Source organism: Magnolia sinica, chromosome 6, assembly GCF_029962835.1.
Source record: "Magnolia sinica isolate HGM2019 chromosome 6, MsV1, whole genome shotgun sequence".
NCBI classification, from domain to species: Eukaryota; Viridiplantae; Streptophyta; class Magnoliopsida; order Magnoliales; family Magnoliaceae; genus Magnolia; species Magnolia sinica.
In genome coordinates, this window is record NC_080578.1 from 9,237,306 (window position 1) to 9,309,394 (window position 72,089).

The following is a 72,089-nucleotide window of genomic DNA, read 5'->3' on the forward strand; positions in this document are numbered from 1 at the left end:
AAAAGAAAAAAAAAGAATGGAGAAAAAACTAAATCAGAAAAGAAACAATTATTTCTTCTTCTTCTTTTTCTTAAGAAACTATTATCATAAAAAATAATAATTGATTCATTTTCTTCACCTTCTTATTTTTCTAAAATAATCACAAAAGTAAATTTAAAAATAACTGAAAATAAAAAACAATCATCTCATCATCATCATTGTTCTTCTTCTTAAAAAAATAAAAAAATCATTCACCTTGTCCTTTTTTTCCTCCTTCCAGTGGCCCCTTAAGGCACTCTTTTAAAAGAGGTATTAAGTCTAGCCACGTGGACTTATAATTTATAGTCCACATGGTACATTTGTATTTTAAAATCAATAGGTGGGTGGCCTCATCATGGTGAGGCCAACCTTTTGGAAGAGGCAGACTTCACATGCACTTAATTAACAGTTAGGAAGTTAATTATAATCTGAACAGACTATAACTTGTGGGCTGCCTGTTGGACTATAGATCTCCATTTAAAATTATGACACTCTGACCGTGAGAAAACTGGCCCACCAGTTGGACTCAGACCGATCAGCCGAGTCCAGACAACCAGGCTTGATCGAGTGTGGCGTCCTAGTTTGCCTCGCCCAATTAATGATTTGTTAGCGGCTGAGCCGATTGACCCAACCGATTGAGTGCATGGTTGGCAAACTAATGCATCCATGGTGTGGGTCCATCATATCCACATTTCAGACCAGTGAACCATAGACACCACTTCTCAAAACTTAGCACATGCCATCTCACATTGGAGCATTGTATGATGAGAAAAACTTTGGCTGTGATGGATGACATGCATGCACTTATAAATTGCCAACATGTTGCATGCCTAGAATGCAAGTCAACCCAAATTGTCCCAAGTTCCTGATTTATGCATGTCATAAGAAAAGCTCATTTGACCATCAGACTATGGGATTGGTTGATATTTATTGGACAGTTGCAAATAAGATTAAATATCTAATTATCTTATTTTCAACAAGCAGGTGTCACCAAATCAGATATTGGATTGTTCAATCAATTGGATCTTAAATTTTTGAGTTAGATAGCATTGGTTGGTTTACATGATCTAGTTGTAAATTGAGTTAATGCATGCCATTAATATAGACTATAAGAGTTCGTGCATCAAGTATTATACAAACTCTCCCCATGAAAAATGCTCATGGATATGGGACCAGCAAATTAAGTTGGGTTTCTAGACATACTCTCTCCCATTGTATTATTTTGGGTGAGTTGTACTCTTTGATTGATTACTTTGTTAATTGTTTGTCAAATAAATTGGGACATAGGTAAAATTAATTATATTATAGTAGTATACGCATGTAGCATTTATGATGCATGTGCACGCCTACACGTGGCATATGTAAGACTCCTGAAGATTAATAATGGCACACAATAGTATACATGGAGAGCTTGAACATGGACAATCCCACCCGCGATGCATTTAACATGCTGACATGTGCATGTGATTTTACCTGTCATGCATTGAACATATATAGATAAATTTTCTTAAAATTTATTTGGAAAGAAACTTGTTATCATTATATTTCATATAATTCTTGCATATTGTGCATAAATAATTTGAGTACTGTTCACTTCTAAGCAGTTGTCAAATAAAACAAATCTTGAAAAAAAGATATTTTTAATCTAAGTGCTTTTTTATGGCTGAAAATTACCTGCACGTGATAATTTCTCGAATAAGTTAGATATATCTTGGGCAACCAGTACATTTCAAATGACCTATGCTGAGCATCCAACTAGGCCCTCCGAGTAAAAAACAAATATTCTAATAACGTACACAAAGTGACCCATATGGATGACCGCCACAACGATACTGCCCAAGTGAAAAATAATACTCCATGCAGATCCTTTACAAGGTTTGTATAAAGCTTAATTTGCAATTTTAGAGTATAAGCCCATTATGATTTGCCTAACAAATCAAACCCATGTATAAGGATTGTCCCCTAAAAAGTGGCTGCCCCAATTATAATAGATCAAATTATCATGTGAAATACCATGTGAATTTGAAAATTTTAGGTGGGTGTCTATAATTTTCAATATCATGTTTCCCACACTATTTATATAAAACTGATATTTGGGTCCTCCCATCATCACAGGCATGAATCACTCGATGTCTGGGGTGATAACACTGTTAGATATGTATACACGCTTCTTAAAAATGCTAAAAAATAAAAATACAAATAAAAAATCCCACGTGGATAAAAGTTGTAAAGAAAACTCTTTTATACTCATTAAATACAAATTTTCTACGGCTGTTCTGTGAGGATCCGGCTACGATAGTATTAAATACAGATCACGTATCCTAATTTAAAAGAGAAATATACTTGATTGTGAGATTCATATCACCTTGCCATCTTTTTACATGTAGTTAGCTTGTCAGTAAACCCACTGTGACAATCAACGAGGATATTTTCACTCAATATACCACTTTGAGCAATGGATCAGTGTGCCCACCTGGCATAGCCATCCTGAACTCTAATCAAAGGTCATTTATTGGTTGAAGTAGACCGTTGATATTTTTAATTTAACAGTGTTTCTATTCTCAACTAATCAGATAGTCAGGATCACCATCACAGTGTAATATTGGACTCATGCTCCATCCAAAGCTATAACGACGATCTGATGGTTTGGATCGAGCTAAAACATGCGATATGTACAGTACTTTTGTGCATGCACATGGATTTTCACAACATGGATCAGGTGTTACCCTTACAGTGCGGGGTCCATCTTGATGATTTTTTTGAATATCCACTCCATCCATACGTTTATCATATCATTGTAGTATGTGATCCCAAAACATAATCAGACATCTCAAGTGGACGACACCACTGAAAACAGCCGTGAATGATCATTAAAAGCTTTTGTGGGTCAGAAAAGTTTTGCATTAAGATGATATTTACATTTTCCTTCATCCGGGTCCGGTTGACCTTATCAACAGGTTGGATGGATGAGAAACATTACGTTGGAAATTACTGTGGGCCCTAGGAAGCTTTTAATGGTGACTGTTCAAACACCACTGTTTCCTCTGATGTGGTACCCCTGAGATTTTGATATGCTTAATTTTTTGGAACACATACTAAAGTGGGCTGGAAAAACGGATGGACGGCGTGGATATACAATATATCATTAAGGTGGGCCCATGGTAAAGGTAACACCATGTTACCCGGATAACACCTAATCGACTCCCGGATTTTCATGCGTCAGCAGTGCTGGATATAGCAGCACGTATCTGCGTGAAGAAATTCTGATTCCACGCGCTCCATCGTCAAACGAAACACACGTACCTTGGCACATTTGTAGGGGATGCTAAACGTTGATGGATCTGTGAATCCCTTGACTGTGATCTGATCCTTTAAAATATGCTGGTCTACTCATCAGGTGGTCAATATTCACTTCAAACGTGAAAAGATGTTTTGTTCTTCTTATTCATCCATCTCTCTTTACATGTGTGTAGCAACTGATAAATTTTCCAGAAGTAGTTTCGGATCATAAATAATCATCGCAGGGCCCACTATACGAACGTAACAGATGTTGCACACGTGTGCTAAGTTAGCACCGTGCCTGTTCGCGCGTGAAGATGTGTATGTAATTAGCATTCCTTACGTCATTTACGTCGCAGAATCGCGGCTGGTATTGTTCCTGGACCATGTATTTGCAACTGCGCGTCAGCACGAGCCCATGATGACACGTACATGTTTTCCATCTGTTCATGATATATTGCTCTTGGTGAATAATCATTAACCGAAACTTCGGATTTTCAGCTCATATGGCCACGGGTTCACGACTAGATGGATGCGATTATAACCAACGGTCCAAATTCAAGGAATGATTTGGCCCAATAAAGTAATGATAAAATCTTATGTGTTGTACATGGCTTAATAAATCAATATAAAATTTGATGAACGTTCGGGATTGTTCAGAAATGTAAAACATGGACACAAGTAGCGCGGTTGATTTTGGCGCGTGGAGATACACGGATGAAAATAGGTTTCTTGTAGTTCCGTCCCTTGCCCGTTCGTTTTGCCTCTGTCGCGAATCAAAGTCCAGCGTGTGACGCCACCAACTGGGGCTTACCTGATGAGATGGTATGATGATTTGAACCGTCCGTATTATCTTTACTACCATAAAAAGCTATTTTTTCCTGTAGTCACACTTGATTAATGAAATTATCCTTAGATTTTTGGATTTGAATTCGAGCCATTAAAAATTTTCTTTTATTTTTTGAAATTATCCTTATTTTATTATAATTTAGTCATGGTAGTATATAAAGAATGGATTCCAGAATGTGGACCGTTCCGATTATGGGACCACTTAGCATGTGGACCCCAGTGGGTTGCGACACACGCATCTTTCTCAGTCGCGACAGAGGCAAAAAGAACTCTTTCCCGTGTATAAAACGACTCAGGTAGGGAAATTTTAGAAAAATCCGCTTCCCTCTCTCGGACATTTCAGATTCCGAGTCCTCTCCGGACCTCCAGCTAGGGCACAGGTACTCTCTCTCTCTCTCTCTCTCTCTCTCTCATCGATACGATCGCCTTCTATTTCGAGGAATTTCATTTTGGTAATCCAATCTCCATAGCTACTGATTTCAGACTTATTACGATTATTGGAGCTGGAATTCATGGCTGTTCGATGATGTGATGTTTCCAATTTGCAATATCAGATTCTCTTGCCTGATGTCGATGGCATCAGACATGTTCTAGATTGTTCAAACATGTCGTTAGGATTGGGAATTGCTATCCCGATTCCTACGAGGAAAGATAGTCAATTTTCTGTGCAGATGTGTGATATTCGTGCCATTCATCAGGTAGGTCCTACTGTGAACATGCCGTGGCCCATAAATCAGTCAGCTCCACAAATAAGGTGGGCGGCAACATGTTCGAAAGTTGAATGAATGACCAATGGTCTGTATTCATCACCTGCATGCGGCGCACCTGATGAGTGGGCCATCCCAATGCGTGGTCCGGGGCATGTTTCAGGGTGGACCCCCACTTATGGACTGGGACTCGAGCATGTGCTGTGACTTGCATCGTTGTCAGAGATTCAATCAAGAAAATATAATGTACGTCAATGCCTCAATTGTAATACACATTAACATTTAAGTAGATAGAATAAATATGTATCAGAGGAAAATATAACTAACCCCAGGTGGTAACTCTATACCATCCTCGGGTGTAACTTCAAGTGACATTTTCATACTAACCTTAGGTGTGACCTCACTTACCACATGGGCATCCACCGTCAAATCAGCTTTAGTCTTCCTTTCAAACTCTTTAGCATTTATTATAGGGAGAGACTCAAGTTGGAATTTCTTCACATTTTCAGGATCACGTTTCCTGACGTCCTCCTTTTCTAGGGTGCTTTTGGGCCGAAGAGGATTCAACTTTATCCTCTTACCCTCATGCATAAATGAACACGTATTTGAGTGATGGAATAGTGTCACATCGTGATCATATAATTAGGGTCTACCCAAAATAATGTGGCCTACATCCGTAGGCAAAACATCACACCACAATGTGTTCGTAGGAAAACCAAACTGGATGGGACTGGGACAATGCTGAGAAACTGAAATCGAAGATGCATCAACCCATGAGACTCGATAGGGCTGAGGATGAGGAACGACTATCAAACCTAAGCGATCCATGATGCTAGTAGAGACTACATTGGTGCAATTGCTATTATCAATGATCACCTTGTAGTTTTTGTCATCACACTTGACATAAGTGTGGAAAATTGAATTCCTGCGCCAATCATCACTTTCTATAGTCTGGCCTAAGGTGCGTCTAACGACTGCAAATTGTGTGGTCTCGACTCGTTCAACTTCACTTCCCACTTGAGATTGATCATCTTCTCCATTTATCAGGGTTTGCCTAGAGAAAAGCTTCCAACTGGTTCCTGCAAGTGTTGATTGCATTCTTGATGGCTGCCAGTTGGTGATTGGTAGTTCTACTTTGGGCCTCGATGGCCTCAAGACGGTGGTTGATGGCGTTGAGGGCCTCGGTAAGCTGTTTCGAGTTCATTGTGAGCTGTAGACCAAAACTACGCTCACTACGAGTGGGCATACACTAGACACACTAATTGGGGAGAACTAACGACTAAAATCCTAAATACAATATGGTGAGACTGGAAGAGTACTAACTTGGAACATGCTAATATGTAAACCCTAGACTCTAATGCGATGGATACGCTAACCTTAAACTCTAAATGCGATGGTCGCACTAAACCCTATGTTAACCTAAGTTCTGATAACAAAATTTGACGCAGGACGGATGGCTTGACCTAAAATGATGCAATGAGATAATAAACAAATTAGCTAGAACAATTTAAATCACAAAATAATGCTAATCTATGACAAACTTAAAGAAGTCAAGCATTTAATTATACTCATATTCAAGACTAAATCACAATCTTGCAGTTAGATCATATAGAACATGATTAAACAGGGCCTATGAAGGTAGGACTTCCATCTGGTATATGGATTGATCTAAGTTGAAAGGGAATCTCTTGGTTTTCTTAAAAGGCTTAAGAACTAGGGTTTTGGGATTTGGGAATTAGGGCTATGGGGAATTTAGGTTTTGGGGAATTAGGTTTGTGGGAAATAGGGTTTTGAGACTTAAGAGTTTTGGGAATTTAGGGTTGGGATGTGGGGTTTGGGAAATCTAGGTTATAGGATTAGAATTGGAGGTTTTAGGTTTAGGATCATGGATTTTAGAGAGGAAGGTACAAAGAACAAAGAGGGAAAAAGAAAGGAGATGGGTTGGTTGTATGGACGGTCATACGGTCTTGTTTGTACGATCGTATGGTTACGTGTGGAGGTTCGTACGATGTTATGGTGTAGGGAGGTCTCGGTTTAGATGGATTGTGGAGGAGATTAGGGATGGGTTTTAGGTTTTGGATGGTAACAAAAAAGAGAAGAAAGGAAGAGATAAAGAAGAAAGAAAGAAAGAAAGGAAGACGAGAGAAGATGATACCTTGTTGACTGAGAAGAGAGAAAAGTAGAAAATATAACTAGGGAATCGCTCCCCGTGGCTTCGCACTACCAATCCAATCACATGATGAAATTTTGCTCATTCTCAAAATAAAAGGAGAGAAGTCTCTTTCATTCATAACATGCATAATAGTTAGGGTGGGGATGTCCAACCCTTTATAGTCTCAGAAAAGACTTTTTATAAAAAGGCGCTCTTAGATAAGATTTTCAATATAAAAATGCTTAAAGAATTAAAAGTTGTTCCTAACTCTATAATTTCAACACAAATATGAGCTATACAAAAACTAACATAACATGTAAACAAACTAAACAACTAAACTATTTCGTGGCCATGGGGTTCCACAATCAAGATGTCCGATGACAATGATCCAACGGTCCGATCATCGTGTCCACTCAATCCAACGGTCCAATGTGTCTATCAAGCTTTTATATGCAGCCCACGTGCATCTTCCCACTATGGGGTCCTCAAAGATGTATGGACATGCACGTGGGGTCTTCAATGTGGTTAGGAATGTGAATTGGGCCAAGTGGGTCACTTGTAATCAACGTCTAGCTAGCCATAAGGAGACTGACTCAACCTTCCTCCTTTGGTATGGTGCTTGGATATCCTCATCATGTGGAGTTAGAATAGATTGTATAAGCTCCCCCTGACCAATAAGGGGATTGTGCAGAGACCCCCCTTCAGTAGAAAAGTGTGGAATCTCTTCAAATAATGCGACATCTGCTGACACATACTTCTTATAGGTCAAAGGCTCATAGCACTTGTACCACCCCTTCTGAGAATTAGAGTAACCTAAGAAGACACTTTATGGCTCGATGACTAAACTTGTTATTACTCCCATCAAGGATTTGAACAAAGCATGTACACCCAAACACCTTAGGGGGTAATGGAAAAGGTTTGTCTTGTGGGTGTAGGAGTTCAAATGAAGACTTGTGTGACAGTATTCGTGATGAAATGTGATTAACTAGGAAAACTGTAATAAGGGCTCGATTGAGAGCTTGTAATTGGAGGTAAATGGGAAATGGAATTGGAGGTAAATGAATTGACAGTAAATGGCTTACTCAGCATGCGTTTGGCTCAGAGTAAATGAAATGCATTTAAAATCTAAATATTTGGTTTGGAGAGGAGTAAATGGGAGGATTTGGAATGCATTGGAAAATTTCAATATATTCATAGTAAAATATGTGATATCCTAAATCAACTTTAATATCTCAAATTAGTATACATATGTGATATTTAATAGATTGATTATAATAAGCCCATTGAAATATATAATTTAGCCAAAAATAATAACATCTTGAGCCCCGGATGGGCCACAAACATAAGGATCACAAATAAGCAGCTTGCCAATGCTTTTTTAACTGTTCATTTAGATGACCAACCTTGAGATGGTTTGGATTATTTTTTGGGTGTGATTTTGGTGATGTAGCTGGTATTTGAATGGTTTTGGACCATCATTAACATGTTATGTGTATGGTGGACATGTGCGTAGCGCCACCTCTATTTACTCGCGCAACTCTCTTAGGGAGCTCAAAAAAGCACCGCACCCCATTTACTTCCAAATCCTCTCTCGTGGAGAGGATTTCATTTACAAGTCCATTTATTTCCATTTCATTTCATTTCCATGCATTTACTTCCATCCAAACACACTTCAAATACCATTTACCTTCATTTACTCCCAATTCCCTCGATTTACCTCTATTTACTTCTATCCAAACGACCCTTAAGGCATCATCTTAGAATAATTTTGGAAGATTCATACCAAGGAGCAGGGCATGAGTAACTTCAAGGAGGTGATGATTCTCTCTCAGCTGTGCTGTTTTATTGAGGGGTTCACGGACATGATGTACGGGACAAGATAACATGCTTTTGCAAGAAAGACAAAAAGGCATTCAAGATTCGACATATATTCGCCCTCATTATTAGAATGTAAAACTTTGATGGGGCATTGAAATTGGTTAGCCACTTCGTTGTAAAAAAGCTTGAACATATCAAAACTTCATGCATGGATTTTAGAAGATATACCTAAATCATTCGTGTGCAATCATCGATAAATATAACAAAGTATTGATATTCAAAAAGAGAGGTGACGGGGATAGGACCTCAAACATCCAAGTAAACCAACTCGAATGGGATGGGTTTTCTCTCAGATAAACTAGGAGGGAACATAGTATGATAATGTTTGGAGAACTCGCAAGTTCTATATGTTAAAGGTTTTGATACAGGTATGGAAGGAAACAAAAGTCTTAACTTAGACAAAGATGGATGCCCTAAATGGCAATGATAGTGGGACATCGACTCCTTATCTAATGACAAGACACTTGATGTTATTGTAGGTGTATCATCAAGGAAATAAATTCTTTTACGTTCATAGCCCTCACCAATCGCCTACTTCATCTGGAGGTCTTAAAACACACTAGGAATGAAAGAAAGTTACTTAACAATTCAAAGAGTTCGTAAGAGAGCTTATGGATAATAGATTAGGGGGGAAGCTAGATACATGCAAAACCGAGGACAAGTGCATAGTAGGAGAGTGTGATGGAACTCGATCTAGACACAAGAGTTTGGTTTCTAGTAGCAACTGTAGCAGAGTGTGACTGGATAGAAGGAAAATAGTAGCTAAATAGATGAGGCTTACCAGTTATGTGGGAGGTGGCTTTGAAGTCAATGACCTAGGAAGAAGGAGAGGCTACATGGAGGGTAGTACCTGATTGGGCTATGGAGGCTCTGGATGTGTTAGGGACCTCATGTACATGCAGTCACATTAAGGTGTTGTAGGCCTCACAAGATGAGCACAGAATCACTTGAGGGAGACTTCTCTGCTGTCGTCGGCCCTGAAGTCTTTTTGGAGCTAATGGAGGCACTACCAGCTAAGGATACACTCCCCCAAGATGGGCAACCAACAAGATCCCAACAACAATCAACAGAGTGGTTGGTACCCTTGCAGTGAGTGCAATAATGAGATCTGTCATGACCACATCCTCGTCCACCACGGCCACGACTACAACGTCCTCCACGATCAATGTCACGGCCTTTGCCTCAAGTGCCCGATCCAGACTCTTCGGTAGTAAATGTTACATCCTTAGAGACTAGAAACATTTAGGAAATTTTGACTCCAAAAGTGACGATGGGATCTTTCTAGGATATTTTAAACAGTTGTGCTTATAGGGTATACAATCTTATGACCCTTGCTACGTGATTGTTGATGACCAACCCCATGACAAATCTGCTCCCGAGATAGATGTGGATGAAGATGTGGGTCCAAGCATAATAGGTAAATCTGATGATAGACTCACTTCACCACAAGCGTCTCAACCCTTGGATGACCTTCCGATTATCAAGGATTTTCCTTTCAATCAGATAATTAGAGATCTGGGTACCGGTGCGAAAACCTGTGTTGAGTGTGAAATATTGTATATTTCCCCCCTAGTTATACATTGGTTTTATAAACATGAATGTGCTTAATTGATCTAATTACACATTTTCTCTTACGAGGTGATTTGAGAGCTAAGAAGAAAGGATGCTTAAAGCATGGAATTAATGCTCAAAGAATTACCAAGATGAGTTTTGGATCTAAATAGGAACTCTAAAATCATGGCTAAATGAAGACCGGTCTCTAGCAACATATGCAAATTGATTCGGTGAGACAAAGGGATGCGATTATGAAGGTCCCGCACCAGATCTTGAAGACATCTTGTCCTCCATAAGGGTCCACACACAAGAACCCATGAGAAAAACATCTTGAAGAGAGGACCATAGGGTAGAAACAATCACAAATTTAAAGAAACGTAGTTCCAAACGAGGGTCCTAGGGTCCAAAAATAGTGAAGAAGAAGCAATGCATCAACAAGAGTCACAGAAGGCTCGAACTCAGCACAAACACCACTCTACACATGATGTTCAACCATCAACACATACATCGTGAGATTTGGTGCACAACCAGACCCCCAGGGACCCAAAAATGGTACCGCCAACCCTTTGTTTGGCTTCACAGCATCCTCAAATCACTTCCTTTCTCAGAAACAACTCCATGAGGAGTCAAACACAACAAATCCGATCCTACATATGAAGATAATCCAAAGAAATAACTACCAATTTGGAGAAATCGAAGAAAAATCGGAACTCAGGGTTTTTCTGCAGGAGGAGAAAAATGAGTGAAACATACCTTAAATTGGTTCTAAAAATCTCACAAAAATCACTATAAGTCTTCTAAATTCAAGATCTGTTAAACCATGTTCTTTTCGATCAAAATAGAGCCGTATGGATCGTACAACAATTGATGTTAGTCGTACGGTTGCTTACGTCAGCAGAATCCTGTAACACCAATCAATGCGAAGTTCCTTGCTCTGATACCAAGCTGCTTTGGAAAGGAGAAGGAAGAAGAAATGAGAAGAAAGTGAAGGAAGAAGGAGAGGAGATAGTTTTGGGAAAGAGGCACTTTGTGTGTTAGAGTTTCAAACCCTAACACACCCTTTTGTTATATTACTAAAGAGTACTTTTATATACTCCTGAGGAGCACAAAAATACTGTGTACACAACACACACACACACACACGCTCACATTATATAAGTGCATTGCATTACATAATCTTTCTTCTGATATTATTACCTGAAGCGCGGCAAATTTCACTAGCCCATTGTTCACGTGGCAGAAATTGGCATTTTTGTGATCTCGCTCCACAGCTCTAAAGAGGCCCTAGAAGCCCATGAAATGGTGTTTTGGAATCTCCCTCAACAATTACCAGGCATGAGAAAGACTCCTTGTAACAAGCTTTTCCAACCATTTTTGCATGGATTTCTGCCTCATTAATGCCGCCTGAAAAAACAAAGCATTTTTATTACACCGATATTGTTGCTTTAGCAAGGATAGCTCCAAGGGTCACTAAACAAGAATTCCGTCGATATTCGACTTCCAAATACAGTGAGGAGAAGCACTCCTCAAAGGAAGAGTGGCTCTTTTTTGAGGAAGCAGTGGTTCTTGGAGGAAAAGAATCAGTTGTGCCTTTTGATGTCATTCGAAATCACCTAATGATACTCTGTGGAATCATATATTAGGATTTAGGAGAAATGTAATCAACAGCACTTTTCAATCTCATTCAAAATCACCTACTAATGCTCCTTGGAATCATATTTTATGATTGAGGAGAAACGTTGCATTCTCTGCTCAAATAAACTTTCTATGGTCCATGATGGACAATTCATGATAATTGAACAATCGTGCATCAAGGTTCTAGAATCGGCATTATGCAAACATAGTGGCTGAGGGGCATGACCATTACATAAAGCTGATAACTATTCTAAATGCTGATGAATATACATATAGTGTGTGCGTGTGCATTTTCCATGATATGGTTGGTCAATATTTATAAAAGGCTGTCTTGCTGGAGGAGTTGTTTATTGATCTTATCTGTGTTGGATCTCCATATCCACTAGCTTGATGGATTGTGTGTTTTCCCTTTTGATTGTAATGAAACTATTTTTTCAAAAAAAATTTTGTTGAATGGCTAAGAGGGAGTTTTGATCTCAAACACAGGGAGCAAAGGTCATAAGCTGCTTGTTATTTTTGGTCGATTATCAAAAATATATTTAAAAGGTGTCTTCTTGGGAAAAATAGCTGTTATGTGAAAGTCGTTTATTAATGCATAAAGTAATACTTTTTTTTTTTTTGGGGTTAGCTTGTTAGTACACCCCACTGTCAGTACACACTCCACTGTTAGCCACCCCCACTAGGGAATCGATACCAAGACCTCAGTGTTGAAACGAGGTATCTTCACTCAGTCTACCATCAGGGTGTGCATTAAGTAACACTTTGGGACTCTTAACGATTGTTATGTTGGCTGATAAAATGTGTTTTAAATCTTGCCTTTGTGTTAACCAGCATTGATTTTTTTTCGTTCTTGATAATCTTAGTATCGTGTCACTTCCATCTCTTTTTGTATATAACAGAATGGAAAAGTAACTACCCTTTTGGGGAGTTCCCAATTCCCACTTTAACTAAATGAACTCCAACAGGGGTCATAAACAGCAGGTTGTGCGGAGCAAAATTTGCACGTCTGGGCTGTTACCACTTATGCTGGGCAGGTCGAGAGAGATGAAGTCACTTCATAATATGGACATTGTTCTACTATAATGCCAGGCCTACCTTTGTTGGCTCGTGAAACCACGTGAGTTTGCTTTCTTCTAAACTTTGTTATGCCGTACTGTTTGTTTCAGTTGTCTTTTCCACTGGACTGTTCCATGATGAAGTTAATGCCTCATTCACTGCTTGACTCAGTCATGGACAACTGTCTTCCCTGCCGGAATTCTCTCAATTACCAAATCTCAATTCAAAGTTGTGAATCCATGTTCTTTTCCAAACAAATGTTGGTGCTGATTAGTGCAGTTCACACAAACTCACATTTTCACTCACGCACACACACAAACATGCGTGTACATGCGTACAGTTTTACTTACACTTGTTACGTTGTTCACGGACACTTATTTAATCTGAGGGAGCAGAAAGTGTCTCCGTTGATGTTAGGAAATCATCATCGCTTGACCACTTTACTGTTTGCATTTTATTCATTGTTTGAATGTCTTTGTAGAAGCTCAATGTTTTTCTTTATTCTCTTTGTAGAAGCACTTTTAAATAGCATTGTGGGCAGTCAATATTTAGTTCTCAAAGCATTTTTACGGATGTCTATTTACTGTATTATTCTACCATTAAGCATTTATATTGCAATGAACTTCTTCAGTGGATTTGTAAACGATGTGTTATGCAGTGCCTAGACAGTCAGACTGTCGATCATGTTGATTATGTGCTTATCTTACAAAAGAAAAAAAAAAGTTTTTCCAATCATAGTTATGGGGTTTGTGCATCTTCAATTGGTTTCATTGTTAAAAGTACGCTTTAATTTCTTTTAATTTTCCTTCTCAATTTTCAAATTTTCTTTTTGAATCCTTGTCAAAAAGTAAGATTGTTTCTGAAAGAACTGCTACATGGCTATACAAACCTTGTTAAACCTGTTGGAGGATTATGCATTTCATATTAAATGGAACCTGTGTACTACAGCTGCTCCAATTTGTTAGGGCTTGGTCAGACAGTTTCAGAATTGTCATATAAGATTATAGTTTACGGCTAAGAATTTCAGAATAAATATAAGCGTTGCTGTCTTAAAGCAGGAACCTTGGCTGCAACTGCAGCCGTCCGAGGACTTTGCATCAAATGTGCCGCCAAGATTCTCGGGTCCATTTGTCTGCAGAAGAGGCAATTGCTGCTGAAGAAAGTCTCTCAATTTATTGCAAGCCTGTTGAACTCTATAATATTATTCAACGTCGAGCTTTAAGGAATGTAAGTATTGTTCTCTTCGTCGTCCTTCAATCCTGCACATTTTTAAAGTACAAGCAGTGTGTACTTTGTTCACTGTCCTCTTCATTGGAGGGGTGTTGGGAATACCTGGTCATAGATCTGATGGTGAGCCTTTTATGCTGCAGCCATCATTTCTCCAAAGATGTTTACATTACAAAATACAAGCAAGCCGCAAACGGAGGTAGTTATCATCTCTTCAATTTCTCATTGTGTTTCAAACTTGTTTTTTGTTACTTTGTATGGTCATGTTGTCTTTAAAGACTCAAATCAGAGGATTCTGACTAGAGCATTCTTTAAATTTGCAGAATACAGGTGACGATATCGCTGTCTGAGACCATGGACGATGGAATACAATCACAAAATGTGTTTCCCCTGTATGTTCTTTTGGCAAGACCTGTTTCTGATATTAGGGTTCCAGAGGTATGACATTGACAAGTGACATATCTCTTTCTGTATGCCACTAAATTCCAAATAACTTGTGAAATCTTTTCTTCCCCCTCTTTCCTCTTTCCTATTTCTCTGGATGATCTGTTCTGATGTGGTTGTGCAACAGCATTCTGCAGTTTATCGGCTTATTAGGGCACGTGTTCTCTCTGCTTTTAGTGAATTTGGGAGGAGAGATCAAACAGCTGCTACTTTTAATGTTCCTGAGCTTAAGAAGCTGTCAGCTGATGCAAAAGCACGCAATCTCACCATCTTATTTGTCAGCTATGGTACACGTGGTTTAAGACAACATGGTACTGGATTTAATATGGATTGCCAAATGCCTTACCTGGTTAGTTTTGACATTTTGCAGGGGAACCAAAAAATTCATCTGGTGAAAGTGATCTACTCAAAGACCATCTCGATCGTGCATCTATTCCAAGTGAATTATCTTTAAATGCTGAACCAAATATGGATTAATCTTATGTGAATCATGCAATGTTTTACCTGCATTCATAGTCATGCTTTATGGTTCATAGTCTTGAGTTTATTTAAAAAACAATAAGTTTGCACCAAGGTTAAAATATTGGTATCAGTGGCCGATATTTATCGGTGGTACCGGCTGAATATTTTTAACCATGGCTTGCACATATCATATCTTAGTTTAGCATTAGTATATACATACATTTCTACCCGCACGCATGGTCATCCACATTTACATGTGCAAACATGTGTGCATGTATGCGGTTTTGTTTAGATATTTTCTCATCATATGCAAGTGCACCTGTATGTTGTTTGTATATAAAAAATTGCTTCACTTTATTTTGTGACAAGATGGCTAATTAGCTTCAATTTGACGCATGGTGGGTATATGGTCTGAAAAACGTATTTGTGTATTCAGCTTCAACAAATGAATTTACCAAATGTCATCATCATCATGAATTTTCAGAATGTGCAAAACGAAATTCTGTTACTTTGATGGGACACACTTCTGCTCCATGTTGTTGAATCACTAGAATCTGTTGAACAGCTTTGATCTTCGTTATCGGTCATGGCTATGTTGGGTATGTAGAGCAACATGACTATCTTCTGTTGAACATAATATGTGGTTAGCAAGAAAGACATTTTGGAGAAATGCTACTAGGTGAAACTATACTATGCTATGGACTGTTCATCATGTTATGTTGTCAACCATGAATGACCATTCTTTGACAGTCGTTGGGCATCTGCAAGCTCATATCCATATGGTTTCTCTATGAGATCCATTTTGAAGATAACATGTGGACTTTCATTCTGGTGTCTTTACTTATTGAGTCTCGCATCTTCCTTCTTACATTCATACAAGTGGGCTCTAAACATGACATATTGATCAAGTGTTATGCAAGTATTGGTTCTTTCAATGAGGCTGATATGCTTGACTCATGTCGTTGTCCCTGTACTTCCTGACTTTGGTCATGCTGTTTTACTGTTTTTTATGTGCTGGACTCTTGACATCATCCCCGTACATTCTTCCTGCTTCTTGACCTTTTGGGGAAGACACAGTCATTGGAAAGATGTGTGCTGCATTCCTTCTACAGAAGATCTGAAATTTATTTTAATGTGGCCGTTTAGTTATAGTTATGTGCAGATTTCTAGATGTTTGTATTTCAGTGCTTGCATTTTCTCTTGATGCTTTTGATATTTATACATAAAAATAACTGTTTATAACTGCTGTCTGATCCAGATTCTGATTATGATGATTTAAAATATTTTCTGGCAGCAAAACTTGAGGGATATTGCATTTGGGGCAAGCTACCAATGGAGACTCTCTATTCCTCTTGGGAAAAGTGTGCGAGCTTGAGTTTAGGGCATAGAGCTGAGATGCTGTCAGCTATTGATATGCACTCCAGTTTTCTGGAGGTATGCCTGTAAATGCTATTGGTAAACCAGTTTGGTGTACTTTGCCCTTTGGTGTACCGGCGTAGTTTGAAATCATTTGACCTTTTAAAATGGGTTTTGGAAATAGGAACTTGCAAGGTCTGTCTTTCCATTCCCTACCATTGTGCCATGTTCAAGGCATAGATCAAATGCCACCTTTGTTCTATTCCAAGATAATTTGACACTACATGTGGAATTAAAGGGCAACTGGGTTAAGGATACCACATGGCAGTTGAGGAACTATCATCCCAAATGTCAATAATGGAGTAGAAACTTTGCTTGTTTTCTAGCATTATGAAATTCCTTGGAAACTGTTGCTATAAATGTTCATTATATTGATTGATTAGGTTGTACAATGGGCCTCACTATAGTCCGTACTAGGAGAAGTGTATTTTAGAACATCTAGAATGCAAGGAGAAACTTCAAACGTCTATTTTGACATCATTATCTCTTGCAGCTTAGTTGTTTGGACATGGACTTATGTTTTTAATATGTAGAATGCTACAGAAAGTTATTATATTTTTGACATCATAATCTCTTGCAGCCTAGTCGTTTGGACAAGGACAATTGTTTAACATTCCAAATGCACCATAATTCAGGAGCCATGGTGAGTTGTTGTCCTTGATGCATCATGTCTTACTCAATATGGAATTTGACACCTCTCTTCCAATGCACTTTCACCATTTGTGGAAATAATGTATTTTAACAAGTGAAATTGTCCCTCTCAAGAATTCATCAATGGTGGTGCAAGTGAATATCTTTGCACAAGAGGTTGGAGCAAAAGAGAGATCCCCTTATGATTCTTACGCGTATGATGATGTTCCCACTTCATCATTATCCCATATTATCCGGTAACAAAATCAACACATTCCTTTTCTAAATTATGTATTCTTTCCACCCCGTGGTGCATGTGTGGTTATCATCTTTGATACTAAGTTTCAAGTAATGAAATGCCTACATGATATTCATTGCGACAATTGAATCTCCCAGACTTGGAAGTCTTGATATATTTTACTGTGTTTTTCACTAAAAGCTATCAAGTGGGCTTTGTCAGAGGGTTTTGAACCTTGAATGTTGACCTTTGTAGTTGATTAAATATATGATTTAATTTCTAGACTAGCCAATTCTGTTTGCCATGGTTTAGGAGAAGCCATACATTGAACAGTCTATCGAAAGAGGACCTCAAAAGATCCTCTCTCCCTATGGGGAATCAGTACCTCTGATGAAATCCTTTGCCTTTGTTTTGTACATATTGATAACTCTTTTTGTACCTTGAAAAAAGGAGTTCATAGACCAATGCATTGGGCAATCTCTGCTTCTAATCAATTAAGTTTTTGTTTGCTTTTCGTAAATCAATTAAATTTATTTTCAAAGAAAGGAAGTTACAATTCAAAAAAGTAATAGACAGAACGAAAAAGATCTGATGCAAAGTTGTGCACCTGATTTTCAAAAGAAGGAAAGTGCATCTTAAATCTTAATCATGTGCTCGATGTTTGTTATGCTTTTAATTTATCCACATGTTCTTCCATCTTCTCTACCATGAAGTATTCTTTCCAGTTGAATTGCAGAATCCACCGTTCTGAACGTTGTTCTGTGGTGTATAGATTAAGAACTGGAAATGTCATCTTCAACTATAGATATTATAACAACACATTACAGAAGACTGAAGGTAGGCCCACATTTTCTATTGTGACTTGTATTTTTTGAAATTATTGTGTTTCCATTTTCACATTCTTTTGTTGATTGCTATTTCTTTTGTTTCTAAGATTTTATTAATTTATCTTATGCAGGACATGGAAATTAAACATGATATGCAAAATTTCAGGCTTTAGATCATAATAATTTAGAAACAATCACAATAATTCCACATCCCACACAAAGTCAAGCATTCAACAAGGGGAATCTAGAAGGGTCCAAGCCTACACATATTAGGGCTGAATCAATTAAAAATTATAGACCAAACAATGCTCAAAGGATAGTAGATTCACCCACACATGCAAATGATTATTTACCCAAGGGATTCTCACGTTTTAATTCGGGAAAACCTAGGGTTTCAAAAGTGGAATAGAACTTGGGGATTTGAGATGATCTAGGGTTAGGGTTATGGAAACAAGGCGAAAGAGGAGTGAAATAGAGACGAGAGGGAACCTGTGATTAACCCGCATATGTGGAAAGCAAATCGGCTTGACGCACGTGCTTGGATGGCGGCCTGCACGTGTGTGGGGCCTACGAATCTCGAATCGGCCAACTTGGGCCTGGTCGGCCAGGGATGGGCCATCTTCCCTCCAAATTTTAGGCCAAACGGATGATCGGTTTGAACACAGTGCTCCGCCGAAGTTTTAGCCCTCTTGCAAGGCTAGATTCTGAAAATCTGCTGTAGGGGAAAGATTAGCTGCAAACGTGGGTGGATTTGATGAGGGGATGGCTGTAGGAGATGAAGAATATGAAGGGTAGGAGATGGGAGCGATTTGGCCGGCTTCCCACCACGGTAGTTAGCCATTCGAAGAAGGGAGAGTTTCGCATCCAATTAGGTTTCCACAACTCAGAGAATTAAAAAAGCAGGAAAACGCAGAAACTTATTAATCATCTTCAATGAAAAAAACCCTACAAGGGGTTGCCTATTTATAAGAAAAACATATACCCTAAAAGCCGCACCATGTGCGCATACTATTACTTAAAGACGAAGTAATAAAAAATAACAATTAATCAATGCAATATAAACTGTTCATGATGTTCTTAATAATGGTAATAAACAAAACTCAAAAGTCCTAGGTCACCTAAATTAGTGGGCCACAATCATGAGATCCAATGATGAGATTGACATGATGATCGGGTCCATCCCAAGGAACCAAAACACAGTCCTCTAACTAGGAGGCCCTCCATGGATGTTGTCATCGATCCAGATTGAAGGTGGGTCTTTCCTTGAGTACGTACGTAAGGGGGGCGTGCGTGTGCGCGAGATGTCCCTATCAACTCGCCGGCTGCGAAGATTTCGCCATTGGCGAAACAAAACTCCTGAACTGCTTCAAGATGTCAGGATTAAGTCTCTGAAGCTCCTCCTCAGTGAGCCACGTATTGTCTGAAGCTAGGCGTGACTTCCACTTAACCGAAAACTTTTGAAATCCGCCTTTGTCTCCTCTCTGGGTGTGGGAATGGTAGGTATGGGAGGTAGAGGCTGGGAAGATGGGTCGGGAGGGGGCCATGGATCAAGGGAAAAGTTTGGAAAAATCAGGATGGTTAGATGATAGGATGGACAATGTATCAGTGGTTTCCTGAAATGCAACTAGATCCTCCACATTGAATGTGGAACTAATTCCCATGAAAGGTAGGAGATCCACCACATACGCATTGAAACTGTTTCGTCTTATAATTTTGAATGGTCCAGCGCTACGCGCGTGTAATTTACAAATAGCTCCCTGAGGGTACCGCTCTAGCCTGATGCGGACCATTACATAGTCCCCTACGTTGAATTCCTTAAATCATTTATGTTGGTTAGCAGAAATTTTGTAATGTTCATTACTAGTATTGATCTTTCGCCTGATTTCTTGATACAATGAATGAATGTGATGTCCAAAGGACTCTACATACTCTGATGGCCTATGGGACGGACATAGAGACAAGATTAATAGGCTTCCTAGGTTTATAACCAGTAATGACTTCAAAAGGACTTAAACCTGTGGATCTATTGACAGAACTATTAAATGCAAACTTGGCGATATGTAGTGCAGTGTCCCACGTCCTGGTGTGCTCCTCCACTAAACACCTGAGCAAATGTCCCACTCCCATTGACCACCTTAGACAGGTTTGGTAGATTCGCCGCAGAGACTAAATCAATGACGTGCTGTATATCCATTATAGGGGGAAGCTCATCCGGTAGCTCATCGGGAAAGACATCACGAAACCCATCAACTACCGGAATGGCCTTAGTGGGTAACTCTACACTAGCCTCTGGTGCACTTTCCCTAACCACAAGGGCGTACACCATCAAGTCCGATTCAGTCTTTCGCTCAAAGTCTTTAGTATTTAGAATATGGAGAGGCTTAGACTTGTACTTCGATTCCTCAATGAACCTCAAGTGATAAGAGAAAGGGAGTTATTTTTCCTTAAGAGTTTCTTTTATTTCTCCCCAATGGACTATTGTAGGTTCCCTCAACCTCTTTTTCTTTTTCTCCACAGTAGCACAAAACCTCTTTGCTTAGCCCACAAGCTTCATCTTGGCAAATCGGACTCGACGAGCATCCAACATGTCGTACCACTCAAAATAGTGGTCCATATCCGCCAACCAATATAGAAAAGCTTTAGGGCCCAAGTGGCCATTAAACGTAGGGCCATCTACTCTAACTCCCTTGAGGAGTTGCGCATCTAGGTCATAATGATCATGATGCCCCTCACGGGGTGGGTGCACGGGTGCGCGTCTATGTCTGGTTCTTTGGCCACTTTCATTCCCTTGTCTATTCTCCTAACCACCTGCTTGAGATTGGACATCTTCCTCAATGGTGGGGTTTGCCCAAGCGGAGGTCTCTAGTTGGGTAACGCGCACATTAAGCTGATCCCAGCGTTGGTCAATATGTTGTTCCAAGCGCTTACCCAAAGACTCAAACTGCTGGGTCATTTTGTTCATCGACTTTTGCAATTGCTCCATGTTTAGTATAGGGTGCAAGTTAAAACCACGACTCGTACGTGTGGGCATACAACTACTAACTCAACTCAAAAACCCTCTACACAACTATATGCATTTAAATGAGACTAAATGATCTTATATGACTCTATGATGAGAGTTAATGCAAACTAAACGTGAATAGACTAAACCCTAAACATGCAATGCATTCCCCTATATAAAAAAAAAAACCTAAGCTCTGATACCAAATTTGATGCAGGACTGAAATTAAACATGATATGCAAAATTTCAGGCTTTAAATCATAATAATTTAGAAACAATAACAATAATTCCACATCCCACATAAAGTCAAGTATTCAACAAGGGGAATCTACGAGGGTCCATGCCTACACATATTAGGGCTGAATTAATTAAAAATTATAGACCAAACAATGCTCAAAGGATAATAGATTCATCCACACATGCAAAGGATTATGTCCCAATCCAAGGGATTCTCACGTTTCAATTCGGGAAAACTTAGGGTTTCAAAAGAGGAATAGAACTTGGAGATTTGAGATAATCTAGGATAAGGCTTATGAAAACAAGGCAAAAAATGAGTGAAATAGAGATGAGAGGGAACCCATCATCAGCCCGCACATGTGGACAGCAAACTGGCCTGACGCACGTGCATGGATGGCAGCTTGCACGTGTGTGGGGCCCACGAATTTGGAATCGGCCGGCTAGGGCTTGGTTGGCCAAGGATGGGCCACCTTTCTTCCAAATTTTAGGCCAAACGGATGATCGGTTTAAACATGGTGCTTCGTCGAAGTTTCAGCCCTTCCGCAGGGCTAGATCCTGGAAATCTGCTATAGGGGAAAGATTTGCTGCAAACGTGGGTGAATTTGATGAGGGGATGGCTGTAGGAGATGAGGAATATGAAGGGTAGGAGATGGGGGCAATTTGGGATGAGTGTGGCTTCGTGCCACAGTAGTTAGCCATTTGAAGAAGAGAGAGTTTCACACCTAATTAGGTTTTCACAACTCAGAGAATTAGAGAAGTAGGAAAACACAAAATTTTATTAATCATTTTCAATGAAAAAACCCTACAAGGGGTTGCCTATTTATAAGAAAAACCTATACCCCCAAAAGCCGCGTCATGTGTACATACTATTACTTAAAGACGAAGTAATAAAAAATAACAATTAATCAATGCAATCTAAACCATTCATAATGTTCCTAATAATGGTAATAAGCAAAACTCAAAGTCCTAGGTCACCTAGGGTAGTGGGCCACGATCATGAGATCCACATGATGATCGGGTCCATCCCAAGGAACCAAAACACAATCTTCTAACTAGGAGGCCCTCCATGGATGTCGTCATCGATCCAGAACGAAGGTGGGGCCTTTCCTTGCGTACGTGCGTAAGGGGGGCGTGCGTGTGCACGAGATGTCCCCATCATTGTCTATTATCCACCGGCTAAGATTTATGAATGCTTTGTGGGACAGAATGTTGGGCGGTTAGGAACAACATGTTCATTGGATGAATGTAGCTAATATGATGATGTTGAGATGGCTGATTGGCAAGATGAAGAAGGATAGAATTAGGAATGAATACATTTGAGGAAACTTAGGAGCAGCTCCACTAGGTAATAAGCTGACGTAGACTTAGATGGTTTGGTCATGTGCAACGGAGACCAAGAATTGCACCTGTTAGGAGTGAGTTGGTATAAGTTGAAGGCTTTAAAAGGGCAAGGAGAAGGCCCATAAGGATGTGTGTGGAGGTAGTAAGAAAAGACTCGATGACCTTTGGGCCAACTGAGGTTAGGGCCCTTGACAAAGTGGAATGGCGGAACATGATTCATGTAGCCAACGCCAATTAATTGGGATAAGGCTAGGTGATGATGATTTGATTAATTTGTTTCGTCTAGTAAATATTTTTCTTGATGAACGCTTTAAAGGTTGGTCAATTTTGCCATTGACTGGTGCATATTAGAAGTCCCTTTCTCTCTCTCTCTCTCCATGTTATTTCTTCGATACTCATTTAGCATGAACTGTGTTTGTTCTTTTGATCGCTTGGACTGTGGAAATTTAATCACAACAATTCTAGGTTAACCTTTTAGGGGCTGTTTTGGAACAACAATATCTTAGAAATTGATTGATTTTTCCATGGATATGGTGTTTTTTTTTTTTTTTGAAAGATCGGATATGGTGTTTTTTGTTGTTTGTATTGTAAATAGTAGATGCAAAAGTTGGACCATCACGGTTACGCTTTTCCTTGGAAAAGTAGCCATCGCATTTCTTCTGAAAAAGCTAATTCATGGGCATTTTGATGATAATGTGAGACACCTCTTGATATTGATCTTTGACCTTAGGTTCATTTCCATGACAATCAACCTGAGAAACTATCAACGTACATTGACAAGAGTCTTTCAACATTTCCACTGTTTTCCATGTTTGACCGATTTCTGTGGGGTTTTCCGTATCCTTGCTTGAATGTCTTCCTACTCAAACAGGCCTTACTGGATACTAACTTCAGCTGATGGATTTAGCTATTTAAGATCTAATTTCCTTCCTCTCTATGAAACGAGTCAAAATTTCACTTTTTAGTTTCAAATTCTGCTGTGTGGAGTCTTTGGACACATCTAGGGCCATTGTATTTATGTTGACACTTGACACCTTGCCAATGTTTGCATGACGCTTGGATTGCTCCTAAATAATTACTTTTTTCATTTTCTGAAATAATTATTGTCGAAGGAAGGATACCTTGCATCTGAAGGGTGCCCTTTTCTCCTTGTCTTCTGTGCTTCCCTTATGTAACCCAACATACTAAGCATGGTGGAAGGTGGGTGTTCAAGCAAAACTGCGGCTTCTCTATTAGAGCTTGACTGCTATTGTGCCCTAAAATACTGAGAATTATCTATAAGGTGTGAACTTCCCCTGATAGCAGCCCAATGCAGGTGAACTTTCTCACCTTTCAGGGTTTGACATAGAAACGATAAAAGCAAAAAGAAACAAAATGCGTCAGCAGTAATTTAAAAGTTACAATTATTCCATACCTCGATTTATGAGAAAACTTAACCTAATTGCTAAATAAATTGAGAAAGTGGCCAAAAAGAAACAAGGAAACTAATGCTAACTAAAATTTCAAACCGATTCTAACTAAAAATATGCACTAGAAAATAACTACCTTAAAAAATGAAACCTAAATCCTGTGCGTATTAGAACTATAAAATGGAAAAAAAAAAAAAACACAACTTTAAGTGCAATGCCAGGCCCATTGTGCCTGGCCTATTCAAAATCTGCAATTTTCCTGGCTGAGGCCCAGTCCATTCCCAGCCCCGACTTCCCGTTGGCTCATGTTGGTCTCAATGATTGTTGTTGGTTTGTTTTCTAAGACCCCCATTTTTCTACTACACAGACCATCTGGATGTGTAGATCTAATGCAATTGCATGAATGATGCTTGATCACGTTCATTCATTTGTTAGACATTGGGATTCTATGGCCCAGCTCATGTCATCTGTTGTGTGTGCAGTAAAGCATTTTTTTTTTCTTTGGTTTGCATTCCTGTAGCAGATAACATGCTTTCAACTGCTGACCTATTATATTTTCTGAACAAACAGTTACTGAAGACTTCTCCTGTCCATTTTGCTTGGTGCATTGTGCAAGCTTTAAGGTGGAACTTATGGGTTATGCCCATCTTCTTCTTTTTTTTTGAACTATTTTTATGCTTCTGTGGACAAGAAACTAATTGTTTGAATGTTCGGGTTCCCGTTCACTTGCATTTTGGAAACTAGGTTTTGGTTTATAATGCATTACACAATCTGTTTGTATTTTGTAGGGTCTGCGGTATCACTTGAGCTCCTCACATGACCTATTCAATTTTGAGTTTTGGGTTGGTAAAACTTCAGGATTCTGCTGTGAAAATTTATCATTTATCTATTTTAAACCATTCGAGAGAAACATTTGGCTTATATTTTGCAGGTAACTGAAGAGTATCAGGCTGTCAATGTTTCGGTCAAAACTGACATTTGGAGATCTGAGGTTGTACCTCTTTCTTCACACTTAAAATAATGAGTTATGATTTGTGTAGGGTTCTTGTCTTCTTGATGGACATACAATTATCTAGATTACTGCCTTTTGAAAATAGCTGCACAGAATGAATCTTTTCCTTTTTTTTTTTTTCCTGAAAAGAATGAATCTATTCCATTTCAAATTGAAAATATAATATTCTAGTTACTTCTGTTCAGTACACGCCAAATTTCATAAATTTTCTTTTCATTTAGAGATATAATTATTTTATGAAATGTGCTGCTGCAAGTTTTCTGTATTTTTGTTTGGTTCAATTGAGGATGTTGACAGAGAAAAATCCATCGCACTGAGAGAACCATAAAAATCAAGTGGGGGCTGTTACAGTGCACCCTTTAAGCTCGAGTGTCCATTGGTCCCTTTATGTCCAAAATAAGCTCCAATACCCAAGTGAGGCTCACTTCCAGTTTTTCACCGTTGTGTGTGCAAAATCGAAGGTCTTGATGCACCGGAGCTTTGCAGGGTTTGGAGAGGAACTACTTCAAGAATCAAGATATGCATGGGTTGGAGTCGAATTGTGCTTGGATGTCTTTACTCTTTAGTTGACTAAGGATACATGTGGTGCCCACTTATGGAGTGGCTCCAGAAAGTGTTCCAAGTCGAAGGTCTTGATGTACCAGACACATGTGAAGCTCGAATTCAATTTGATGTCAAATACATGATGAAAATGGGCCAGCTACTGTCACTCATCAAGAGATGCTTAGCAGAGCCCACCCATGGATTTGCTCCAAAAATTGTGCCAAACTGAAGGTTTCAATGTAGTGTCTGACAGATCTGCGAAGTTTGGAGCCCACCTGACGTCAAATACATGATGAAACAGACTGTCTACCGTCAATCATCAAGAGATGCGTGGCAGGGACCACTGATGGATTTTGGGGGTGACAATGGGCAGGGCTACAATTGGCCCTGGATCAGCCTTGGTCCCTTAAGGCCCTGGCCTTGGCCCTAGCTCTATAGGGCTGGGCTATGCCTAGGGCTGGCCCTGTAAGGCAAAGAGTTGAATGAGTGTAGGTTTGAAATAGTCCAATTTGTTATTATTATTGTTGTTGTTGTTCTTATTGTTATTATTGTAATTGTTGTTGCTGGGTATCCTTCAGCCACGATGAGTGCCATCATATAAACAGTATGGATCATTGAAACACGAGCCTAGATCCAATGAGACTCTTTAAGCTACACATGTATGGTTGAATTGAAACTGCAAAAAATTGTCTCTAAACTATGACATTCTTTTTGTATAATGGCGGGCCATTTATCATTGATCAGGGCCGGTCCTTCTTGGGCAATAGGCCTAGATTTCAAGCCCAAGCCTAGCACTCTGGCCAACTTCAGGTGCTCTGGCCTGTTCCTGGCTGGGTTGCCTGGCTCATTGCTACCCCTGATGGACTTGCTCCAGAAGGTGTGCGAAGTTGAAGATTTCCTTGTACCAGGCACATGTGCAAGATTATGAGCCAATCCAATGTCAAATATATGCCCAAAGAGGATGGCTACTGTTACAAATCAAGAGATGCCTAGCAGGATTAATTTGCTCAGGAAGCGTGCCAAGTCGATGGCTTTGATGTATGGGACACCTGCAAAGTTTAGATCCAATCCAATGTCAAACACATGCCGAATGGGTTGGACACTGTCGCTTATTAAGAGAAGATCAATGGGCCTATTTTGGGGATTGTGACAGAAACCATGCCAAATGAAAGTTCTCAATGTACCAGACATGTGTAAAGTTTGGGGTCAATCTGAAATTGAATGCATGTCAAAATGGGCCAGCTACAGCCATGCCATCCATGGGTTGTGGTCACCAGCCACAGTTGAACTGCAACCAACATGGGCTGCAGCTGCCAAAGGTGCTGCAGTTGACCATGTCAACAGCAGCCGGCAACCATCACTTTCTCTTTGGAAAGTTGCCAAACACGACCAAATCTCCCCCCTTTTCGTGCCACTTCCTTGACAAGAGTACGAGCCTTTTTTTCCCTTTTGAAGGATGATCAAGAGTATGAACTTAAGGGTACAGGGGGGGGTGTTGGGGAATGGGAGAACAAAAGGCATCAAGCACATAATGGAATTGAAACACATTGCATTCACAAACCCATCAACATTAAGATCAGTGTTCAAGAGGAACAATGAAGAAAAAGACAGGCTATGAATACTGTCCCCAATTTGGACTCTTCTATGCCATCTTTCTTTGATTTCTGGAACTTTATTGTTGTTATTATTATTATTATTATTTTATTGTTGTTGGAATCAAAGACTAGAGCGGGATTGGCCATTAAGGATGAGACCTTGGTATTTTGGCTCAAAGCCTCAAACTGGAATCAAAGACTAGAGTGGGATTGGCCATTGCGGTTGAGACCTAGATACTTCAGCTTGAAGCCTCAAACTGTTGTATCCACGTTCAAACAATCAGATGAAAGAGCCTGTACTTTTTATTCTTTCTTGCTATCTCTCTTTTGGAGCCTTCACACAGACTTGATTTTCTTAGCCTGTAGATGAAAAGGGTATATTTCCACTTTGGTGATATACCTATACCATGAGGGTTAGGAATTAGTCTAGTGAGGATCAATTCCTGAGATCATTTGACCTGCTGATATGTATGGTTTAATAGTTGTCATGTGATCGTTGTAGACATTGTCATGTTTATAATATCATGTGACATTTGCAACAGTGGTCGTGCTCACAATATCATGTGGCCCTTTTGTAGCTATGGCCATTCTTGTAGGATTGAATATAGTTCATGGTTTCTGAGTGTTCACAACCCCAAGTGTAGGGTCGCGATGTAGTAATAATCTCGGTGAGACCGAGGTCGAATCCACAGGGACTAATCTCGTGTGTATTCTAAAAGTAACTAGAACTAGAATTAGAACTAGAAGAAGATGTGAATCTAAATCTGAATTAGTTGAGAGAGTGATTGTGATTAAAGTGATTAAAACTAAAAAATTCAAAGGTGGTAACTAGGGTTTCCAAGGATTCATTTGTAGGTTCTCAGGATGCTACCTTGCTTGATTCAAGGACACAACTGGAATCAGAGTCCTATCTTATCCAATTGGTAAGAAGAGATTTGTCATATCTCTGAACTTCTCATGGATCTAATCATCAATGGGTTAGAGCTGTGAGGATTTGGAAGTGATTCCATCACCTAACCATGCCCAGGAGACAAGGCAAATAATAAGATTTACCAATCCCACAACCAATCATAAGAGAATTGTGAAGGTTAGGAAGGATTCCATTATTCTACCATGCCCAAGGGACGATGGTGAACAACAGAACTTACTAATTTCACAATCTCAAATCAGAAAAAGAAGATATTCAAAGCTATCGCAGATCTATTGTAATTTGTCACGACAAACCATTAAAAACTAAAAATATTCCTCATAATCAAACTAGAATCCAAGAGAGTTCAACAAAACATGAATTAAAACAAAGCAAACATCCCAATCACGCTACAAGCTGGGCTAAGAGGTTTAGTCAACCATAGACATGATTGAACTAAAATCTCTTGAGAAAAGCATAAAAACGACTAAGGAAGAGGAAGAAAAACTCTTGGCAACGGCTTTTCCACGCTTTTGCTCCATTCCTCAAACCCTAAAAGATGCCTAGGAACATCCTAGGGACTCCTATTTATAGTTTTGCACCGTCTCAAATTTACACAGTTCGCGCAAAATCTGCTTAACCGTAGACTAGTCGAGGACAACCTTCGACTGGTCGAGGATGACAGGAATTTAGAGGATTTTGTTGCTAGAGTTTGAGTCGAGGAATCTTCGACTAGTCGAGCAGGAGCCTTCGACTGGTCAAAGGAGGGTTTAGACTAGTCGAATGAGGCAGATTTTTAGGGTTCCTTTTCTTCACTTCAAGTCTTCAATGCTCTTCATTCCTCACTTAGTTTTCTTGGATTTTTGGCATCTGAATTTTTCATTCTTGGTCTCATAAGATCCATCCTTGGTTTTGGTGATTCTTGAGTATTAAATCCATACTTTTAGTATCCTTTTCAATCCAAGCTCTTAAATTCACCTTGCAACACAAACATAATTAAAATAGAACATTAAGCATTATCATGTTCATAAAACCAAGTAATTAATGAGGGATAATATGCAATATTTGACCCTCAACACTGAGCTTAATAAGCAGTCTGGAATTTCGCTTATGATGCTGAGATTCATGATGCAGATGATGGCATATCCGTTAGCTTGTGATTTGTTTCTTTGCTTTGAATTGTTATTTACTAGTGTTTGCAAGTTGAAATAAGGCATGGCATATGTTAACGTATGTACATACACTGCTGTAATATTTTAAGCCGTTTATTTGTCTAAGTCATTGCTATTAAAACTTTTGCATGTTCAGATTGTTAAAGATGGAGTTGACCCAAGGCTACAGACCTTTTTCTTCTGGTACTTACTAGATTCAATTTTGGTTTCTGACCACACTTTCTATTTAGAAAAAAAAAATAAATCTTTCTTTGCACACATGAATTCTGGTTGGGTGTGAAATGTATGTGCAGCTCGAAGCCACGCAAGCGTAGAATATCAAAGAGCCAAATTCAAAATGCAAAGCATGTGCATCCACATGTAATGAAAGTGGACTCACATGAAGCAGCAGGAAAAGGTTCCCATGTGGATGGTCTGGAAAAGGATGCTGGTACAACAAGTTCTTTTCACGTGCTCGTTAAAACATCTTCAAAAGATGCCCAACCTTCAAATGGAATCTCTCTTCAAGGAACTGAGAATGGTTAGTAACAAATAGTACCTAGGAGTAGAATACAATTCGTTGAATTCTTCTTCTTCTTCTTCTTCTTATTTATTTATTTATTTAATTTATTTATTTATTATTTTTTTAATTTAAATTATGACAAAGCTAACAAATCAACTGCGTCATGGTTCAGAAGGTGGTTCTAATAATGATGAAGAGGATAAAAGTCTCAAAGCATTTTTGAAGGAAAATCATCTGCAGTCGGGAAGGCATAAATCTGAATGCAGCGTTCCAGAGAATCCTTGTGTTCCGAGGTGCATAGAATCTGTTGCTTCCAGCTCTAATATCGCAGGCATCTCCTCTGGGATAGCCCAGGCCTCCGCTAGTAATGAATGTGCACAGCTGGCATCTGGAAGCAATCTTGCCCCACCTGCCATGCTTCACTTTGCGAGGACAAGGAAGTTATCTGCTGAACGAGGTGACCCTAGAAAGTAAGTTCATCTACTGGAATTTCTTCTCAGACATTTCTTCGTGTGCTCCAAAGCATTTTGTACTTCATCAGATGCATGCTCATCAGCTTTGCTGTTAGTGAATTTAGCATTCATTATCTTCATCGGCAAAAGCAAGATTTGTTGCTACTTCACGTTTTCTTTCATGTTTTATTGACTCACTTCTATGCTTTCACCAGCCGCACACTTCTTCAGAAGCGCCAGTTCTTTCATTCACACAGAGCTCAGGTGTTTGACTCTTTTATCTCTTTGATAATTTGTTGATTTAGTCTATATGATGCTTAGTTTCTGTAAGCACTGTTGTTTACTACTTTAGGACAAGACAGCTCCTTTTCTGTTTGAATTTTGCTTTACTGTGCTGTCACTAATGTTCCAGCATTTCTCTATTGTATCCGTGCATTAGCTGCAATTGGCACCTTTGAAAACACCTCATCTTCCGTCCTTGTTGAATAATATGGTTTGAGAAATCCCCCCAGTTTGGGCACTAATCTTTCTTGGTACTATTGTTGATTATTGGAGCAAGTTATCATGCACATAGTATTGTCGTTGTTTCCATTGGCATGATTCAAGCCTCTTTTCTTTCTTTCTTTCTTCTTTTCTTTTCTTTATTTATTTATTTATTTTATTTATTTTTTTATTTTTAAAGTTATGCTCAGACCTTGATTGCTATAAGACCATCCATGCCTTATGGGACAGAATGGTGGGCAGTTAAGGAACAACATGTTCATAGGATGAGCGTAGTTGAAATCAGTGTTCGAAGTATCGGTATCGCTACAAGTTTCGCTGGCCAGCCATGCCTTATGGGACAGATGGTGGGCAGTTAAGGAACAACATGTTCATAGGATGACCGTAGTTGAAATCAGTGTTCAAAGTATCGGTATCGCTACAAGTTTCGCTAGCCAGGGATACAGAAACAATATCAATATCGCCGATAATATCGCTGATAACCGGAAATGCAGGGAAACATAGGAAAAACAGTGGAATTTTCAGCGAAACTTCAGGAGATGTTAAAATGTACATATTTGCATATTTAGAAATAAAAAAATTGCAAAAAGAATGCATACATAACAAGTTTCCATTTAACGGGGCGTTAAAAGCATGTTCTATTGTAAGAAATCAGTTTAACCATCCCCTCCGACCTATTTAACTATCCAACCTTCCATCCAAACATCCATCGATATTGCAAAATATCAACAACACATGTTATTTCACCAAGAAATCATCATCAATTGGAAATGAAATGAAAGGTTGTGGTCTCAATTTCTTGCATGTTGCGACATTGATAATATCGAGATATCATCAATATTATTAATGAAAATTAAACACTACATACAGCCCATGGAAAAAAATTGAAATATATATATATATTTATAATAAACAAAATTTTGATATCAATACGTTGGCAATACAATTGAAATATCGTCAATACACTTATGACACAAGCATTACCTAGAATTTACACAATCGAAAATATTGGCGATATTGATGCACTGGCAAGTCAAGCGACACCTTGAATTTACATAGTTGAACATATTGATGATTACATTAGCGCTATTGCTTTGTAGCGATACTTAGCGATACATTTCTAATACCTGGAATTTCTGATACTACCGACGTTATCGGTATCGCTACCAGTGTTATCGGTATCGCTGAGTTGGAGATAAAGATAATATCAAAGATATTTCGATAATATCGGAGATAATTCGAACACTGGTTGAAATGAGGATGATGAGGTGGATGAGTGGCAAGACAAGGATAGAATTAGAAATGAATGCATTCAAGGGAATTTAGGACCACCAATAGGTAATAAGATGAGGGAAAGTGGATTTAAATGGTTTGGTCACGTGCAACGGAGATCAAGAATTGCACTGGATAGGAGTTAGTTGGTACAAGTTGAAGGGTCTTAAAGGGCAAGGGGAAGGCCCAGAAGAACGTGGGTGGAAGTAGTAAGAAAAAACTTGTTTTTTTTTTTTTTTTGGTGAGAGGTAATGAAAATAATTCTATTAAAACCAGAAAAATAAAAGATACAAAGTACAACAATAATGCCTAATACATGGGGGAAAGGTTATAAGAACTCCCCTAACTCATCAAACATGTTCTTTTGGCATGGGGGAGTCCAAATCATCGTATTGGCTGATGAAGATAAGTACTACGCTACGGAAGCATCCACATCTGGGGCAAATCTTAACCAAATTAAGAAGACTTGATGACTTATGGCCTAACTGAAGCTATGACCCTTGATAGAGTGGAATGGGAAGAAAGGATTCATGTAGTTGACCCCAATTAGTTCAGATAAGGCTTAGATGATAATATTGACTTGGGCCTTAATAATTATCAAATTCCTGTGCAATTAAGTGCACCACCACAGCAGCACTTAGGTTTTGACTCGTACCAACTACAATCAAACTACAACATTTTCAGAAAAAGGCATAGTGGGAGGTGGTGGGCATCTCACCTTGGCCAAAGAGTTCATGTTGGTGTTTGAGTTGTTTGAACTTAGCATGGTTGCTCTTAGCGTGGAATGATGTGCGTGATGCTAAATTTGTTTCAAGCCGTTCATGAATGCTAAACCGGTACTTATTTCTAGTTACTGCCATGTTAATGAATCTTGAGAGAAAAAAGGCGTATTGTTTCTGCTCTCCTCGGCTTACTAGCAAGATTCTTCTACTGATGCTTATGCTTTGAATCTCTCCTACAAACAGTTACTGCTAGCATTATTAGTATTCAGGAACTGTGTGGTGCATGGGTGCCACATTCAGTCAACACGTGTCATTGTAGATGGTTTGTGCATGAGCCAAGTCGTTCAATAGCAAGAACCCACCATTTTTCTTGTGACCCAAGATCATGATGATAGATTTTGGCCACACTTGGATGAAAGAGGAATGCTAATCGTACCTGTCAATTTTAGATTTAGGGAACATTCTATATTTGGTCTAAGGCTGTTTATAAGGGGGAACCGACTCTTAAGATGGTTAGGGTATAAGATGCATATGTACAACTGTGTATATGTACACCTGTACATACTATAGATAAATATATGGGTGGATTCATGTATATGTTAATATCTCTTACAAATCCCTCACCTCCTAATTCTCAATGAAATAAGCATAATATAGTTTTTGTGATGTAGTCTCTATCGTAGCATGGTATCAAAGCCATGTGGTGCTTATCCTGACCATCCACCTTCTCATGTCTCCCTTCCCTTCCATCTCTAACCACTTGTTTATCATTTCTGTCTCCGATTCACAATCACTTAGCCCCCAGTGAGAACCCAACTCGTCATGAACCCGATCTTCCTTTCAAAACTATCATCAACATCGACTCAAATCATTGCCACCACACCACCGATCTTCTGAACTTGCAATCTCCAACCAAAATCGTCAGACAACCACTAGATCTAAGCATATACACCAAAGTTTGGCTGGTCTTCTCCATTCCACACCAAAACTCATCTCTGTTATAATCCTTCACTGTTGCCTTCCAATCTGGTAGCCAACATGGTCGTTTCAGATTTGGTGCCCTTTCTGAATCTTTGGCAAATCTTTGACATCTTTGTAACCATAGATTTGCCCGTGGAACCCATCATCGGCACTGCAAATCTACCGTCCGTCTGTAACCGTGGCAATGTCTTTGTTTGACACTCACATTGCCACCATTATTGTTCACCAACACTACTATCACCATTGTCGCCATCTAAGTATGGCGCAAACCCATTTGCCATTTGAACACATCACTAGATATAACACCTTCTTAATTCATGGGCATTTTCACACTGGGTTTGAGTGGGGTGGCCTATGGGATACAAGGGCATACTTGGGGTGGGCAGCCTGTGTGAAGCGGAACTAGTGTTTTAAATAGTGCTCGTAGCGTACGCTACGTAGCGTCCCAAATAGCATAAATCCCCTGTAGTGTATGCTACAGGGGTTGTAGCGTACGCTACAGCTACATAGTGCGTAGCGTCCGTAGCATAAGCTGCAATGTATTTTTTTACTATTTTATTTTTTTTAACTATTTTTTATTATTATTATTATTATTATTATTATTATTTTTCACGTTTTCTTTGTTTCTAATGTTGAGGAATGTGACACTTGTATTGTAATTGGTACTTTTAACGTATGGGGTTTTTATTTCTTTTCATAATTGTTACTTGTTGTTTCAATTAGACATTATTAATTAAAGTGGTTTGCTTCGAAAGTTGTTGATGTGATAATTATTTGATTTGGCTTATATATGTGGATTGGCTTTTGAAAGATGATAACTAATAACTTTTTTGAACATGCTTATAATTGATAAAATGAATCATCTTTTAGGCATTTTTATATTTTTTCCTATTTTTTCACTATTTATTATATTTGTCCTATTTTTAAATTAAAAAATAGAGGTATTGTGTAGCTTACGCTATACGCTACGTATGTACGCTACACGTTATAGAGGGCTGAGCGCTACGCATCACGATACCGCCATTTAAAACACTGGGCGGAACCCATGTGATGTGGGGCACACAAGGGGGGTTCGGTTGAGGACCTAACCCATGGGATGTGGGGCTTGGGCTATGAGATAAAGGGATTGATTCGGCATGCTCTATCGGTTTGATCTTTTAGAGCAAGTGGTTGGTTGTCCTGCATCACTTCTCCATCAATTCTAGCGTCGTCTCTAGCAGATATGGTGATGGATATGTCGAATTGTTGCCAATTCCATCTGTACCGCTTCCTTGGTCGCACTATTGTTGGATTTGTAATTTTCAGTAGCCTAGATGTGCACACCCATCTCCCACCATTAGGAGCCCCGTTTGTCATTGCATCTCCATACTCAATTGTTGTTCTTAGATCTAACGACCACAACACTTTAAACTAGCGACTAGCCAGCCGTTGCCATTGCTCGAGCCTGATTGCACCGCTGCCAGCGCTACTATCGTAGGCTCCTATGCCCCAATTTGCTACCATTGTCGGATATGGATCTCCATCTTTCTGTTTTGGCGAAACCCATAGGCCGTGATTCATTTTTCAATAGTCTTCTATTGTGGTGTTTTGCAAGTGCACCATTTATATCTGTTAGAGTATAAGATGCGTATGCACAACTGTACATATCATAGAGAGCTATATCGGTGGACTCATGTATATCTATTAAGATCTCCTACAGATAGGGTTCTTAATGGGCCGCTGTTAAGATATCCTACAGGTAGGGGTGTTAAGGGGCCGAGTTAGGGTCGGACCAAGCTTTGTCCAAGCCTGACTTGTATTGTGCAATTTAAGTCCAAACCTGGCCTGGGCATGTGATGAGTCAAAATAGTCCAGTCCGAGCCCGGCCCGACATGTTTATAAAGGGTCTGCTTCGAGCCTAAGAGCAAACGGATCTGGTGCTCGAGGAATCGAAGAAGAAGATTAGATCCGTGACGTAGACGTCGAAGGCCTTGGAGAGAATAAATTTGGTGCTCCCATTGCCAATTGGTGTTGATGTCAAAGCCATGGGATAAGGACGGGGCTCAGCGCCTAGAGATAGACGAAGGTGCATTTGTTAAGGCGGATGGTGGTTGGGGGGAGGCTGCAATAGTGGAAGAGGGAGAGGGTGAGGTTGTGGAGGAGGACGAAGATGAAAAAGCATTTGAGAGCCCATGCGAGAAGTTTCCCAGCCTTTATAATAAATTTTGTCAATACCACTTTCATTTAATAGACATTGTGTTTTTATGTAGTTTTGTGGTATCAATATTGTAATTTGCTATTGATGGCCACCTTCTGGCCCATTTAGAAAGAGAGGAACTCTCGATGCTTTAGAGACATTTGTTCCTCTCCCTCTAAGGTTTCAGCTCAAGCTCTCAGGGACATGAAAGACTGCTCCTCTGCTTTTGATCTGGCCGAATCATCTACGTTTCATTCCCTTCCCCTTTGAGCTATACTTGGTTCAGGCACTGTTTGGGCTTGAGTTTTGGGCTCCTTTCTGTTCTATGTTTGTATAGGTGGCCTGCGTTGCCGCTTCTGGTTGTCTGTTTCTCGGGTTTTTTGAGTTGTATAGTTCTTTTAGGTTGAGTTAGTTTTTGTTTTGTTCTGTTGTTTTTGTTTTCTTGCAGGATGCTTTGGCTCACTTTTAATAAATTTTCAATCTTCAAAAAAGTAAAATAAAATGCTATTGAATAGTTAGCATTTAAGTTAATACCATATTAAGTACACAATTTTCATTAAAAAAAAAACTATCATTATATAACTATTTCTAAAGCTTCTTCTTCCTGAACATTTCTAGGACCGCAACTTCCCACTCGTGCACCTAGATGCATTCCCACTTTGTGAACTAACAGATGGACTTTTGCTGGATGATTTAAGGTGCAGTTCCTTTGACTGACATGCCCAAACATCATCCCTTTAACAAGATACGACATTTATGGATTGTATTAAGTAAAACATGATGATTTTTAGTCTTAAGTTATCAGTTAGTTTTGCTCAGATGGTTTTGCATAGATTGTTGGACCGCTATCACTAAAAGTATTAGTACTCTTGGTCTGTTGTTTTATATCATTGATCACACAATTCATTTGGAACTTGTACGTATGGATATGCTGGTTTTTGCATGTAATTTCCCATATACAGCTATTGGTTTTTGTACTTAAGGCTTATGATGATCTTTACAATAAATTGGGAACATGTCTTCAAACTTTCAAAAATGAGAGAGAGAAAGAGTAGGGACTTAGATTATGTTAGATGCATTAAGGGTGATGATCAGATGGTACTAGTTAAGGGCAATGACATCAACGTAAGGTGGAGAAGCCATTTTCAGAACTTGTTAAATGGCAATCTCTCAGAGTGCATAGAAATAGAAGGAACCATAAACTCAAATGACGTGTTGACATTGCAAAAGGAAAGCAATTCTTGCCAAAAACCACATGGTGAGAAATGTACCGGTGACACTCCAACAGGTTTCCAATTTTATTATCTATTTATTTATTTATCTATTTGAAATCATAAAAAGTAGCCACTCTTTCCAGAGGCCAACTATCCATAGATACTTTTTGTAGCGTATATGAAGTGAAAGAAGCTCTGAGAAAGATGAAAATAGGAAAGGCCCTTGGACCAAATGGTATGCTGATAGAGGTTTGGAAGTATTAAGTTATTTTGGTTGACAAAGTTGTTCAAGAAGATTGTAAGATTGGAGAAAATGCTAGACGAACGGAGGAAAAGTACCGTGGTAACTATTTATAAGAATAAAAGAGATGTACAGAGTTGCACTGATTATTGTGGGATTAAACTTATGAGCCATACTATGAAACTTTGGGAAAGAGTGATTAAGCAGAGACCAAGGCATGAGACACATGTATCAAAAAATCAGTTTGGTTTCATGCCAGGGAGGTCTACCAATGAGGCTATTTTCCCAAGACAATTGATGGAAAAATATAGGGAGAGAAGGATCTCCACATGGGCTTTTATGACTTTCGAGAAAGCTTATGATAGGGTCCCTAGAGAGTTATTTGGTGGCTGTTGGGAGAGAAAGGAGTTCGAAGATGATATGCTGACATGATTAATGATATGTGTGAGGGCGCAATAACAAATGTGAGGACACTAATGGAGAGACAAGTTAGTTCCTAACTATTGTAGGCTTCCACCAAGGGTTGGCATTGAGCCCAAACCTTTTTGCATTGATTATGGACAGGTTAATGAGGCATTTTTGGAAGAGATCGCATGGTGTATGTTGTTTGCAAATGACAATTTTGATTAGCTAGACGAGGGAGGGCGTAAAACAGAGTATATGGAATGCAGTTTTAGCAATAATTGGAGTCAAAATTAGGAATTGGTAAAAATTTCTGATCAAGAAGTTTCCCAAAATGACCACTTTCGATATCTTGGGTCAATAATTCATGAGAGGGGAGAGATTGAAAAGGATGTCGCCCATAGAATTCAAGTGGGGTGGTGATGTAGGACATGAAAATTAACTATGATATGCGGGATTTCAGGCTTAAGATCACGTTAGTTCAGAAACAATTACACAAATTCCATATCCCACATGAAAGTCCAAACATTCAATTAAGGGGAATCTATGCGGGTCCAGGCCTACACATGATAGGGCTGGATCAATAAAAATTATAAACCAAACAATACTCAAAGATAAGAAATAATCATCCACGCATGCGTAGTAATCAGTCCCTAATCCAAGGGATTCAGAAATTCCAATTCGGGGAACCCTAGGGTAAGAAAATTGACAAATAATTTAGGAAAAACGTAACAGCAACAATGGCCCAGACGGACGTGCGTGTGATCCCGGCTGCACGTGTGTGGGGCCCACTATTCAGAAAAAGGCCACCTTGGCCCTGGTCGGCCAGGGATGGACTTCAAAACCCCCAAATCTCAGCTCGATTCGATGTACGGTTTGTGCGTGGTGCTCCGCCAAAGTTTTAGCTCGCCTGTGGGCCGAAATCTGGAAACCTGCTTCAATGAAAAAATCTGATGCAACAAAAGGACAAATTCGAAGTACGGATGGTGGGGGAAGATGAAAAAAAGATGATGGAAGATGGGTGTGAATCGGGATCGATGTGGCTTCGCACCACGGTAGTTAGCCCTTCGAAAAGGGAGGGCTTCGCACCCACTTTTGAATTCTTCCACAACTCACGAAGAGAGCAGAAAAATGAAGCAGTAATTTTTTTATTAACTTTAATCAATGAAAAGAACTACAAGGGGTGCCTATTTATAGGGAGAACTCTATACTCAAAAACTCGCACCATATGCAACACCTATTACTTGGCGATGAAGTAAACTAAAATACAAACCAAACAAGGAAATCTAAAGCGTTCACGATGTTCTAAATAATAACAATAAGCAAAACCTAAAATTAAAACCAATCTGACGAGTGGGCCAAGATCATGAGATCCCATGGTGGGCTTTTCTTGACTATTGGGCCACTTTTCTGAACCAAAACTTGACTTTTAGTTAGGAGGCCCTCCCTGGACGTCGTCATCGAGCTATATCGAAGGTGGGATCCTCCTTATACGTACGTACGTGCGTAGGGGGCAGCGTGAGTGCGCGTGATGTCCCCATCAATTCTCCTCGGCTGCAAAGATTTCGCCACTGGCGAAATAAAACTGCTAAACCGCTCCAGGATGTCAGGATCAAGTCTCTGAAGCTCCTCCTCAGTGAGCCACGTGCTGTCTAAAGCTGGGCATGACTTTCATTTAACCACGTACTTCTAAAACCTGCCGTCCGACGTTGAAACTATCTGATGGTCCAGGATATCCTCTATTTCCTTTTTGGGTGTGTGAAAGTTAGGTATGGGAGATAGAGGCTGAGAAAATGAGTCGGGAAGAATAGGTATGGGAGGTAGAGGTTGGGAAGATGGGTCGGGACGGGTAGGTATGGGAGGTAGAGGCTGGGAACATGGGTTGGGACGGGTAGGTATGGGACGTAGAGGCTGGAAAATGGGTTGGGAAGGGTAGATATGGGAGGTAGAGGCTGGGAAAATGGGTCAGGACGGGTAAGTATGGAACGTAGAGGCTGGGAAAATGTGTCGGGAAGGGTAGCTATGAGAGGTAGAGGCTGGGAAGAAAGGTTAGGAAAAGTAGATATAGGAGGTAGAGGCTGGAAAAATGGGTTGGGAAGGGGCCATGGTTCAAGGGATAAATATGTGGAATCAAGATGGGTGGGCGAAGGGCCGGATAAAGTATCAGTGGTCTCCTGAAAAGTAACTAAATCCTCCACATCGGATGTGAAACTAATTCCCATGGAAGGTGGAAGATCTACCTCATACACATTGAGACCGTTTCGTTTTATAATTTTGACGGGTCCAGCGCTACACGCATGTAACTTACGAACGGCCCTCGAAGGATACCGCTCGGGCCTGATGCAGACCATCACAGAGTCTCCAATATTGAATCCTTTGAAACATTTATATTGGTTTGTAGAAAATGTGCAATGTTCATTATTAGTCATGATCTTCTGCCTGATTTCTTGATGCCATGAATGAATGTGATGCGCAAAAGACTCTGCAGACTCTGATGGCCTATGGGACAGTGACATAGGGACAAGATCAATAAGTTTCCTAGGTTTATAATCAGTAACGACTTCACGAGGACTTAGACCTGTGGACCTATCGACAAAATTATTCAACGTAAACTCGGTTGTAGGTATTACGGCGTCCCATGTTCTGGTGTGCTCTATATCCCTCATAGGGGACTCATCTGGTAGATCATTAGGACAAACATCACGAAACTCATCCACTACCGGAATGACCTTAGTGGGTAACTCTACACTAACATCTGGTGCACTCTCTCCAGTCACAAGGGTGCACATGTTGTACCCCTCAAAATAGTGGTCTTGATGTCCCTCATGGGGTGGGTACATGGGTGCACGCCCATAACTGATTCCTTGGCCAACTCCATTCATTGGTCTATCCTTCAGGCCACCTGCCTAAGATTGGACTTCTACCCCGATGGTGGAGTTTGTCCTGGCGATGGTCTTTAGTCGGGCAATGCGTTCATCAAGCTGCTCAAAGCATTGGTCCATTTCCAAGCGCTTAATCATAAACTCCAACTTCTGGGACAACTTGTTTAGTGACTCTTGCAATTGTTCCATGTTTAGTGTAGGGTGCCAACCAAAATTTAGCAATATAGTTGTCAAAATATAAGAGATTTTTTATTTTTTATTTTTTTATTTTTTTTAAAGAATCGACCTAGTTTCTAAAAAACGAAAAAGGAAAGTTTCTAAAGAAACAAATTAGGAAAGCTTCAAAAAAAAAAAAAAAACAAACAAATTAGAAAAGTTTCTAAAAAAAACAACCTAGTTTTTAAAGAAAAAGAAAAAAAGGAAAGTTGCTAAAAATAGAAAGTTAGTTTCTAAAAAAGAAAAAAGGAAAGTAAATTAGTTTCTAAAAAAGAAAAAGGTAAGGAAATTAGTTTCTAAAAACAGATTAAGAAAGTTTCTAAAAAATTAGTTTATAAAAAAAAACAGAAAAGGAAAGTTTCTAAACCTAGAAATAGAAAACTAAGTTAATTTCTAAAATAATTCAAATAAGGGGATAACAGAAAATTGCAGCAGCTTATTTCAGGGTTTATAGACCTTTAAATAGCCATATATGATGAGAATTGATGCGTAATGGACATAAACAACCAAACCCTAAACATGTAATGAATTCCCTTACAAGAACCCTAGGCTCTGATACCAAATTTGATGCAGGACATGAAAATTAACTATGATATGCGAGATTTCAGGCTTAAGATCACGTTAGTTTAGAAACAATTACACAAATTCCATATCCCACTTGAAAGTCCAAACATTCAATTAAGGGGAATCTATGCGGGTCCAGGCCTACACATGATAGGGCTGGATCAATAAAAATTATAAACCAAACAATACTCAAAGATAAGAAATAATCATCCACGCATGCGTAGTAATCAGTCCCTAATCCAAGGGATTTAGAAATTCCAATTCGGGGAACCCTAGGGTAAGAAAATTGGCAAATAATTTAGGAAAAACGTAATCTAGGGCTAGGATTCATGAAAAATGGCTATGATAGGATAAAAGAGGATAAAAACCTGAGCCAAAAGGTGATCCCACGTGTGGACAGCAACAATGGCCCAGACGGACGTGCGTGTGATCCCGGCCACACGTGTGTGGAGCCCACTATTCAGAAAAAGGCCACCTTGGCCCTGGTCGGCCAGGGATGGACTCCAAAACTTCCAAATCTCAGCTCGATCCGATGTACGGTTTGTGCGTGGTGCTCCGCCGAAGTTTCAGCTCGCCTGCGGGCCGAAATCTGATGCAACAAAAGGACAAATTCGAAGTACGGACGGTGGGGGAAGATGGAAAAAAAGATGATGGAAGATGGGGGTGAATCGGGATCGATGTGGCTTCGCACCACGGTAGTTAGCCCTTCGAAAAGGGAGGGCTTCGCACCCACTTTTAAATTCTTCCACAACTCACGAAGAGAGCAGAAAAATGAAGCAGAAATTTTTTTTATTAACTTTAATCAATGAAAAGAACTACAAGGGGTGCCTATTTATAGGGAGAATTCTATACCCAAAAACTCGCACCATGTGCGACACCTATTACTTGGCGATGAAGTAAACTAAAATACAAACCAAACAAGGAAATCTAAAGCGTTCACGATGTTCTAAATAATAACAATAAGCAAAACCTAAAATATAAAACCAATCTGACGAGTGGGCCACGATCATGAGATCCCATGGTGGGCTTTTCTTGACTATTGGGCCACTTTTCTGAACCAAAACTTGACTTCTAGTTAGGAGGTCCTTCCTGGACGTCGTCATCGAGCCAGATCGATGGTGGGATCCTCCTTCTACGTACGTACGTGCGTAGGGGGCGGCGTGAGTGCGTGTGTGCGCGTGATGTCCCCATCAGGTGGAAGAAATAGAGATGTGCCTTTGGAGTTCTATGTGATCGTTGTGTACCACTCAAACTAAAAGGGTAATTTTGTAGGATGGCTATAAGACCATCCTTGCTTCATGGGACAATGTTGGGCAGTTAAGGAAGAACATGTCCATTGGATTAGCACAGCCGAAATGAAATGTTGAGATGGATGAGTGGCAAGACAATAATAGAATTAGAAATGAATGCATTTGAAGGAATTTAGTAGTAGCACCAATATGTCACAAGATGAGGGAAAGTAGACTTAAATGGTTTGTTCATGTGCGACAAAGACCAAGAACTGCACCGGTTAGAAGAATTGAGCTGGTACAAGGCTCTAAAAGGGCTGGGGGAAGGCCCAAAAGGACGTGGGTGGAGGCAATAAGAAGAGACTTGATGACCTATGGTCTAACTGAAGGTATGGCCCTTCGTAGAGTGAATGGTGGAATAGGATTTGTGTAGCTTATCCCAATTAGTTGGGATATGGCTTGGATGATGATGATGATATTGATTTTTATGATCCTGGGTTTTAATCCTACGCTAACCTGAGCTTCTTGGATTGTTTGTGCACTATCCCCAAACATCAGATAATTCATTCTGAACCTGTACACATGTATATGCTGGTTCCTGCATGTTATCCCATATGCACTTCTTGATTTTCTGTCTTTGGAATCAGAATAACAATAGATACTTAACTGCTAACAAGTCTACATGTTCAATGATATCCGACAGGGCTTTTGAGTATGATTGTGATGACATCAGCTAGGACCATTCATCAATTGCGAAGAACTCTCCTTTTTGTCTTATATATTTTTAATATTAATAGAAGCCAAATGCTTGCCTTGTATTTATGAAAATCATTATTGAAAATTGGAATGGTTATTGTGATTGTAGCCAATGGCACTAGATCAAGTATTGTCAGATCGGGATAGTGAAGATGAAGTTGATGATGACATTGCAGATTTTGAAGATCGGAGGGTAGGGCTAGTTTATTTGATTGAATTTCATTTGCATTTTCTTTTCCCTTTGAAAATCTTGTTGCTAGGAAGATATCTCTGGCCTGGTGCATTTTTAAGAGCAGGTTGACGCCCACTGGATTTTTGTTGACAGGATCATGGTCAGTAGGCACCATTCCAGTTCCCTTTTTGTTTTTTTGTTTTTCGTGATCCTGTTGACTGCTAAACGTTCAGAATCTGGGTACCTAAACCACCAACTCATTTAGGGTTGTAAATGCATTGGATCGAGCTTGGCCAGGCCATTTCTGGGCCTTGCCCATTTTGTTGTAGGGCCTGTTAGGCCTGGAACAGCCATATGATTGCTACTAGCCTACCTGCATTGAAGCTTGGGTCTTGCGCTTGGGCTGGCCATTTATTTTTTGGTCTGAGAATCTGTGCCCAGTTCAGAGCCTCAGACCCTCACCACAGGCCTGAAATTTGACACCCATGCCCAATGGCAACTCAGCCTGTTGACAGCCTATCCTTCTGGATTTGATAGCTATAATGATAACCTAAGATGGATCCTTGTATCCAATGGTGTAGAATTATAGTAACCACTGTAGATAAATGTAATTTATATCTTGCAGTTGCTTGATGATTTTGTGGATGTGACCAAGGATGAGAAGCAGATCATGCACCTTTGGAATTCTTTTGTAAGGAAACAAAGGTAATCTCCATCTACTGAACGCTTTCAAGAATATTCTTTTGAATTAATGTTATTTTTGTTATATGTCTGATCAGAAGAATGTCCTTTGAAGCCTTCTTTTATGTTACTTCCTCTATTAATCTTCTCTCTGGTAGATATGGCGCTTATATATCTAGCAGATTGTAAGAAGTTGCCTCTGCAATGAATGTTATTGATAAAGAAAATTAAGGTTGCATTTGGGTGTAGAAGTGAAATGAATTGTGAACATTCAGTTCAATAAAATGAAAAATTATCTCTCAGTGTTCATAATGAGGTTGTAGCTCTCAAATTGAATTTAGTTACCTTCAATACCATTCAGATGAATAACAGAAAATGACTAAAATGATTTTAGTTTTCATAAAGAGGTGATCTTTGAAGTGCAGTTATATTTCTTTCCAGTCCCAACTTGAAGCAATGTAATTGTGATTCTAGGACCCTCAATTTGACTTCTTGCAATTTGGTTTAACTCCACCTTTCAGATTTCCAACTGTGATACTGCAAATTGTGCATCCAAATGCACCATTAAGTAAATCAGAAAATGGTATCATGACTTGTTGTAGGGTAATGAGACCATGCCCATTGTTGGTGGATGGATCGCCGTAGTCATCCATCATTATCATTGTCATCACAGCCTGTCCAAACCTATTTGCAGTTGGCTTTCCAAATACTGTTTCGCCAATTAATCCTAAGGCCCTATCCTCAGTACGTGAACAGGTGACTGCCATAAAAACTGACAAAGCTGGTAGAAGACACTTTAGAATGTTCTATGATCCCATGATCGCACTACATGCGGAAACATTAAGATGCAAAAATCTCATGACTGAACAATCAGGACAGGATGGTGGCAGGATTTCAGGGAGCAACATATCACAACACCTGCTGAAAAAAGAACAAAAGAAAAAGAAAAAGAAAAAGAAAAGAAACGGAACGGGGGATGAGATGTGTGGCTGAGGACATGGATATCGCCTCATACAATGATTTGACAACATACTGTAAAGGACTTGACTGATATCAAATCTTATTTTGAACAATTTAGCTTTTCTTGGGGTGGAGATGTCAGCACTAAGAGAAGGATTATGTGTGGTTGAAGCCCCTTTTCAATGAAAACTTCTCATCGAGGGCTATTCTCATAATGGGATCAAGGGGTGTCTTTCTGCGACGCATGGCTTTGAATGTATGAAATTAGATAATTTTTGGCTAATAAGATGGTAGTGTTTTTCAAATGTCCCAAGGTACGTGAACAATTTCACTGGTTTCTTGTGAAAGAGGGAGTGCTGAGACCTACTATCACTACTTAGGGCCTGTTTGTTTTACCAATTACATCAGTAAAGGAAATGGTTAATGATTACAAATTGCTTTGCTTGTCTAGTGACATCAACTACATTTGATTGCAATAATGGTAATGCTTACATTGTTTTTTTATCTAGGTAAAATTGTAAAGATGGTAATTTTACAATGCAAAATCGTAATGATTACAAATTCCTTTATCCTTCTCCTATTACATATGCATTTGACGCCTCAATTTATGTGCTGTAACACTTGTTTAAACAAAAACTGTGAAATAGTAATGATTGCTTATTTACATTATGTTACTGTGGAAATCGGCAAAACAAATAGGCCCTTATGTTCTTTATGCTCTCTTCAATAAAATTTTGAACTATAGTTGCATGAAGTGTGAAGCGCAATGGCAATAGATTTGGACACGGTAGTGGAAATGTGTCTATTTCAAAATATTGCCAAGTATAAACAACTGGGACATGGGAGCGGGAACACGATTCGGAAGTGCGATCCGAAGTGGGAGGGGAACCTAGTTAGAAGGATCATGCAACTAAGTTTGAAACACATGCTTCTTGTGTTTGCACGTTGTGGCTGCATCTAGAGTTAGTGAAATGCTCCTTTGCATTTGTGGCATCAAGAACCTTCGATTGAAAAAGAAGTTAGAATGCTCTGTCTAGGTAGCAACTAAAAAGTTTGTCATTCTGGTTATTATTATGATGATAACTGCTCTTCTGAATGGACAAGGATTTTCATGGTTGCAGGGTGTTGGCAGATGGTCATATCCCATGGGCATGCGAAGCATTCTCAAAGTTACATGGACGGGATCTTGTCCGTGCACCAGCTCTCATTTGGTAGGAAGAACACCTCCAGAATCTATAGCACTTTGTATGCTCGTGTGTGCGTATGCATCTGTATTATTGTATTCTATCCTGCTGGTTTTATGTTGCCCAAGAATGATCACATGCTTGAATTGTTGGATTTGCATGTACCAATGAACACATGCACTTATGAGTACTATAGATGTACATGGATGCATAAATGCTTACATCTTTACCTTTGTGGGGAGGTTAGCAACTTCCCCAAATATTTATATTGACATGTGGCAGTGCCAATCATTGATCCGGGCCATTCATTCATTCATAATATTTGGGGCAAACCATGGTAAACGAAAAAGAAAAAAGTTCACGCCAATTGGATGATCCTAACCTATTGCCATTTGGATGATCTTGACCCTTTGAATTGTGATCCTAACTATTTTTCAACCATCTGTTTTCAAGAGCCATAGATCAGATGGATCATCAATCCAAAATGGTTGTTTAGAATCATATGCAATCCATTGTGGTACCTACTAAAAAAAAATGTTTGAAGACGATGGTTTGACCTATTTTGTTTCTGCACTATTTTGACCATCCATTTTCCATGCTATTGATCAGATGGTTAGGACAGGCTAGTGTGAGTTTTGCACCATGCCTTGCTTGAATGAACTGTTCAGAGTGATGTTCGGCCAATGCCTCCCATCAACTGCATCTCTTTTTTTTTTTTTTTCTTCCTCTTCTAATTTTTGTATAATGTATGCAACTATAAATTTTTATGATTCTGTTACATGTAATTGTGATATGTTTTCTTTATTAACCATGTATATGCTGTAAGCAGGTGTTGGAGGTTGTTTATGATCAAACTCTGGAACCACAGCCTTCTGGATGCCCGCACAATGAACAGCTGTAATATAATTCTTGAAAATTACTGGAATGAGAGCTTGGACCCTAAGCAGAGCTGATGCTTTTGTTTTGCTCTTTTAGAAACAGGAGATTGGCCTAGGCAATGAGAGGCAGTGGTCTAACTCACTAATCCCATGCCCCAATACGGTGTTCTCTGCTGGTAATTTAGATGATTTTTTTTTCCTCTCCAAATATGGAATTATAATTCTTTTTTTTTTTTACAGAGGTAACTAGAGGAAAAGTTTCCTTTGGAGGGGCTTTAGTTACTCTGACGTCATAGGGGCTCGTATTGCTTGTATTATAATTAGATAATGCAATTTATTTGTGCTGATTGAAATGCAGTATACTGTCGCAGATGTAATCTTTAGTTAGGACCATTTACAGTTACGACTGGAATTATATAGTTAATGTCATAGAAACTTCTGGTATTTATGAATGTTGTCACCCTTTATTTTTTCTTTTCTTATGTTTTAATTATGTAAGAGTTCAATGGAGAAAGTATTCAATGTCATGGTTCTCTCTGGAGGGAGCGTTTGAATGCACAAGTCTGTCAAATAAATTGCATTTGACAGCTTTGCAATTGGAATTTCGAGACTTATATCTATGCATTTCCTAGTAGAAAATTTCTCCTCTTTGTTCTCCTTAAAACACAATTTTCAATTTTCTCCAAAATTACAAAAATATTCTTCTAAAATAATTTCTTAACATTTATAAAAGGTTTTTAGGTACTTTTCTTAACCCCGTTATTTTCTCTTCTCAAATTCTGCTTCTGTGAAATGACTAAATTACCCATATAAGGTGGCATTTTTTGAAGTAATTGGGGAGATTGCATCTCCAAAGCCCATTTCTTTTTTGGATTAAGCCAGCCCCGCAGGCAGGAAGGTTTGAGAATGCAACACGCCTGTACAGGCGGCTCAACTTGCCAACCTGACATGCATTGGACACATCCGAGGCATGCATGTGGGTGGGCCCAATTGTATAGGTCATGTAGTCGAAAACTAAAAGCCGATTCCTTCAATGTGTGGGCCGCATATATGGTGATCGTGGACTGATGAGATGGTTGATCTAACTTTTAAGCGTTGTTTTGTAAATGGATGAGAAACCTGGAGGAACGATTGCATGCCACATGCATGTGCCAGTTTTGCACGTCGCTGCCTGTAGGTTCAGAAAAATCCGATGCGGTAGATGTTTATGGGGAGACTTTTCTAACCCTGCTTGCACACGTGACAAGGGTTTTTTTTTTCAAAGATTGGTGGGAGCGCAGCATCACCAATTTTTAATTATGAATAGAGATGTACAACCATAGATGAAAGTGGCCTCCACAAAAACTGGGCCTCACCTTCCAAGGTGGGACACGTGACTAAGTTTGCAAGCCTGCAAATGGGCCTGACTTGGGCCAGTAGAATCAGGAGATCTAGCCCATACCCAGTCCTTGTTCCTAGCAGCGACAACAAATGAGTATACATAATGTCGGCCTCATGAACGTATGCATTTTATTCATGCAAAAAAGTTTTGAATCAAACTAATATTTATGTTTTCCCATCACCCAGGTCTGTCTGAACTTATGAAGAGGTAGATGACGGTAGGCTTTTAAGAATGAAACCTTTGGAGTCATTGTTGTCACCTCTGCTTCCTTTGATGTGGTCCATTCAGGGTTTCAACTTTAGGCGTCATTGTTGTCACCTCTGCTTCCTTTGATGTGGTCCAGTCAGGTCGTCTATTTGCCTCTTTTTTGGTCTCATGTAGCTAAATGATCCCTCAAAATAGATGAATGATTTATATAAAAAAAAATTATGGGTGTGCCCCCTACAGAACCCCAGCTAGGACCGCCCGTCTCCAGCTTGGCGGCTTCAGTGGATCCCCCATCCAGGAAGGCGGGTAGGATCCTAGACCGTGGGGCCCACTGTGATGTATGTGCCTAATATCCATGCCGTTCATTCGTTTTGAAAACTCATTTTAGGTCAATAACCCAAAAATGAAGCAGATCTAAATTTCATGTGAATCATAATACAGAAAACTGTGGTAAGCGACTATTAAAAACTTGGACCACAAGTTTTGTATCAATCTGATATTTATGCAGTCTCTTCATTCAGATCTTTGTGACCTTATCAATAGGTTGGATGGCGGATAAACATTCCGGTTGCCCCATAAATTTTTTAATGGTGGGGATTCAATCACAACCGTTTCCTGTGGTATGGTCCACCTAAAATTTGGATCTTCTTTATTTCTGGGGACATGCCCTAAAATGATCTGTGAAAATGGATGGACGGTATGGATGTAAGGAACATACATCTCAGTGGCCCCACAGTTGGGGATCCACCCGGACCGCGCCCCGTCCTGGTGGGGTTATTACGTAATCCGCGCCCATCCGCGTCCAACTTAAACCCAGGTTGCGTGCACACGTGTGTGAGATTTAGAAGGTTCATTATCTGATGTGTTGGTGGTGAATGCGTTCTACTTAAAAAAGTGTGAGATTTAGAAGGTTCATTATCTGATGTGTTGGTGGTGAATGCGTTCTACTTAAAAAACCACCATCAGCAGGTCATACATCACGTGGGCCACACCTCTGTGTTGTGTTCAGCCCTTTTTCTTTCCTATATGCACGTATGGCACACCTTTTTTATTTTATTTTATTTTATTTTATTTTTAACACACGCACACACACCACCACACACTCACACCGTAGTGGAATTTCACCGCCCATGGGTACTCAACCCTCAACCAGGTGTTGGAGTAAGAGTAAGGACCCCGTCGTGTTGCTAGGCGAAGGAGTGGAGTGATGCACCCTAGATGGGCAGAGTCCAGTGGCCAAAAGCATAACTAGCTTACGCTCTGACCCGAGTAGCATGGGGCACATGGAATCCCGTGTGTATCAGCAAGGGCCACCTTGCAAGGCTAAATACTTCGGGGTGACCGAAAGCAAAGTAGTACCGTGTGGGAAAGGTGAAAAGAACTTCCATCGGGGAGTGAAATAGAACGTGAAACCGTGAGCTCCCAAGCAGTGGGAGGAGCCGTTGCTACCGCGGGACTTACGCAATCGATCGAATCATATAGATATCCCTTCAACACAACATAGGTCATTGAAATGATTTCGGACGACCCACCAAAGCACGAAAGCTAGGATCTTTCTGAAAATGGATTCCTATTCGAAGAGTGCATCACTGCATGGATAAGCTCACACCAACCCGTCAATTTGGGATCCAATTCGGGATTTTATTTTCCTTGAAAAGTATCGGGAAGGAATTAGAATGTAATAATATAGATTCATACATGAAAAGGTTCTCTATTGATTCAAACCCTATACCTATGGGATAGGGATAGAGGAGAGGAAAAAAACCTACGTATGGCACACCTGATGGGTGGTAGGTTTACACAGGGCACACGTGGCCCCATACCACAGGACGGTGGGGAGACTATTTCCGCCCAGTAGTGCATTTTTAACATGATCTCATCCGTTCATGTTTTGTATTCTTTGCTAGCTGGGCAGATCAACAAATATCATTTCCTAAAATCACAATTGGACACTGATCATTTCAATAACCACAAAGGGAGAGAAAATCTCCAACTGCAATCCATTTCATATCATATCTTTCCCTCGAAAATGCCTAAAAGAATCAGAGAGATGGTCGAACTTGGTGTGGAAGCTTACACGCTACCGGATTAGGTTCTTGATCAACTATTTGTGCTGGGGGTTCTTGGATGGCTGCGGCTGGAAGAAGCTGTTTCTGGTGATCGACCACATACATTATGCTGACCTCACAGCCTTGTGGCGGACCCCGAAAAAGAGAAAGTGACCCAGATCTTGAGACCCACGTCTATGAAACTGATAAGGTGCAAAAGACATAGAGGGGATGCTTTTGGTTTTCCCAATTAATGCACCAGAGAATCAAAAGAAATGAGAGAGATGCTTGAACTCGTCGGATGCCTATAGGTCACGTTTAGCCGTCCTCGTCGGAAAATACTTGCAGTCCACTGGACAACGTTCTTGGTAAGCGTTGGTCCTTAATGGGGTTCTTGGTGATCTGGTTCTTGGCTGGCAGCCACTATAACATGGACAGTTGCAACATCCGGTCCTTCGACGGTCGCAGATGCAGCGGATTCTTGCAGGTTGTTGGGTGTACATTGTCCCTCTTGGTGGCCCGTGGGTGCTGATTCTTGGCTGGCAGCGGCCCATTGTTGTTTCTTGGAGGACAATGAGATAGGGTCTGATTGTCATGAGGGTTCGGATGGGGATCGTGGCCGATTGGGTGGCCAGAAACAGAACATTGTCTGACAGTGTGAGAGTGACCGCTTTTCGAGGCAATTTAGTTTTCCTTAGATGTATAATTATGTTGGGATTGATTGCTTGGACATTTCATGCACCAATGATTTTTTATTTTCAGAAGTCCATGTAACCGGAACAACATCTTTTAATTTCAACAAGTCAGAACGGATGGACAGGTCAGCAGTCTTCAGTTTACTCTAACTTCTCAAATAACCTAATAAAATATTCATTTAATTAAATTTTCTTAATTTTGTAAAAATAAAAACTACAATTTAATGAACATCAAATGAAGTAAAGCAACTTGAATTTTGTTTGTTGGTTAGAATAGCTTTAAATTGTACTTACAACATTGATATGTATCTCTCAGCATGCAAAAGAGGGTTGAAATTCAATACTGTAGTGATCGATACACATAGGCTAATGAATAAAATTTCTTTGAAACATGCAATTGGAATGTCTAAATCATGGATTTTTTTTTCCTTTTGTGTAACAACCACGTAACATTGATGAGTAACATCATAACCATGATTGATTTCATGAACACATCACATTTATAAAGATTTCCTAGTTAGTATTGGCAATAATATCCATCTCATATGTGGCACACAATTACAAAATCCAGGGCGTTCATCTTGTGCCACATGATAGACGGCCCCACCCCAAACATTAAGATGGTTAGATGATACTAGCCTATGAATGGAAGGCTTTCAACGATTATGATAGGACAACTAGAGAAAATTCCAACCAATGGTTGACATTGTGATTAAAGATGAATGGTTCAAATCTCATGCATGTGTGGCAGCCACTCCCATGTGGAATTCTTGAAGCCAATTTAATCATTATCATTTTTCAGTGTTACTTTCTCTCGAAAATATAAGATAAAATTGTAGGGAAAATTACGGTCCAGTACATGTAACCACGGTATAATCACAACTATCCACCTATTATTCGTCTATTTATAAATTTAGGTCGAACATTTTTTGAGACCTTTTATACACTTGTTCAAAGAGTCAACAAACATAATTCATTTGAATAATGAAAATAAGATTTTTAATAATTCTAGCTTTAAAAAAAAAAAAAAAAAACAATCCTTCCACCAATTGGCCTGGCCTTACTATGCACAGGGAAGGGATGTGACCACTGCTATCAACATGGTGTGAGGGACAACATGCATGAGATCCACCCTATCCATCAAGTGTGCTGCCGTATTTCTACCATGGATCTAAAAATCAATACAAATCAAGTGTACACGCACACCATAAGGAATAATAAAGTAAAAAAGTCCGCATGAGTTCCGCTGAGCACTTCAGAGAGAGATACTCACACATAACTAGTTGGGCCATTTAAATTGCTTCAACTAGCTATGCATTAAATATCAAAATTTCTATTTTCACCTACATGCAATGCACCACGTGTGAGATATGTGACACTGAGTTTTACATAAGTATATTGAGAATTATGTGTCATAGATCCAACATGTTTATTAAATAAAGCACACTAATGAAATTTTATGTACTAATGTCAGTAAATTTTCATCACCACTAGATTCACACATGTAACTTAAATCTAGACTGTTGGAGTAGATTTCTAACCGTTCACTTTTCTTGTAGAGTATAGCGTATTATTGATTAAAAAAATATTTTTTCTCATATACTTACAATGGACCCTACCCAATTAATGGACCGGATTTGCAAGATATGTAGCGCATCATCCAAATATATTATATATGTAAACTTCAATAGTGTCTCATTATTTTCTTTGTAGACCGTCCGTCTCCTCTATTCTCTCCTAATTTAACCACTTTTTTCTTATTTAATGCTCTCATTTAGCCACAGAGTCTGTGGGCCCCACCATTATGTATGTGTTTCATCCATTCTGTTCATCAGTACCAATCACTTTAGTGCTTTATACCAAAAATGTGAGGGATATAAATCTCAGGTGGACCACACCACAAGAAAACAATTAATAATCATTGGATATCCACCATTTAAATCCTCGTCTGGTACACTGTACTGTTTATTTGACATCCAATCTGTTGATTAACTCATACAGGCAACAAATATCATTTTGATCCAAAACTTTTATGGCGCTCAAAATTTTTTAATGGTCAACGTTAATTCATCACCGTTTCCTGTAATGTGGTCCACTTAAGATTGGGATGTACCTCATTTTTTATATATTATACCATAAAATAATCTAAAAAAATAGACATACGGCATGGATGAAACACATACATCATGGTATGGCCCACAGAGCACCGACCACTGGTTGGAAGGGGAGCAGTCGATCCGTTTCCCTTCTCCGCCAGCAGTGACGCTAGCTGATTAGCTACGGAACTCAGCGAGTCCCGCTGCTGAAGTGATGAATGTGTTGCATCCACACCGTCCATTCATTTGGAAAGATCACTTTATGACATGTGACAAAGAACTAAGCAGATCCAAAGTTCAAATGGATCCCACCACATAAAACAGTGGGGATTGAATGCCTACCCTTAAAACATCTTGAGGCCACATAAGTTTTCGATCAAGCTGATATTTATGTTTTCCCTTATTCCATGTCCCTGTTAACTTATAAACAAGTAGGATATCAAATAGACACCATAGTGGGCCCTATGAAGGTGTCAACGGTGAGTGTCATTCTCCCCACTGTTTTCTGTGGTGGGGTTTACTTGAGCTTTGGATCTACATCATTCTTTAACTCATGCCTTAAAATGATCTCTCCAAATGTATGAACGGTGTGGATACAACACATACATCATGCTGGCCCCACAGAACGTGTGACATCACTTCAGGTTCAGTAGCTAATCGGCAACCGCAAGCGTTATGACTTATGAGCATTAACTACCGACCTTAAAATCATGCTGGCCCCCTAAGGGCCCATTTGGTAACATATAGGGCTTTCACTCTTATTTTTATTTTATTTTATGGATATATTTAATATGTATGTAAGATCCACTCAGACCATTAGATGTATAATCAAGTAATAGGCCTAGTATCAATAAATCAGGCTAACCAGCTATTCAAATGGGCCACACCAATGAGAATAATTAGGAGAGAGACATCCACCCTTGATTTTTACAGAGCCAATCAGGACGAAACTTTGAAATCTATTCCAACCATTAGATGTCATACCAAAAGTAAGCCTAGGCCCCAAAAATCAGATTTCTATATCATTCATGTGAGCCACTCTAGGGGACAGTTTGGAGGGTCCATGTACACTGATTCCAATAGTGTGGTCCGCTTGAACTAGGGATGGAGATAAATTTTGAGAACTTATTCTAAAATGGTGTCATACGTGATGGCCGGGTTGATTTTACATTAACACCATGATAGCTCACCCATGCCGTGGCCACTTTTCTATGCTAAAATGAAATTAGTAGGCAACAAAAGCATTTACATTAATTAAGAAAGTTTTCATTAAATGCACAACTAGTTGGACGAAAATGTAAAGTCTAACTAGTTGTGTGCGGGCATTACTCATATATATATATATATATATATATATATATATATGGAAAAGGTTCGATGCGGTCTAGTTCATGGGAACTTCCCATGAGGTAGCGCTCATGGGAATGTGGGCCCCACCATGATATATGTCAAACATTAACACCGTGCATTTTGATGGGTCCCCTTTAAATTATGAAATATCTCAAAAATCAGCTGTATACAGAACTCAAGTGGGCCATACCATCTAAAATCATTTGAAGATATGCCTAAAACATATAAAAGTACTTGGTGGGGCCCACCTGAAATTTTTATGTGTCTAAAACTTGGCCTGACCCCTCATCCAAGTGGGACACACATAATGGATGGGCTGGATTTGTGAACCACATCTCGGTAGGCCCAAAAAATGATTATGAATGTTTTAATGGAGAGTAACCCCTCTCAACTTTTGTATGTGGTGTGGCCCACAAAAGTCATGGATTGACTTGGATTTTAAGACCTAGGCTCACTATGGAATTGTGCATGTCACTGATGGAGTTGGAGTAGATGTTCGACATACATCATGGTGGGGCCCACACAGCTCAACCTCATGGGGAGTTCCCATGAGCTCGACCGTATATGGGAAAAGGTTCAGTCGAGCTCATGGGAACTCTACATGAGGTCGAGCTGTGTGGGACCCACCATGATGATGGTCCCCTTTAAATTATGGGATATCCTAAAAATCAGTCGTATACGGAACTCAAGTGGGCCATACCAACTAAAATCATGTGAAGACATGTCTAAAACATATAAAAGCACTTGGTGTGGCCCACCTGAAATTTGGATGCGTCCGAAACTTGGTCTAACCCCTCATCCAAGTGGGACACACATAATGCGTAGGCTAGATTTGTGAACCACATCTCGGTGAGCCCAAAAAATGATTATGAATGTTTTAATGGGGGGTAACCCCTCTCAACTTTTGTATGTGGTGTGGCCCACACAAGTCACAAATTGACTTGATTTTTAAGCCCTAAGCCCACTATGGAATGGTGCATCTGATTGATGGGGTAGATGTTCGACATACATCATGGTGGGGCCCACACACCTCGACCTCATTGGGAGTTCCCGTGAGTTTGACTTTATAGAACCTTATATATATATATATATATATATATATCTGCGCACCTACGCACGTGCGCACCTTTGCACACGTGCCATGGGTATGTAATCTGAACGGTCCATGTGATGCGGAATCCTATGAAATCCCATGTGACAAATTTTCACCCCGATATAAAATTCTGGTAGGCCATAGAAAAGAGAAATGCTTTCCTCCCTTTATTTGCATTTCTCTTTGCAATGGCCCACCATAATTTTAGATTAGGGTGAAATTTTGTCCCTCGGGGTTTCATGGGATTCAACATCACATGGACCGTTTCGATTAGACACCCATGATACGTGTGTAAAGGTGCGCACGTGCGTAGGTGCACAGGGAGCATGACTCTCCTCTCTCTCTCTCTCTCTCTCTCTCTCTCTCTCTCTCTCTCTCTCTCTCTATATATATATATATATATATATATATATATGTTGTATTTGATGTCTTAAATCGAGTCAGATAAGGTATTATACGCTCGACCGTATCATACCTTTTATAAGGTCGAGTGCTGGAGACACGTAATTCGTCAGATGGTGAAAATTTTAAATAAATTAGGAAATTTTATAGGGCAGGAAGAAATTTACTTTGGTTGGAAGATCATGTGCTAGGATTCTGCGTAGGGCCCACTATGATGTTTGTGATAAATCCAACCCGTCCATCCATTTTTCAAAATCATTTTAGGGCATGCGACCAAAAATGAGAAGGATCCAAATATTAAATGGGCCACATGAGAGGAAACAGTAGTTAGTGACCACCGTTGAAACATTCATATGATTGAGCTCGCTGTGATTTATAGATTCCATCCACTCCTTACATCCATTTTAACCGATAACTTTAAGTCTTAAACCCAAAAATGAAGTATATCCAAAGCTCAAGTAGGCCACACCACAGGAAACAGTCTGAATTGAATGTAAACCGTTGAAAATTTTCTTGGGGTCCACAAGTTTTGGATCAATCTGATATTTGTGTTTTCCTTTCATCCATATTTGTGTGATCTTATAAACGGGTTGGATGACAAATAAACATCACTGTAGACCCTAGAAAGGTTTCAATGGTGGAAATTATTATTCCCAATGTTTCCTATTCTATGGTCTACTTAAGCATCGGAAATAATTCAATTTTAGTCTAAACCATTAAAATGTGCTTGAAAAACGGATGGACAGCATGGATAGACCACATCCATTCACAGTGGGCCCAACAGAGTTTACTCAGTATACAATCCGATTTCCTCTTTGCGGTGGGAATTGGAGCGCACCAAGTAGCCTGCCGGATAGTTGGCAGGAGACCATTACTCTCTCTCTCTCTCTATATATAAAGAGAGAGAGAGAGAGAGAGAGAGAATCATGCTCACCTGTATACTATCTTAGGTGAGCACCCGTGTGCACCCTTACACACGTGTCATGGGCACAAAATCCGGACGGTCCATGATATGTGTGTGGTCCAGACCTAGGTGGGTAAATTAGAATTATGAATAGGCCCAGTCCAATAGACTCAAATCAGGCCCAAACCAACCCAGCTTGTCTGCACTGGGCACAAGAACCGTGTGGTACACTCATAAGGTGAGCCACCTATGTTGGAAAACTATGAAAGGTCCAGGCAAGCAAGATATCAGTTCATTTTCAACGTAAAGGCCGGGCCCAGGGCTATGATGGGCCCAGATTTTGAACGGTTTGAATTGGACTGTTGAGCTCAGGCCCCACTCATTCACACCTCTCTCTGCCAATGTATCAAACAACTCTCACTGATCAGGTGGATACAATTGATCATGGAAGCAAGCCAGCGGTCAGATTAGGTGGGTCAAAATAGAAGGTAGAGCATCTATTAGGAATGGCGTAGATTCATGCGCACTGGCCAAAAGAACCCCACATATGTGGATGTGGCAAGCGTCAGCTATTCATTACATGGTCCCAAGTCAGGACGCGGATTGGGTAGCTCAGAAGTTGTGAGGGGCCACTGTGATGTATGGATTAAATGTCCACCATTAAAAACCTTGAACCGCGAACTTGTCTAAAACTTATGTGGAAAGTTTTTAATGGTGGGTGTTCAATCAATACTGTTTCGTGTAATGTGGACCAATTTAGATATCGATCGATATATCTCATTTGTAAGATTATGCCATAAAATGATCTTGAAACAATGGATGAATGGAGTGGATGAAACACATACATCATGTGGGGCCCACAGAGCATCTATCAAAAGCCTTTTAGAGCAAGAGACATTCACCAACGGACGCGGTTTGGCTTCTGACCCCAAAACCAGCCAGCTATCTGATGTCTATGTTTTATCCACGCGTCCATCCATTTTTTTTTTCAGCTCATTTTAGGGCGTGAATCAAAAAATGAGCTAAAACAAAATGGATGGATGGCGTGATTTAAACACATACATGACGGTGGGGCCCACAGCCTATCTGATATAATGAACGTCCTGGATCTTATATCCGTGTACAGGGTCTCCACAGGATGTCTTGGGCTCATCGAATCAACGGAATGCCCGGCGCACCATGGCTACACTTACAGAGAAAATAGTAGACACCTCCTCAAGCGTAAAGAAAATAAAAGACAGAGAGAAAACATAAAGGCTTTAATTAATTACTATCAAAATCCAAACGAAAGAAAATAGTAGACATAAAGGTCAGAAAGAAAAAGAAAATTGCATAAAAAAATCTAAAGGAGAGAGAGACCATGACCCACCAGAAGACCCCTCTGGATGCATTAACTTAGCTGATGCTGACATGACACCTTCAGTTCTACCCTCATCCATCCAGATCTCATGAATGACTGCAAGGAGAGATAAACAGGCTGGATGTGCTGGGCGGGTTCTTAGCTTTTGCAATGGAGATCTTTACCTTCAAACGATGCTGGTGGGTCCACCTGCTTTGGAGACAGATGGTGAAACCTGTGGTTCTTGGGCTATCGTTGGTGGAACATGGCCTTCTTGGCTGGCGACAGGTGCACCGAGCAGGTGTTCCATCGGGTCCTTGGTGCGCCGCAGCTGCAACATAGGGTCCTTGGCGGGCTGCGTTTGCAACATTGGGTTGTCGATAGGCAGCGGTTGCAACATCTGGTCCTTGTTGGGCCTTGGTTGCAACATCTGATCCTTGTTGGGGTTTGGTTGCAACATTGGGTTCTCGATGGGCAGCGGTTTCTTTGTGGGATCGGGTGACTGTAAAAGGAAGGTTGGCTGTTTTAATGTAGTTCTGATAAAGGTTGACTGTTTTGATGTAGTTCCGATAAAGACAATGAAATTGGTGTCTGTAGACAATATAGAGAAACAAGATCAACCCTGAAACGGCGAAGAGGAAGTAGATCACCCATGGAACGGAGACGAGGAAAATGTCGACAGCCTTTGCCATTTTGATCATGGCCTTGAGATAGAACCCGACAACTTTAGGCATTTTGATCATGGCCTTGGGATAGAACCTGGCAACACCTACGATGATGATGTTGACAGAGATACCGACGGTTAGGATGATACTGATGATGAAATCGGATATGGTCAAACAATTTGGAGGAGATGAGTTTGGTGATGAATCCATGAGTTTCAAGAAAATCGAGAAGAGAGAGATGCTTGGCTATACGAGTTATAAGTATTGCTATATATTTGGACGCGTCCTACCCACACCCGTCGTTAGACCCGAACGGTCCGCGTCCTATATATTTGGACGCGTCCTACCCACACCCGTCGCTAGACCCGAACGGTCCGCGTCCTATATATATGTTCGCGTCGCCACTCAGCCTGTATCTCTGCATTCAGGGGCACACATGCTGAGTGGTTAGATTATCTGAACCATCCATTTCGGGGAATGCATCCCATACGTGCCCATGTATGAAACATACTTTGAACGGGTAATTGTGGCCATCACTATCCATCGATGAATCTAGAATGATGGAAAGAAAATTTTCAACGGATTGCATTAATCCTAAGAATCAAAAGTTAGAACCACCAACCAAGATGATTATCGGTTTATAGATATCCTGATTGCAACAAGAATTTGGACTGTTCAAATCATTACAACAGATGGCTGTGTCAAAGCTCCATGGGCCCATCATAATATATGTGTTTTATCCATTATGTCCATCCACTTTTTTTCAGTACATTTTAGGGTAAGATCCTAAAATCAAGGTATATGCAAAGCCCAAGTCGACCGCACGACAGGAAATAATGGTGTTTAAGCATCTTGGTAACCATAGAAGCTGAAATTTGTGTTTTCCATCATCCCTGGATCAACCCATTTTTTTTTAATGGTGGGCATTTCACTCGTCACTATTTCCTATGGTGTGGCGCACTAAAGTGTTGGATTAGACTTATTTTCTAGTCCATGTATTAGCATAGTAAGGCAGAACTGATGAACGGAGGAGATCTGCCACATAATCTTTTGAGGCGTACTATGTAAAATAAAATAAAAAAATAAAAAAAAGGGAGAAATCAGTAACGTGCATGAGCACATCACTGTTCACACCCCATTTACGCCCCGAATTTCTCTCTCCTCTCCTTCCTCGCTTCTTACTCGACGTGACAAGCGTTCTCACGACCCGATGCAGTCTTGCACCATATCTATCACATGGGACCCACCTCACCAATCCCAACCTTCCATCGTATTCAGACTCCAGATAAACTTGGACGCGGATTTCCTGGAAGTTCCTGCGTAAGGATGCGGCGTGGGACCCACAGTGAAATTTGTGAGAAATCCACCCTTCAATCCGTTTTTTGAACTCATTTTTGGACATGTGACCAAAAATGAAGTGGATCCAAAGTTTAAGTGGGCCACACGAAAGGAAATAGTTGGGATTCATTGAGCACAGTTGAAACAAACTTATGGCCACAAAAGTTTTGTATCCGGCTTTTTGTTTGGTTTTTTTTTTTGTGTGTATGTGTGTGTGTGTTTTCACTTCATCCTAGTGAGATTGACCTTATAAACGGTTTGGATGTCATATAAATAACAAGGTGGAGCACAGGAAGGTTTCAACGGTGGGAATTTATTTCCTCAATTTTCCCTCTCTTGTAACCACCATACACCTCATTTTTCATCGCATGTATTAAAATAAACTCGAAAAACTGATGAGCGAGATAGATTTCTCAGAAACATCAAGGTGGGCCCCACCCTGCATCCTTGCATAGGAACTTCCTGCTAAAGGCTTTCCCAATAAATCCGCGAGAAACTTTGCCGGTTTCCGTTTTCAAGTTCTTGACCCAACTTGATTCTAAAAATCTAAGGAACGGCTTGGATTTACTCTTGCACCACCTCAGTAGACCGCACTAAGCTTTGTTAAACTCAAAAAAATCCATGTCTACAGCTACTGTCACAGAGGTTCCATCCGAACCGGAACTCGTTCTTACTCCACATCCCCTGCGTAATTCTAATCTTACTCCGCCTCCGTGGACTCTTTCTCTCCGTATTTAGCACAATTCGCTTGTACTAGATAGTTGATTCCAACTTGAAAACCACCAAACAAAACCTATTTGATCTCTGATTTTCACTCTCAGAAGCTCCGTAGAGCCTATAGAAATCATCCTCACCCGTCTATTCGAAGATAAATTCGTTGGAGGAGAATCAGCCATTAACACGCCATGTCTACCCAAATCAAAACCCACCATCATTTGAGCATTTTAACACCGTGTATTTAGATCTAAATCATCCCGAAAGGCCTACCTAATCATAATACAACCATCGAATCGACTAGAATCAAAGTGTTGGTCTATCCATCGTTGTGATATTCGATCCATCCATCGAGTTGGTCTAAACTCGTGCATTTTCTCAAAAATAGATCTGATCCATTCAACATGTGGGCCCCAATATTGGAAACAGATGAATGGGTTAGAAGACATCAGCCATGAATTCCAGAGCCGTGTATTTGTTTTGCAAGCAGTTTACCACCTGGGTTTTGAGCTAGAACATCAATATAGTGGTTCGTTCCTGACAGGTGAGGGCATGGTTCATCAACCTAGACCATTCCATTGATTAGCTAATTCCACCACTAGCATGGCTCGAGCCAGGCCCTTAGATCATGGGCTGGGCCTAAAATCACATCGTTAGCCCATATGCAGTAATTGGACAAACTTAAGCTTCCCCTGGCCAATTTCACATCGTTGTTTCTAGCAGTTTGGCAGCATGAGTCATGATCACATTCATTAGTTGTGTCCCAATCCGAATGTGTACTTTTACCCGCAAAAATGTTCATTCTACTCATACACGTGTGACCCAAATGAGGAACGACCCAGATCTCATACATGTGTGTTCCGAACACATACAAAGACTCTTCCAATCTGGACGACTATATATAAGATAATGACTCTCTACCCACGTATAGACTAGGATCGAAGGAATGCCATTAGCCCACTTGCATGGACGAGGCACACGTGCATCCCCATAGCTATAATTGTTCACGGACAAAATACCAGAACACCTCTATCTGAACAGGATCCATCCTGTATCTCCTCCGCTCACAGGGTTCCACATGCTAAGTAGTTAGATTATCTGAACCGTCCATTTCAGATAATGGCTGGTCACTGATTAGAAGGATGCCATCGGCTTTCTTTAGGTGGAGGTGGACCTTTGCTTCAAGAAGGATTTCTAATACAGTGTTTGTATTAAACCATATCATGATTTTGGGTATCATCCCTGCAATGTGGGGCCCATCAGATCAACGGTAAAGATACTTAAAAATGAACCAATGTATAAAAATCCGAATATTTGGATGATGGTTTGGCATGGCTTCTTAGCGCATGAAGTTGGCGGAGATGGGCTCGAATAGGACATGCTTATGCCTGGTGGGCCCATCTTCACCTTACTATACCATCTTTCCCACTAACGAGGCACCTTTACAGGAGATCCGTACCATGATTTTAAAGATCGTGGTTCTCTATAACGTTGGATGATCGTAATAATCAACCCTGGCATGGCTCGAGCCAGGACCTTGGATCCTGGGCTGGGCCTGACATCATCTTCTTGACTCATAGGTAGGTCTTAAGATGAACGTTGAATTGGACGCGTGGAAAAAGGGAGATAACCTGCTGCTAGAGTAAGACGCATTGACCAGCAGGCCATTCTTTTTTAATTTTTTTAAAAGGAAAGGGGGAATCGGTCCACCGTCATTTTATAAATTGAACTTGGGATATACAGCCATTCGGGCGGGTCCAAAAAAAGGATTTGGACCCAGCCTATCATACAAAGTCCTACACAAGGCTAAACAGGAAAACAGAGAAAGGAGGGCCCTCTTCGCAGCTGGAGAAGCAGGAGGGGCCGACCTAAGGCGAGCCGAATCACCAACGCAGGGCACAGCTTCACAGACCGAAGCTGCCACCAAAACCAGAAATTGGAAAGAGCTCAGCCATCCAAGGAGAAACTGGAAACTGCCAGAAAAATTCAGCCAAACTGCATAATACCCTGCCATAGACCAGTAGGCCATCTGATGATGAACGCCTTAAATCTCATGCACGTCTGCCCTGAATGTGCTCGGACTCGTATACAGATTCTTGGACGTGGAATGCGTCCTACCCTGCCCGTCTCTAGCCACGAACGGTCAGTTCTGTGGGCGGGCCCACTGTCATGTATCTGTTTATCCACGCCACGCGTCCATCCCTCCTCTAAGATCATTTTAAGGCATAAGTACAAAAATGAGGCAGATCCAACGCTAGTGGAGACGGGCAGGGTCTTTTAACACTTTGAATGCATATGGAGAAGACTTCACAAGTGGCCACTGCATGAATCATGACCACATGTACACTTAAACAGTGGCAGACTTGACACGTGTGTGGGACACATGAGTAAAGCTTTAAATGGGCCAGATCAGGATCCAAACCAACCAATTACTTGTCTGTGGCAGCTCTATGCACGAGCCTCATCCATCAGACGAACATGCACGTTCAGCCCACCCGGTGATTTTACATTGGCCTGGCGTGATTACAGATCAGTCAACTGCAATTGACAGAGGATATGTGTGGATGTGGAACACGTGTATCAGACCCAGGCCATTCATTAGTTAATGAATGGGTCCCAATGCGAATGTACCTTTACCGCGCCACTTACGATGGACGTAAACACGGACACGTAGAAAAGGGACGAACTCCAGCACAAATGCGTGGCCCAGATGAGGTTTCAAAAATAAGACACATTCACCACAACCCATCTAATAATAAACGACCCTGTGTGTTCCGAACACATACAAAGGCTCTTTCAATCTGGACGAGTCTAAGATCATGACTCTCTGCCCACGTATAGACCCGTCACATCAAAGGAATGCCATGGGCTAGCTCACTTGTATGGACGAGGGACACGTTCATCGCATAGATATACTTCACCAACAAAATACCATACGTACATCTTGAATTCAGAAACATCACGGCCAAACGGAAATTGATCATTCATGTGTACTTACTCTTTCTCCAGTGGTAGACTATTAGAGTTTCAACATCCGTGAAGGGTTCGAGTACCCATAGGTGAGTGTGTGGGGCACGCGGATTGCGTCCAACCCCCGCTGGGACGGTAATCCGTCCGGGCAGGGGTATGTGGTGCCCACTGTGAAGTAAGTATTTTATCCACATGTTCATTGCTTTTCTAATATCATTTTAAGGTATTATACAGAAAATGTAGCAGATACACAGCTCCCACCGTTGAAACCTTTCTAAGGGCAACCGTGGTGTTTTTTTTACCACCCAACCTATTAATAAGTTCATGCACACATTTCTCCAGCTCCCAAGAAGTTTTTAATGGTGGACGTTCAATCGCTACTTTGTGGTCCACTTAAGCCCTGAAACTATCTCAATTTTTTACTTATACCTTAAAATGATATGAGAAAAGCGATGAACGGTGTGAATAAAATAGTTACATCACGGTGGGCCCCATAGAGCCCTGCTCGGACGGATTACCGTCAGGCGGGGTAGAACGCCGTTTCATTTCACCTACAATCACAATCCAAATCCAAACGGACAAAAGTCATTCCAATATTAAAAAGTTTGATTATTCACGTTTCATTTCATATATTCCAAAAGTCATTCCAATATTAAAAAGCTTGATTATTCACGTTTCATTTCATATATTCCAAATACAAACAGACAAAAAGTCAAAAATCACGAAAAATGACATAAGCGGTTGCAACAATCTTGATAGAAAAAAAAACATTCACCACTCACACATACACTGCACCACCTCACTGGCATGGTACATCTCCACATAATTTTGGGGCACTTCCTTGAAAAATCTTTTTTCAATGCAAGAATCCAATAGATGTACAGCATGAGAAAATAGTACATCGGCCATAATGATCACCGTGTCATGGACCAGGTGCAAATGCCCGACATGCAATATACTACTTAAGATCTTTTATCAGGGGGATAAAAAAACCTAATAATTTCATAAGATTGTAACAGTAGATGTGAAGTGGCCAATCCTACATGAAATTTTCCTAAAACCCCCGTTCCCATTCTACAACATTCCATTGAATCCAAGAGCCACAAACATCAAACATCATTCAATGCCCTTAAATCCAGCCAAGAAGGCACAATCTGCTTAAACACAACCTGACCAAGAACCCCTCAAAGAACCACAATGTGATTCTGCAACCAACAGTATATGCAATCTTTGCTCAGTGGTTTCAGATGATGTTGCCACGCCAAAAACATGCAACTCAGGTGTCATGGGAGCAACGTGCCCTGTGTAAACCCTACCACTCATCAGGTGTGAAATACGTGAATATAAGACAGTAAAGTGACAAACACCACACAAAGGTGTGGCCCACGTGATGTATAAACAGCTGGTGTTTTTTATTTTTATTTTTATTTTTATTTATTTTAAAAGTAAACCCATTCACGATGACGCGGATTACGTACTAACCCCATCGGGTCTGGCCGCAGTCTGGGTGGATCCCTAACTTTGAGGCCACTGAGATGTATGTTCCTTACATCCATACCGTCCGTCCATTTTCACAGTTCATTTCAGGGCAAGAACCCAAAAAAAAAGCATATCCAAACTTTAGGTGGACCATACTACAGTAAACCATTGTTGTGATTGAATCCCTACCATTAAAAATTTTATAAGGCAACAGGAATGTTTATCTGCCATCCAACCTATTGATAAGGCCACAGATCTGGATGAATAAATATCAGATTGATCCAAACCTTTCGTGGTCCAACTTTTTAATAGTCGCTTACCACTGTTTCCCATATTATGGTCATCATGAAATTTAGATCTACTTCATTTTTGGCTTAATAACCTAAAATGAGTTTTCAAAACCAATGGAGGGATTGGATATTGAACACATACGTCACTGTTGAAGCCTCTCTAAGGCCCACCATGATGTTTTTGAGAAATCTATCCATCCGTTTTTTGAGATCATTTTAAGAGCTGAGACCAAAAATTAGAAGGATGCAAGATTAAAATGGGCCAAACTAAAGGAAAATGTAGGTAGGGAATTTTCTACCCTTGAAACCTCCCTAAGGTTGACAGTGATAATCGTAATGTCATTACCACTAAGATGAACTGAAATCACAAATATTAGCCTGATTCGAAGCTTCTGAGCCCCATGAATATTTCAAATGTGTGTTCATTCCTTACGTTTTCGGCCTACTTGAGTATTGTATTCTTATCATAATGATCTCACAAAACGGCTCAAAAACATCACAGTGGGTCCCACTTAGATTTTCAGTGGAAAAACTTAACTTCAGAGGCTTACGACTCGCTCTTTCAAACTCGTGCATAAGAGTAACTTCATCCGGACCGTCTATCTTATCCGACGGTTGATAACAAGGTTCGGTCGTGGGAGCCCGCGCGTAGCTAAGCGTCTCTCTCTCTCTCTCTCTCTCTCTCTCTCTCTATATATATATATATATATATATATATATATATATATATATATATATATATACACGATCTAAAATTTGCAGTCCCATAAATGTTTCAAAGGTGGATGTTCAATCCATAATATCCCGCGATCCTTCTTGTTGAATTCCGGCAAACTGCGACTGATAATCAATGTTTGCGCGCGACCCTAAGTCATATCCTATAGATACGAGTCGGCTTAATCCGAGACTTGTACCATTGCGACCGCACTATCGCCGAGGTTCCAACGTCGCGACTCACGCACCGATCCAACATCTTGGCCGAGAGATGTGGGTCGGCGTTTATTTCGAAGAAACGCTGCGCGGTTACAATCCCAAGAGAATCTCTACTTCATGTCCCATCAATCAATCACTCAAATTAATCAATCAATCAATCAATGCTTTCTTTCTCTCCAAGTCAAGCAACCACCAAGTCAACTCTTTCTCACATTCGCTCTTACACACCCATACATGTTAAGTACAACATCACCTCACCCATCACTCACATCCATCACTCTCTCTCCTTACATCCCACTCTCTCTCTTTCTCTACACCATTTTCCAAGCAACAAATGAGAGAAAGAGTGTGGACGTCCATGGTTTTTCAAGTGAGAGAAAAGTGAGTTTGTGTGGCCCACTTCCTCTCCCAAAATCTTTCATCCTAGCCATTCATTTCTCATCTTCCACCATCAAAGTGAGACACAAGGAGACCGGCGTTCCAACGGACCAAGAAGATCGAACGGTGGGTACTTTTATAGTTTAGATTTCATATTTTTATGATGGGTCAAGTGAGGCCTACCGATTGATGGTATGGATCTCACTTTGGACCCTAGATGTGGCCGATGACCCACCTTAATTATCATGATCATTCCATGATGGGGCCATTCTCCATGGACCCCATCATGATGTTTACTTTCTAGTTTGATAAGGGTCATCTAGACCTTCCATTTTGGTGGAAAAGTAATCTTCACCGTTGATTTGATTTGGTGGGCCCACATATATTGGGACCCACTTGATGCATGTCGTAAATCATGGAAGGGAGGGCCCATAGTATCGGGGTCCCTCCATCACACGTATCTCTCTATCTCTATCTCTCTCTCCCTCCTTTTTTTTTTTCTTCATTTGTTTGAGTATGATGATGTGGCCGTATGGCTCACTCGGATGGACCCTACCTTGATATATGTCGTATCCAAACCATCTAAGCCATGTGGGCCCTACCCCCCTGGATGGTGGAAAAATACAAATATCATATTAATCTAAGTGAGCCACGTCCACGTGGGACACACCTTGAATGTGTGTTGTATGTAAACCGTCCAGCGTCCCTACGCTAGACACGACCATAGACAGTGGGGGTATTTGCAACGTCCTGACGTTGCACGTGAAATACAAAATTATCAACTTGATTTAAACCTTTGGGAGGGCCACTCATGCAGGCCCCACCTTGATGTATGTATTCAATCCACACCGTCCATCCTATTTACAAACTCATTTTATACGTTGAGCCGAAAAATGAAATTGATCCAACTTTCTAGTGGGCCATACCTTTGAAAACAATGATTTTCACCGTTTAAATTCACCTTAATTCTTCTACACGTCAAAAGATGCCCAATATTGGGCTTGATGGATGGTTATGGGATGTAAAATCCATTGGCTAGGGTGGATTCACTTGATGCAGGCCCCACATGTGAAAAACCATGAGAAAACGTGATTTCAAGAAAAAATAAAAATATATATATATGGGTGCAACGCCTGTTGCTGTTGTGCAGCAGGACGCTGCTGGCGTCAGCGTGAAATGGGCAGGGACCCACGATCCTAGCCATGGGCCCCACCATGATGTTTGTTCATCATCCAACCCGTTCATTATGTGGGCCCCTTCCTGAATTAGGCCCCACCCAAATATCAGCCCCATCTAAAGCTCATGTGGCCCACATCATAAGAAACAATGGTGATTGAATGGCTGCCGTGGAAACCCATTTTTTGGGTTCACAGAAGTTTTGGGTCATATGAAATTTGTTTTTCCTCTTCATTCCAGGTCCGTATGACCTTATCAACAGGTTGGACGGCAAACAAGCATTAGGTGGGCCCCACGTGGGATCCACAATGATGTATGGGTTTTACTCACACCATCCAGGGGACGGTGGAACCCACTGTCATGTATGTGTTTTATCAATACCATCCAGGCAGTCGTTGGACGGCCAGTAGGCCCCACCATGTCTGTGTCATATCCAACCGTCCTTTTATCTGGTGAGCAACACATGTGGACCCTACCATGAGGTATGTGACCCACCATGATGCATGTGTTGCATCCCAACTGTCCACCATTTGGCAAGCTGTCTTACAGGCTTGAGACTAAAAATAAAAATAAGTTAGATCCAAAGTTCCAGTGGACCCCCACCCTGATTTAGGTATTTGATCTCCACCATCCAGATATATGGGAAGGTGGGATCCACCTGATGAACGTGTTACATCCTCACCGTCCAGACAACATGGGACGGTGGGGCACACGTGGTATATATGTTATATCCTCACTTTCCACATGTGGGACGTGGGACTCCCCATGGATGTATGTGCTTTATTCACACCATCCACCTGTTGGGCCCACCTTGATGAGTATGAGGCCCATGGGTTGAAACCCATTGTGATGTATTTGGAGCCCATGGGTTAAGGCCCATTTAAGGAGGCCCACCTTGATGTATTTGTGGCCCGATGTTGAGGACCACCTTGGTATATACATAAGGCCCATTTGAGGAGGCCCACCTTGATGAGTATGAGGCCCATGGGTTGAAACCCATTGTGATGTATTTAGAGCCCATGGGTTAAGGCCTATTTGAGGAGGCCTACCTTGATGTATTTGTGGCCCGATGTTGAGGACCACCTTGGTATATACATAAGGCCCATTTGAGGAGGCTCACCTTGATGTGTATGAGGCCCATTGTTGAGGCCACCTTGATGTGTATGAGGCCCATGGGTTAAGGCCCATTGTGATGTATTAGGGCCCATGGGTTGAGGCCCATTGTGATGTATTAGGGCCCGTGGATTGAGGCCCACCTTGATATATACATGAGGCACATGTGATTAGGCCCACCTTGATGTGTATGAGGCCCATTGCTGAGGCCACCTTGATGTGTATGAGGCCCATTGTTGAGGCTACCTTGATGTGTATGAGGCCCATGGGTTGAGGCCCATTGTGATGTATTAGGGCCCGTGGATTGAGGCCCACCTTGATATATACATGAGGCACATGTTATTAGGCCCACCTTGATGTGTATGAGGCCCATTGTTGAGGCCACCTTGATGTTTATGAGGCCCATGGGTTAAGGCCCGTTGTGATGTATTAGGGCCCATGGGTTGAGGCCCATTTGATGTATTTAAGGCCCATGGGTCGAGGCCCAATGAGATGTATACAAGGTCTATTGTATTGTGTGATTCTACCATGGGTTATGTAATGACATTTATGGCGGGCCATGCCTTGGGAGCAATGTTGGTTTGATGTCCACATTGTAGGAATAATGTTGGTTAAATGTCCGCATTATAACTCTCCCTAGGGCCCATTGATAGGCTCATACTTGTTGTGTGTAGGCCATCAAGGCTCATCTTCATTGTAAGGATAGTTTATCATATAAAATGCTTAGTATAACTCCATGATTCATGCCCATACGCATCATGCCTGATATGAGAAATGTTTGATCATAGCATACGCCATTGGGCAGACTATTTACGGGACTCCTTATGAGATGGAGTGCCCACATTATCACGCCGTATGCGCAGGATTGCTGCATGACTGATAGTGTGACTCATGCATCTCATATATATGTGACTTGATCATTGTACGCCCTAGCGACATCAGGGCCGTGGCCTCCACAGACACATCATGGATGGCCAGATGAGATACCGAAAATGCTTGGTTCTAACACTGTGGGCACGTAAGATGTCTTTGGGTGAAAATCTCAGAACCTCCTTGGTACCAGGAGATGCTCCAACGTCTAGACCGAGTGAAATATGAGCGCCGATGCTTATACTATGAGGTCGTGTCTCCCACTGTGTCGTGGTCGATTGGAAGGGGGTGTGGCCTTGTCCGTCCGAGTGAGGGGGCTATAAGCTAGGCTGAGTATGACCAACTCGTAAATGGGTCCGCTATCGACGAGCCAGGCCCGATATTAGCAGGTGGATAGTGAGGTCTCTTCCACTCACTGGGCTGTGCAGCTAGGGAGGAGGCAGTCAGAGTGGAGTGTAATAGACCCCGGTGATTTCTCCAGAGAGCAACCATACTGATATGTGAATATATTGAGCAAAAATTGTATATCCATTCATTCATTCATTCACTATCCACTCGGGCTGGTGGTGCGTAACTATTTATTACGTATACCTTCGCATGGACAGGATTTCGGTTGGGCGCGCGACTAACCTAAGATCAAGAGTCTACCACATTGAGTCGGACTATCCAAATTTAGGTATGGGACTGGTTTGGATAGAAGTCCTTGTGGTGGACCTCATAGCCTGTGATACTACATACTATCATCCTGACTTCACATTCCAGCATGGTCATTTCATTCGCACCGTATATTACATTGCATCCGCAGTACTTAGCATTTTGAGTTACTATGTTTTTGCACTTATATGGCCTAGATGAGGTTGATAGTATTCGTAGCTTGTCAGGGTTTGTATATTGCATATTGCATCTTCAGCATCTGTTATTATCTTATTATGTTTTGCATCGCATAGCCTTGGTATGACTGATAGTACTCATGGACTTACCAGTATATTTTCGCTTACTCTGATATCGTATGATTCATGATCCTGTCAGTATTTTCGCTTATTCCGATTATGTATGATTTATGGGCTTTATGGT

The 72,089-nt window shown here is 40.5% G+C and overlaps 2 protein-coding genes across 11 annotated transcripts in view; both read left to right on the forward strand.

Moving 5' to 3' along the window:
• The first annotated feature begins 4,437 nt into the window (after positions 1-4,437).
• On the forward strand, positions 4,438-48,020 carry LOC131248194 (polycomb group protein EMF2B-like). Of its 10 annotated transcripts, XR_009172168.1 has the most exons (24): positions 4,438-4,526; positions 13,038-13,189; positions 14,184-14,355; positions 14,499-14,554; positions 14,679-14,793; positions 14,927-15,086; positions 15,170-15,238; positions 16,556-16,695; positions 17,258-17,320; positions 17,443-17,564; positions 18,318-18,382; positions 24,931-24,983; positions 25,149-25,202; positions 25,292-25,351; positions 29,726-29,772; positions 29,883-30,109; positions 30,264-30,561; positions 30,759-30,807; positions 43,809-43,892; positions 44,497-44,576; positions 46,634-46,723; positions 47,526-47,593; positions 47,672-47,750; positions 47,815-48,020. XR_009172168.1 is itself a non-coding variant. In XM_058248314.1 (23 exons), coding segments are annotated over exons 2-23 (2,109 nt in total). In that variant the 5' UTR covers positions 4,438-4,526; positions 13,038-13,154; the 3' UTR covers positions 47,674-48,020. The 10 variants fall into 10 exon arrangements, 8 of the variants coding, with proteins under 8 accessions (XP_058104297.1, XP_058104292.1, XP_058104299.1 ...); XR_009172167.1 differs by having other exon boundaries at positions 47,526-47,750; XM_058248314.1 differs by having other exon boundaries at positions 47,672-48,020.
• A 14,215-nt stretch (positions 48,021-62,235) lies between these two features.
• The window catches only part of LOC131249484 (nucleosome assembly protein 1;2-like), an 11,090-nt gene continuing 1,236 nt past the window's right edge, over positions 62,236-72,089 (forward strand). Inside the window, exon 1 of the mRNA XM_058250296.1 lies at positions 62,236-62,350. Coding sequence (XP_058106279.1) covers positions 62,236-62,350 — 115 coding nt within the window. The remainder of the gene's footprint in view (positions 62,351-72,089) is intronic.

Excerpts from the sequence above, each read along its gene's own strand:
- LOC131248194 (XM_058248309.1), top strand. The coding sequence starts at position 13,155 with ATGCCAGGCCTACCTTTGTTGGCTCGTGAAACCAC. Across the intron at positions 14,794-14,926 it reads CTGATATTAGGGTTCCAGAG|CATTCTGCAGTTTATCGGCT; the intron begins GTATGACATTGA and ends GTTGTGCAACAG. Across the intron at positions 16,696-17,257 it reads TGCACTCCAGTTTTCTGGAG|CCTAGTCGTTTGGACAAGGA; the intron begins GTATGCCTGTAA and ends AATCTCTTGCAG.